General features: G+C 38.6%; 10 protein-coding genes across 10 annotated transcripts in view; 9 read left to right on the top strand and 1 right to left on the bottom strand.

The window, feature by feature from the left end:
- LOC117288222 (glycine receptor subunit alpha-3-like) overlaps positions 1-7,424 on the bottom strand; it is a 19,616-nt gene extending 12,192 nt beyond the window's left edge. Inside the window, exons 1-2 of the mRNA XM_033768991.1 lie at positions 7,275-7,424; positions 868-953 (exon numbers count right to left, since the gene is read on the bottom strand). Of these exons, the coding sequence (XP_033624882.1) occupies positions 868-953; positions 7,275-7,345 (157 nt within the window). The 5' untranslated portion in view covers positions 7,346-7,424. The remainder of the gene's footprint in view (positions 1-867; positions 954-7,274) is intronic.
- A 12,162-nt stretch (positions 7,425-19,586) lies between these two features.
- LOC117288018 (substance-P receptor-like) lies at positions 19,587-20,585 on the top strand. The gene has a single exon (XM_033768694.1). It carries the CDS (start codon positions 19,587-19,589, stop codon positions 20,583-20,585), a length of 999 nt encoding a protein of 332 aa, XP_033624585.1.
- A 1,862-nt stretch (positions 20,586-22,447) lies between these two features.
- Positions 22,448-23,404, top strand: LOC117288017 (substance-P receptor-like). Its single transcript, XM_033768693.1, has one exon. The coding sequence runs from the start codon at positions 22,448-22,450 to the stop codon at positions 23,402-23,404; it is 957 nt and encodes a 318-aa protein (XP_033624584.1).
- A 1,564-nt stretch (positions 23,405-24,968) lies between these two features.
- Positions 24,969-25,967, top strand: LOC117288016 (galanin receptor type 2-like). Its single transcript, XM_033768692.1, has one exon. It carries the CDS (start codon positions 24,969-24,971, stop codon positions 25,965-25,967), a length of 999 nt encoding a protein of 332 aa, XP_033624583.1.
- A 5,040-nt stretch (positions 25,968-31,007) lies between these two features.
- LOC117288015 (substance-P receptor-like) lies at positions 31,008-31,964 on the top strand. Its single transcript, XM_033768691.1, has one exon. It carries the CDS (start codon positions 31,008-31,010, stop codon positions 31,962-31,964), a length of 957 nt encoding a protein of 318 aa, XP_033624582.1.
- A 1,759-nt stretch (positions 31,965-33,723) lies between these two features.
- LOC117288014 (substance-P receptor-like) lies at positions 33,724-34,680 on the top strand. The gene has a single exon (XM_033768689.1). The coding sequence runs from the start codon at positions 33,724-33,726 to the stop codon at positions 34,678-34,680; it is 957 nt and encodes a 318-aa protein (XP_033624580.1).
- Positions 34,681-39,010: 4,330 nt separating this feature from the next.
- Positions 39,011-39,967, top strand: LOC117288013 (substance-P receptor-like). The gene has a single exon (XM_033768688.1). It carries the CDS (start codon positions 39,011-39,013, stop codon positions 39,965-39,967), a length of 957 nt encoding a protein of 318 aa, XP_033624579.1.
- Positions 39,968-44,289: 4,322 nt separating this feature from the next.
- On the top strand, positions 44,290-45,246 carry LOC117288012 (substance-P receptor-like). Its single transcript, XM_033768687.1, has one exon. It carries the CDS (start codon positions 44,290-44,292, stop codon positions 45,244-45,246), a length of 957 nt encoding a protein of 318 aa, XP_033624578.1.
- Positions 45,247-49,345: 4,099 nt separating this feature from the next.
- LOC117288010 (C-X-C chemokine receptor type 5-like) lies at positions 49,346-50,343 on the top strand. The gene is made up of 2 exons (XM_033768686.1): positions 49,346-49,531; positions 49,633-50,343. Exons 1-2 carry the CDS (start codon positions 49,346-49,348, stop codon positions 50,341-50,343), a joined length of 897 nt encoding a protein of 298 aa, XP_033624577.1.
- Positions 50,344-55,323: 4,980 nt separating this feature from the next.
- Positions 55,324-56,319, top strand: LOC117288009 (neuropeptide FF receptor 2-like). Its single transcript, XM_033768685.1, has one exon. It carries the CDS (start codon positions 55,324-55,326, stop codon positions 56,317-56,319), a length of 996 nt encoding a protein of 331 aa, XP_033624576.1.
- The last annotated feature ends 15,152 nt before the right edge of the window (positions 56,320-71,471 follow it).

Here is a 71,471-nt window from a genome sequence, read left to right as displayed (position 1 = left end):
GTTAGGTAATCTTAGTGTGGGTTCAGCCGTCGATTTCACCAAATTCTTCCTAACTTAGGATTAATCTTGTACGACGAGTTAAAGATGCTATGTCAGATTTTTGGCTGATTTGACCCAAACATTTTGATTTAAAATTCAATAGGTATTTTGATGGGGGTCGAGCTAGTTACAAGCTTTCATTTGAGCCATTGCTCGAAAAAGTCCGCCAATTATTAGTAGCAGTGAAATAAAGTGCTCAAAATTAGTTTGTGTCGGGATCCCGACAATATATCACGTGACCAATTCTTATGTGTTTTATAAGAAACGTTTTAAATTTTTGTCATGGTTCCTGACCATTAAAAGTAAAAGTTTAACCTTTTTTTTCGTTAGAGCAGGTGATACTCTTTGAAATACCGTTCACTCAAAAAAATCTATTTTTTAATGTCTGGGGCCAAAAATCTGAGATAGCATCTTTAAGTTCCGTATCCTATGGACGTTAGAACGCATTGATTCCATCCAACGGTTACTCGCCCTAACTCGGGATAGGATTAATCCTAGCGTTTCGTGAAATCGGCTACTGGTCATGACACTTGTGTCGTTGTGTCGGTTATTCATTTATATCATTGAGCAAGATACTTGACTATAATTGCTTCTCTCCGACTCCCCCAATGGTATAAATGCCTATACCTGTGAGGGTATAGAGGTTTGATATTGTGTTTGAAAAGAAAAATTGGGCGCTACGGTTGCCCCGGGGTTGTATTAGTCCACGATGAATTGAGAAAAACTTAAAAGGAATGTATTTGGCCCCATGACCAGGGCACTAAAATGTAAAGTGCATTGATACGGTTTTTGTAAAATGCGCTATATAAGAGTGTTTTTCGTACTCACCTCTGCAAGAAGGCCGGATGCGCTTGTCGTACCCTGCAAACATTCCTTCTAGCACCGCAGAGGTGTTCATAGTGCCGTTCACAAATCTACGGAGGAAAGTGTTCCGGCATTTTATTTAAAGGAACATTACAAAATTGGTTCTTGCTAACAAAACAGTTGCTAGCAGTGTTAGCACTTTATGTAGACCACCATATACATAAATTTACAAACCTGTAGAAGTTTGAGATCGATCAGCCACATGGCTCACGAGAAAATAGTGAAAAACCGATTACACATTATTTTGCATGACATCAATGCAAAAACAAAATAATGAATAAAACGCTCACTGAGCGAATAACTCCAAACAGGAAAAAAGATTATTTATTTCTCTTCAAATATGGCATTTCAGACAATAAAATTTCATGGGATGTTTTCTGCTATCATCATCATTAGACCGTGTAAGTTTTATGTTACTCTGCGATCTTCACGATTTTTGTTTGTTACCAATTCTGTAACGTTCCTTTAAAATTTAGTCATTTAGAACACTGAAAAATTGTAATTATCGGGATCCTGACATTATCTCACGTCCGTCAGTCAAGTATGAAAATATGACACTCGTATCTTGTGTATTGTCCATGGCATATGCAGAAGTTTTTTGTTGTCGAAACAACATCATCTGTAAAAGTTCGTCCAGAGAAGAAAATTTCTAAATTGTTTTCCTAAATATTTTCCATAACCACAACGATTCTATTGCATTACTTACTGTAGCTACTAATAACCATATTACATCAGAAACGGACCCCATACCGCTGTCCATTAATGATCTTTGCCCAGTTTGAATTCGATACACCATCATGATTACACAATTTTGTAATTCAAGATTCCACCATGTATGTATAAACCTTGCATTACGTTGCTCCCCATGCAGCCTATGATGAAAAATGCTTTTGTTGCTGGTACGGTACACATTCTGAGATGAAGCAGTCGCCACGTGGGACACCGCATTCCCCTTTGGTTTACGACTAGACTCGCTGGAGCTTAATGGAGAAGCCGTCAAGCCGTATAGAGTCTGCTTTTGAGTCCACTTGAAGCCATTTGAACCTGTTAGAACGTCCATTGACCCTGATGCATTATATAGACAAGCTCAATAGTCTACCTCTATGTCGAGTGGTGTCCTCGGCCAATGGTGTCCCAAGATTTCCCAGTCCTTCATACGTGTAGATATCAATCAATCAATAAAACATTTATTTCCACATTCATATCACATGGAAGCATCATCCTAAAAGCCGAGGCTTGTGTTACAAGATTACAGAACAAAACAGGAATACAGCACTAAATAGACGAATAAATAAATACATTCCACTACGGTAGATAACTACACAAAGGTTTAACCATGGTTAAACAATGTAAATATAACTATGAAGCAGAACATGTATGTGAAGTAAACAAAGGGACAGCAATTACACAAACAATACAAATGTGAAAACATAGACGAGTAAGTAGGTTGGTAAGTAAGTAACGGCTAAGCCAACTACCAGTATAAAAAAGCAAATCGATCAACTATGTTGGGAATTTAGTAAAAACGTTTTTAGTCGGTATTTAAACGAGCTAATTGAGGGGCAATTAGTAATTGGTGGTAGAAGATTATTCCAGTTTTTTGGTCCAGTGAAAGAAATTGTGTGTTGGGAAAGAGTTGATCTAAATAGGGGAACATGTAATTTAGCTGACGACCTAGTATTGTAATCATGTACTGTGTCATCTGTTGTCATGACAATCAACGTTAATTTGATATTGGATATTGGTAATTCACATGTTTGTACAGCAAAGATCAACGTTGTATATATAGGGAATGTCCAATATCCATTATCGATGACAATGTAGACATTCACCATATAAACTTATTAGGTGATATCAAACAAAAGTCAGTGTCCGAGCGTAGATGTTCACATGTCAGGCAAGGGGGTAAGACTGGGTCCGGTTGACTTCGGCCTCTTTGGGCTAGACCTTGCTTCAGCTCCCAAAGTTCAATCGTGCTAACAAAGTTTAGGGTGACGATGACACAAATAGCGTCTTGCAAATTTATCTCTTTTTGCAAAGTATTAAACCTATACAGAACCCGCCTTTGGGCGACGTGTTATAAGCGACCCGACATAAGAATCCGAATTGGTTATGTAGTCTTCCATCCTAACACTAAGCACCTGTATGGCTTAGTGTCCTCGTGATATCGCTCATCAGACACTCATTTTGCGATCATGTTTAAAGTTGATGGGCTGAAAAATTCAACGATACTGTACTCCAACATTATGTACAATGTTTTATTTAAAATTACTGTGTACTCAAAGGAATCTGATATTCGTATAAAGAGTTTGTGAGAAAATTTCAAGATGCAAAACAAATATTTGAACTATATCGTGTAAACAATTACTTATTATTCATTTATCAGCGTATGTATAATATGTATATTGATATTTGATGGTTCATTTGCCGGGTTGTTTGTTTTGGGTTATGGGTAGTATGTTCGTGCCATTTTCAGTGCTGGGTTCATGTAAAGGGTGGGTGGGTGGAAGGAGGGGGGGGGGGGGGGTCTCTGTCTCTTTATTTGCTTGAGCACACCTAGTTTTGAGTCAAAACCTTCTTGGCTTGCACAGCTTTGTAGAGAACCGCAATCCCAAGCGACTGGAAGGAGAGATCACTGGGGCGAGTCGAGTATGGCAAAGCCACGAGGGCCTTTTAATATAAAGTAAAACAACCTAAGAAACCACACTCGAGTTGTAAAAGGCTACGGTTGTTGCTAAGGGTGTTACTATAATGACGTCCTATGCCTCATCAACGCATGATGACGCGGAAATCTAGCTGAAGCCGTAGTGTAGCCGCCAATAAGCAATTTGCGTATTAGATTTGAATATTGTCTAATACAATGACTTGTTTGATCACAAGTTAACACTTTAAGTTGAACTCACCAGACTATAGACAGTTGCTATGTCACATGATTCGGGGCAAGCTTTTGTATAGCAACCCCAGCTATGCCTCATCAACGCATGATGACGCGGAAATCTAGCTGAAGCCGTAGTGTAGCCGCCAATAAGCAATTTGCGTATTAGATTTGAATATTGTCTAATACAATGACTTGTTTGATCACAAGTTAACACTTTAAGTTGAACTCACCAGACTATAGACAGTTGCTATGTCACATGATTCGGGGCAAGCTTTTGTATAGCAACCCCAGCTAGATGAGCAGACCCCGGTACCATTGTGTCATTTACCTTCATTTAAAACATTGTAAGGCATGTTCACCGCCTCAAACTAGGCAAACTTGCCCCGAATCATGTGAATTCAAATTTAAGTGGTAACTTGTGATCAAGCACGTCAATGTACCAGACAATATTCACATCTAACACGCAAATTGCTTATTCAGACACGGCCTGAGATTCTGATGTGGATCGTGACAAAATGAAGGACGGAGTAATCTTATTGTACTAAAAGTCTTCGTGCAGAAAAATGTCAAGGATAATTTAAAGGAGGGGAAAGAAGAAGAAGAAAAAGAAGAAAGGACAAAATAAAAAGAGTATTCCACAGTCATGTCTTTATCAGGGCAGTTGGGAGTTAACACAAAGCATTGACATATAAAACTTACAGTACTTACTCTTTCCTGGATTACTGGGAGATTCCGTTTAGGATAATGCAGCCCGGCTAAAACCATTATAGGGCAGTCCACGTGCACAATTACAAGTTCTGACGACAGTTTATGTAGGCCTACTCAGGAGACTTTGTATTATTGTATCAACTAATATTATAAACCAAAAGGGAAACTGCTGCTGAGTAAATTTTAACTGATTTGGGCTGGAACAAAGAAAAATGCACTAGAGTAGGATTTGAACCAACGACATCTAGATTAACGTGCCGGCGCTCTAACAACTGAGCTTTCTGTTCCTATGTTGGCAGTAAATTTGTCTTTGTTTACCCCAAAAGTCATTTATATTATTTTGTTTCCTTTTCTAGGTATTAGTAAATTTGTTTAAAGGAATTCGATACTATTGGTAATTACTAAGAAATAATTGTTGCATACAAACTTACTTGGTTACAAGCATTGTAGAGCTGTTGATAGTATAAAACTTTGTAAGAAATGGCTCCCTCTGAAGTAAAACGTAGTTTTCGAGAAAGAAAATTTTTTCCACGAATTTGATTTTGAGATCTCCGAATTATATTTTGATGTATCGAAATCAAGCATCTGAAAACACACTACTTCGTGTGAAAAAGTTTGCTTTCTTCCATTATTATCTCGCAACTTCGCGGGTTTGTTATTTTGTGCATATATGTTGAGATACACCGAGTGAGAAGACTGGTATTTGACAATTATTACAATCTACTTAATTAGAGTACATTTTTGTCCAACCTCATGGCATCGAATTCGGTGGTCACGTTGAAAGGGGGGGGGTGGGGCGACACCCTATGAGGGAAATATAGTATGGGAGATAGGTTTGTTGGCTCCAAAATGTCTTAAAATGTTGCCTTGATGGCAATTGTATACCTTCGAAAGAGAAACCAAAGTCCCATACCAATTAAACGGAGAGACATATACGTTAAATTACAGCTAGCGTGAATTAATATACAGATACAATTTCCGGTCCGTGTGCCCCACAATTGTTCTAAATAAGTTAGAAAACAAATAAATTTTAGAGGATGTAAAAGGCCCCCTACTATAGCAGACAAATTATGTATATAGAGCAATGTAGACCTGCATGACTCGGTTCGGAAAGCAAGCCGATTTGAATGTATTGACTCCCCCCCCCCCCCCCAACCTCAAAACTAGGACACAGTCCCTCCATAGCGTCCAATTGAATTCAATAGGAGACTTTCCAACGCTAGGTGGCAGCAGACATACCGGGTAAATTTCCATTGTTTACGTAGTTCTGAACATGCGCATAATTCTGAGAACAATGGATTTACCCGGTAAGTCTGCTGCCCTCTATCGTCCCAGAAAGTCTCCCATTGACGTTTGTTTCCATACTTATCTTCAGGGTCGTGTATGTTTGCGCGGCAACGCACGCATTCTCATACCTCAATTACATAAACCCTTTTCTGTGACATCACTCTATATTAAAGGCACTGGACACTATTGGTAATTACGCAAAATAATTGTTAGCACGGGGAGCTGTCAGTATTACAAAACATTGTATAAGAAACGGCTCCCTGTGAACATGGAGGAATAACCAAGCTCTGAAGTAACGTATTTTTATTTTAGAAGGAGGTATTTTATCACTAAAATAAAAGGCTTCAGCTGACTTTTATTATGCATCTGAAAGCACACAGCAACAAGGGTGTTTTTCATGCATTGTTTTTTAAAAACTTCTACGACCAATGAGATCAAATGTTTACAAGAAAACTTGTCTTTGACAATTATCAAACGTGTCCAGTTCAATTATTGAAAGTGTAGATTTTATACGAACGTGCACTCAACTGTACATCGGTAACGAGTCTTACTTAAGTGTCGATTGTTTACAAACTACTGTCTTTCCAAACTGAAAGATAACATGATGTGCAACAAAGCACAGCTGAAAATACGTTATCTTTCAACTTAAAAAAACAAATCTTCCAATTCACTTTTGTCAACTCAATGTATTGTTTATTGAGCAAACTGAAATTGTTCTCCATAATGTCGCAAGCCCTCTAACTATGCCAGTGTATTTTGCACAATAGTTATACAAATTATCGTGACCATACCGTCGTTTTGACAAGTTACACGAAATTAAATATACTAATAAGTGTTATTATTACTGAGAAATCCAATTCCTTGAAACTGTCACATAATCATTGAGGGAAATAGTTCAAGCCAGAGAATAGACTCTCATACGAAAGCTTAAATTGCCTTCCCGTATTCCGTGTTTCAAGATACCTTATCTTGGCCTTCCATCTTTCAAAGATGCATTGTCGTTGAATTCTGTGTTTCCAAGAAGATATTCTGTGTTTCTGAGATAATTTGTCTCAGTTCTGACTCAGTAACATGAAGGTAACATTTTTAAGCCTCCGTACTCTAAAGTGTAGATTCGTGAATACAACGTCCCTCGCCATCGGCTCGTACATTCTATCCACGAATCTACACTTTCTCGTCCATTCTCCTTTAACATAATCGTGATATGACTACAATATGGCGAACAATATCACCGGACAATGACACCGTCAATGTCAGTTTGTACAGTGGACAACTGCATTATTAAATTAGATTGTTAGTTAATTAAGCGGGTAATTAAATGTAAATACTTAATTACAAAATGCACGTCACTCAAACAAGGCATTTATAGGTCACAATATATTTCGACCTACATTCAACGTGAACCCAAAAGCCCCATGTATAGATGTAAATGTTAGAACCGATTCAAATCAAACCAATATTTCTGTTATCACAGACTCCTCGTAAAAATAACACTCACCGAACTAGCATCAGCGCGATAACGACACACAGCATACGGCGAAAGGTTGCATTTTCCCCCACGAGATGCATGCTGTCTTCTCGGTCGCTCTCTCACTGTTCTCGATCGGGCTGCCCTGAGTGGCTCTCTCGGCACGCGAACCCAACTGTGTGTGGTGTCACATCAGTGTGTCAACCAGTCACGACTGGAAGTTTGTGGAGATTGTGTGACATTAATATTCAGAAGATGATACAGGAGTGTCATGCTCTCTGCAGGGTGTCTTCTGTTTTTAGTAGTCGATGCGTGGGCCCTTTTTGCTGAGAGCCGGTATTCAGCAAATGAATGCTAATACAGTATAGTTTGCATGTTCATAATAAATACTAATTAACAGCGTTTGTACAGCGCATCGAAAACTGCGAACTCCCTTTTATACGAGCAGAGCATACTGTGCACAGAAGGGCATAAAGGAACACGTTGCCTTGGATCGGACGAGTTGGTTTATAAAAAGCGTTTGTAACCGTTGTTTATAAAATGCATATGGTTGGAAAGATGTTTTAAAAGTAGAATACAATGATCCACACAAGTTTGCCTCGAAATTGCGTGGTTTTCCTTTTACTGCGCGAACTAACACGGTCGGCCATTTGAGTGTCAAAAACTTGACTCCCATTAATGGCCGACCGTGTTAGTCGACAAGGAAAACCGTGCAATTTCGAGGCATGTTTGTGTGGATCATTGTATTCTACTTTTACAACATCTTTCTACCCAAATGCATTTTATTAAAAAAAAACGGTTACGAACGCTTTTCAAAGACCAACTCGACCGATCCAAGGCAACGTGTTCCTTTAACACATGGTTGTACTCGCAAGTTTACTACATTAATGGGAGACTTTCTGGGACGATAGAGGGCAGCAGACTTACCGGGTAAATCCATTGTTCTCAGAATTATGCGCATGTTCAGAACTACGTAAACATTGGAAATTTACCCGGTATGTCTGCTGCCGCCTAGCGTTGGAAAGTCTCCTATTGTCGTTCAATAGAGCTTTCCAAATTGCCATTTATAACAATATAATTCGTGAATTAGACATTATTTTGTTTAACAGATGTTTAATACTCCACAGTTGAATGCAAATTTTATTGTGCATTTCTTGGTCATTAAAAAGGGGACACCATAGGTGAGACAAGTGACGTCATGCGGCTAATTCACGGCTAATTGTTGTTTAATTACGCGAGTAATTGTGAGACCGTGACCTCTAATGAAGCTAAAAGGGATGGGGAAAATGATCTCTCTCCTATAAACTAAAATAAAAATTATAAAAAAAAAATATATAGTAAATTAACCACAATTGATTTACTACTTTTGAAAACAAACTGCTTTCAATTTTGATTATTTTGATGTGGAAGATGGATCACTGAAGCAAGTTGAAAAAGATATGTTTAAAATAAACACGGGATATCAAAACGGATACCATGCGTAAATGATGCAACAAGCAGGTGAAAAAATTTCTTCGCAGTGCATTTTAGCTGAGTTTTTACTTGAACTTGGCACGTGACGGGAGTTGACCAATGATGTTGCGAGACGACTAATACATACATTACATGAATGCCTTACTGTTGACAGAATGATACCTTATTGCGGGCTTGCGTTTAAAGAGATGTCAACGTTTGGTTGTTGTAACCGTTCAAATAATATTTAAAACGAATTATATACCTCATATTTTTTTTTTTAGAATCCTCCAATCTGATTGGTTAAAAATGGAGTCATGGATTCGATAGCCTACTTTTTCTGTCAAGATGACGTCGTAGTTTGCTATGCCCGGAGCATAGGGTGCGTTCGTTTAGCTTCCCTGGGTCGACCCCGACGTGTGGCGGTTTTTTTTTCCAGGACGAACGTGGGTAATTATCTGCACACGCTCGTCCTGGAAAAAAAACCCCGCCACACACCGGGGTCGACCCGGGGGAGCTAAACGAACGCACCCATTGTCAATCGACTGTGTCCGCCCTGATAGCAACGGTCGCAAATGGGTCGTTCGTGCGTACTGAATGATGTACGTCTAGCGTTCCGTGTCATCTTCGCCGACGACCTACCGTAGTCAGGATTGTTGATTAGAAGAATCTGTATTCGGTATATAAAAGAAGTATTGACAGCTTAATAATCGGGGCACAGTTAAAATTATAGGCCCTGGCTGATGTCAAAACCATGGCTATGCCATCAGCTTTGCTTCAGCCGTCGTCATGGTTTTAACATCACTTTGTGCCTATAATTTTAACTGTACCCCTCATAGCAGTCAGTATTTTCATACTATTCCACGCGCATTTCATTTCATTTGGTCGCTTTATGAGATATCGCCAAAAACCCGGAGCGAATACGTCCATGCAGGAATAATAACCAAAAACATTGTATACACAATCTGAAAACCTTTACCACGGTCACGCTCCTTAAAGTTGATTTTTTTAGGGGAATAACAGTTATATCTTTTTTTCCAGAACCACAGTACTTCAGAGTGAAAAGTCTCTCAACATGCATTAAATTGCCCAAAGCTGCTGTAGGCCCCCCTAGCCTACTTCTTAGCACGAACGTTTTTATTGCCATTCATTTTCAGAGAGTCATTACCAATCGTATATATACAGACCCTTTCATGATATTCTATTGATGATTCTGCTTTGTGTGCTATTGTTTTCAACAACTGTTTTTGGTGCGTGTGCTTTACATCACATAACAAAACCAAATTATTTCAGATAATATTTTAGAAATGCAGTGGGAATTGTTACAAATTACTCTTTAAAGGCAGTGGACACTATTGGTAATTACTCAAAGTAATTATTATCATAAAACCTTTCTTGATTACGAGTAATGGGGAGAGGTTGATATTGTGAGAAACAGCTCCCTCTGAAGTGACGTAGATTTCCGGGAAAAAAAAGTAATTTTCCACAAATTTGATTTCGAGACCTCAGATTTAGAATTTGAGGTCTCGAAATCAAGCATCAGAAAGCACACAACTTCGTGTGACCATGGTGCGACAGGGTGTTTTTTCTTTCATTAATATCTCGCAACTTCGACGACCGATTGGCATCAAATTTTCACAGGTTTGTTATGTTGTACATAATTATTCTGCGACACATCAACTGTGAAGACTATAGTCTTTGACATTTACCAATAGTGTCCACTGTCTTTAAGCAAGATTTTCGAAGCGATTATTTAACCTTTCATGATATAGAGCACGTCTTCTGCCGATTAAAATTCGACATTTCTGATCACGATTTTTACCATTTATGGTGTTGCTTCTGAGCTGCTCAGTAATTGCAGACTTAAGAACTTGTTAGGAACTTACACTCAATGTATTTTGGCAGAATGCCATTTTAAAGGCAAGTGATACACAAAGGTGAAGAAGTATAACGTGTTTACCTCAACAGTTTATAGTGTTACCTATAGTGTTTTCCTAAACTTGAACCATTCACATTATTTGATTTGTGTAACAATGATAGGGGTTCTTATCGTGAAATGTAAAGTTTCAACAAATGAGTCGTTGAGTTTTCGAATGTCGTAATTTGTCGCCGGACTTGACATAAGCACGCAAAATACACAAAACAAAGCACCCATCGGCTTAACCGATAGTTCTTTTCCCCACATAAGGTTTTTCATCTGTTGAATGCAAGATAGTTTAATCGAACGGTAGCTTTCACAATAACCAGTTCATACGGTATACCTGTATACCAGCGGTAATGAAAAATGACTTGTCGGGAATGTCATGCAGAGGTGAACATTCGCGAGTCATTATCGCCCAGGAGACATTGCCAGAACTAAAGATTGTTCGAAGTTCACAGTTCTGAGTCAGACAGATAGACAGACATACATCTAGGAGAGAGAGATTGTCGCTTTCCCCAGATGTTATTTATTTTCTAGTATTAATTGTTTTAGGTTCAACTCTTTAGACATAGGCCTATACACAATTATCAGTTGGACAGGGGCCGTCAAGGTTAAACAAAAGTGTAAAAACTGTAATCTTTAGATGCTGTCCTATAATCCCCTTGTTAAACATTCCCCTTATATAAAACATTGTGTGCTAAGCCCACGATGTAATATTTGTTTTTGTTTTTCAATGACCTGACAATGCCCACAATGTTTCTCTTGTTAACCCATTCCGACAGATATACAAGCAGACAGATAAACGTCATTGTTTTGAATGCGTGTGTTTACTTCTTTTCTTTGCACTGACTGGTTAACGCACACAAGTACACGCTGCCAAAGACTGACAATTTTAATAACGGTTTTTTTACTCAAGTTTTCCCAAACATTCCCTTTTTGTAAGAAAAAAAATCCCTCGGCTTTGAAAAGGTTTTGTTCCCACGGTTATGGGCACAAACAAATTCAACCACAAATCCTTCAAAAGGTTTAGTTTAACGCTTTAATTGAAATGGCCAAGTAGATGTTAGTTTCAAATTTTGTGTAATCACTTTTCTATCGTTTTTTTGTTTGTTTTTTTCCGAACAAAAAATCGTCCGGCGGTGTTTTATGACGAGATAACCCCCAAACCCCATTTAGGGCAGCTGATACCATATAATAATAATAATAATTTAAAAAAATTGTATATCATTTTAGATTTGCTTTCTGATCGTTACTTTGCACCTTTAAAGATTATCTCAACTCCAAAATGATTTGTTGAAAATACATTGAAGTCTTCAAGTGCAAGTAATGAGTGTGTAACATTGTCAGCTTGATACATAATTTATACTTCACACTCAACTTGCCTCAATAATAAGTAGCAATTCGACCCTTAAAGGCACTGGACACGTTTTTTGTAATTTGTCAAAGACCAGTTTTCTCACTTGGTATATCCCAACATATTCATAAAATAACAAACCTGTGAAAACTTGGGCTTAATTAGTCATCGAATTTGCAAAGTAATAATGAAAGAAAAGTCATGCACCATTGTTGCATTACTTTGTTCCCTGCGAAATCTTAACACTCTTCGAAGGAGCGAAACAATATTTCGAGGAAAAGAAATAATAATAAGCTTATAAACATTAATAACAAAGGCCCTTTACGAGTACTATATTAAGTTGCTTACTTCTCACAGAACACCCTGAACCTTGGTGAACATGACTCCGTAGACCTGTTTGTTCTGCTTCACTTGAGTTTACGGCAATTTGCAATAAATAAGACAGAAAATGAGCCGTGCATCCGAGCCTCTCCGGAGTCGACCGGCTCCATCACGTACACAACCACACATTTTAAGGCACTGAACACCATTGGTAATTAATCAACATAACCGTTTGCATAAACAACTTAATTGGTAATGAGCAATGGAGAGCTAGTGATAGTGTAAAACATTGTGTGAAAAGCTCCCTCTGAAGTAACGTAGTTTTTTATAAAGAGGTAATTTCTCACTAAAATATTAAAAGACTTCCAGGCCTCAAGCCTTTATAAGGCATATGAAATCACACATTTTGCGCATTAGGGGTGTTTTTACTTTCATTATTCTTTTGCAACTTCAATGACCGATTTATGTTAAGCATAAGTTGAGATACAACAAGTGAGAATACTGGTCTTTGACATGTACCAAACGTGTCCAGTTCCATTAACTCTTCATGAAGCTCAAGGGCTTGCATGAACATGACAAACCATAGTTACTGTGACCTTAATTTTCAAAAAAATGTAGTCGAAATGGCTATCAATTATTTATAAAAGTCACGCAGCAACTCTTTCCTACTTCGGTTCATTCATTTATTTATTTTTGTAGGGCATATTAATTTTGTTAAACACTTTAATTTTTTATTATATTTTTTACATGTTTTTTTTTTATAACGTATTATATATTTATTTATGCCTATTTATTTATTTATTATAACTTTGGGGAGTTGCATTTATTCTTGGTTTATTCATTACGGACATGTTAGTCTCAATAACTCTTTGGCTACAACACTCATATACTTCTGCCAATCCTAAATATGATGTTTATATAGTACTAATCGATGTAAACAATTTTTATTTTTGTGATCATATTTTGGGGTCTGGCGGTTCTGAGTAGTAGGGAGGCTTGCCATCCCCGCACCACTCTCGGCTTCCAAAATCCATGTAGTATGTTTTCAGTATATATATGTAACAGCACTGGCGCTGTGTTAATTTTTACAATGTAAGTATTGGAATTCGGTGTTGTCACATTAGGTCACTGGACAATGTTGGTAGTTGTCAAAGACCAGTCTTCTCACTTGGTTTACCTCAATATATGCATAGAACAACAAACAAATAAAAATTGGAGCTTAACAATTGATCGTCGAAGTTGCGAGATAATAATGAAAGAAACAACACCCTTGTCACACGAAGTTGTGTGCTTTCAGATGCTTGATTTCGAGACCTCAACATCTAATTCTTATAGGTCTAAAAATCAAACTCGTGGAAAATAACTCTAAAACTACGTCACTTCAGAGGGATCCGTTTCTCACAATGTTTTATACTATCATCCTCTCCCCCATTACTCGTTACCAAGTAAGGTTTTATGCTAATCATTATTTTGAATTGAAAGAGATTTTGCGAAGTGCATCTGTCATTAATTTTTGTGGTAGGTTGGACACTTCCACAACCGGAGCAACGCAATCTATTTCAACTCAAATGAAACTGGAAACGTAATCCTCTGGTTGTGACAAGATTAAGTTGGACAGTTTGAATAGACCACCCGACCCATCTGTTTTAACCTTCACCTATATACGTTGCCTTAAAGTTTAACGGTTTCAAAAATGTTATCGATGCAACGAAAACCGATCTTTAACGGCAGCATACGCTTCAGTCCCTTGCCTCCGTGTCGCGGTAAATGAATTACTCTGAGCAAAAAAAGAACTGACATATTATATGTCAACCTTTCATATTGATTCCCTTTTAATCATTGCTTTGACCCGACTACCGCGTTGGAATATTATCATTGGTACAAATCATATAATATTTAGTATACTAATGTGTGGTCGTTAAAGATTTAGAGACACGTGTGGCAATAAAGTACGACACATCGAAAAAAGCGCGTGTAGTTTGGCAAAATGCACAGAGCTGTTTCCTTCACTTATTACAGGCACTGGACACTGTTGGTAATTACTCAAAATAGTTGTTAGCGTAAAAACGTACTTGTAATGAGCAATGGAGAGCTGTTGGTAATTTAAAACATTGTGAGAAACGCCTCCCTCTGAAGTAAATTTAAGTGATTTCTCACTCAATAATCAACTGAAGCCTGTTATTACGCATCTGATGCAACAAGGGTGTTTTTCATTCATTATTCTCTTGCAATTTCGATGACCAATTGAACCCAAATTTTCACAGTTTTGATTTGATTTTGTGCAAAAGGATACACCAGTGAGAATACTGTTCTTTGACGATTACCAAAAGTGTTTAGTGCCTTTAAAGTCACCTGGAAGTGGTATTTTTTCAAAATAAAGCTTTTGTCACTAATATATGTGTTTTTGTGTGTGGAATGTGAATAAACAGTTAACTAAGGTTTTGAAAAATCAGTTCTTATGTTATTTACAAATTTAAGAGTAGACCCCGACCCGAGAGGGCGCTGTTCGTGACGTCAATCGAGGCAGACTTTGCCTGTAATGCGTAGAGTAAACACAATTGCAAAGTACATGTACGGACCAAGTTGTGAGTTTGTACGTTTAAAAAAAAAATTGTTTTTGTTTTTTTCCGGCAATGCCGACCAGGTGTATTGCTGCTGAATGCAGAAAAACACTTTTTGAAATGTACCAACTCACGACTTGGACGTACATGTACTTTGCACGTGTGTTTACTATACGCATTGCAGGCAAAGTCTGCCTCGATTGACGTCACAAAAGGGGTAGGCTGAGTCAGTCCCCCAAACAACTTTATATATTTTTTAAACATATAAACCGTGACAAACATTTACTAAAAAAATTGTTTTATTGTTCGTAAGCATATACTCTTTGGTTTGAAAGAAAAAAAATTCTATTTCCAGGTGACTTTAAACGTACTTTAGAAGTTGGCAAGCCAAATTAACAGATATGGGACTTGTCGCAGACGGATCCAATATATATATAAAATAAAAAAAAGTTAATTGTAATAATTAAAGTAAGAGGAAAGAGCCTGAAGACGAATCTAAAGCAGAAGTCATGGTTTTTGAAAATGTCGTGGTTTACGACGCGGCTGTCACAGTGTCATAAACTTCTTTGATATCGATAGCGCCCTCTTTTGAATCAACATCTCCGAGGACAGATCTCCTTATGACACCGGCCCTATAACTACCAAAGCCATCACCCTGGCCCAGTGGTCGCAGTGAAGTTCCTGCCACCAGATGGCAATTTCGCGTCAGCTCGTTAACTTTTCCTTTCCTGCTTCGTTTTTCATGTAATTGGTTTTAAATGCGGGGGGGGGGGGAGGAAATGGCTGCCTGTGAAAAGTAAAAACTGTCAATGCGAATGTGTTCCGCTCAAACCCAAGTCATCTCATCACGAAGACAAACTCTAGCCAGTCCAACCTTCTCATTAAGTTCATACCGACTTTTATTATGTGATTGATGGATGATTAATATAAAATTGACAGAGTGATGAATGAACGAAACGTGTAATAGTGTTGATATTAAGAATAATGTTCATCTTGACAAAACTGGTTTGGGTTGTCTGCACACAATGGTATCTTAAGTAAATATGAAAGATAAAACCGACGCACCTGGCTGTAATTTTTGTGTGTGTTTACCTGGCGTCTATACGGGAACTAATTTGATCACATAATTGAATAAGCACAGGTTAAACGGCGGTCAAGACAGACAAATAATTGCCGTTTTTGAGCCACACTTTTGAACATACCATACAAATTTTCATGTCATTGTTTGCACGGACAAATGATTTCCAGAGCAATGCAAACAACAGCACTTAATTTTTGTAAAGGCATATTTTTAGTTGAGTTTTATCTGGTTGGGGGAAGGAGTGCTCAAAGTATGTTTTTGCCACGCCTGCACCCCAAAATGTTGTATGTGAACATTGACTTCATATTAAACATGCTATGTCAGATTTTTTGGCCGATTTGACCCCCAAATTTTGATTTAAAATTCAATAGGTATTTTGATGGGGGTCGAGAAAGTTACAAGCTTTCATTTGAGCCATTGCTCGAAAAAGTCCGCCAATTATTAGTAGCAGTGAAATAAAGTGCTCAAAATTAGTTTTTGTCGGGATCCCGACAATATGTCACGTGACCAATTATTATGTGCTTTATAAGAAACGTTTTAAATTTTTGTCATGGTTCCTGACCATTAAAAGTAAAAGTAAAACTTGTTTTCGCGAGCGGGTGATACTCTTTGAAATACCATTCATTCAAAAAAATATATTTTTTAATGTTTGTGGCCAAAAATCTGACATAGCATCTTTAACCTGTATTATTATTTTTTCTTTTGGGGGGGGGGGGGGGTGGGGGTGTATATTTCTTGATGAGTATAAGAGAGCTCTACAAATGTTTTTATAGTATTGTACTGTATTGCAATCGGATATAGCCGTCGCTATACGCATAACCAAAGGCGTCGCTCTAATACACGGTGTCCGAATATTTAACACTAATGAGACAATTGTGTGCATGGTGTCCCCTTCATCAACGCGATATGAGGCCAACAACAAAAAAGCGTTGAAAAAAGGATGAAGGATTTACTTTATGTTATTGTGTTTCCCCTCAAGTTGGCCTCCCGAGGAATTTTATATTTTTAAAGACAACAGGGAGGGCTTAACAAAAACCTTCGTAAGAAATTTATATATTTTGTTATACAAATAGCCCACTACATAAAAATAAATTATAGAAAAAAAAAGAAGAAAAAAAAAGGGACGCTAATCTCGTTTAAATGCTATGCATCGATAATCAAGCATTACATTTTAGCAATGGGTATTGGACCACGGACACAAGGGGCTTTGCGTTAGATCTTAAATTATGCATAAGTCATAATGGTATATTCCTGGGCGGATTAGCTTCAGGGTTTAAAATACACGCAGCCAATCATCCGGTACATCACGAAGAAGATTGAGACGGGAAGTTAAAGTTATATACAGCCCAGCATATGTAATTAGTGCTGAGCAATAACTTAAAGGAATATTACAGAATTGGTGTTTGCTAGCAAAACAGTTGCTGTCACTGAAGCACTTTATGCAATTTACCGTATACATAAGCTGAAAAACCTGTAGAAGTTTGAGATCGATCGGTCATCTGGGTCACGAGAGAATAGTGAAAGACAGATTACACATTTTGCTTTGCATCAATGCCAAAATAAAAATGAATTTAAACGTTCACTGAGCGATAAACTCCAAACGCGAAGTTAGATTATTTATTTTTTATCAAATACGAAATTTCAGACAAAAATATTTCAAGGGATGTTTTCTACTATCATCATCAGTAGGCCGTGTAAGTTTTATGTAAATCTGTGATCTTCACGATTTTTGCTTCTAACAATTCTGTAACATTCCTTTAAAATCTTCGAATGAGTAAAATGCACACAATGACTGTTTTGTAACATAAATACAACGCATTAAAGTTTTCAAAAATAACTAAGATTTAGACTATTACACACATTAATAGACAATAAAATTAACAATAATTTTAAAACTCATGTAGAGGGCGGTATTAACTAGTTAGTGGGCACAGTCAACTGATCTCTATTATACTGGAGATCAGTGTGGCACAGCCGTTATAGACAAAATTCTAGTGTATATTTAAACAAACCGTGCTGGTTGGCATGGTTGGCCGAATGTTAATAAAACATTCAATCGTCATGAATGTGTAAAGCAAGATGAAGCGCTTTTAGTGAAACAAATTTCCTTTCCCAAAAATGTTCAACTAAAAACTTAGTTGTTGATGACCCGTGGAGCCTGAAAATGTTTCTAAAGTGCTTTTAATTGTTATTTTAATATATCATTGTTTTAATTGAATACCAGTATGTGTATAGAGTACATTGACACTATTTGTTGACGTAGCGCGATATAAGAACTAAATACAGTACTTTTATTTTTATTTTTATTAATTTAAATTTTATAGTGGCAATTTAAAGACACTGGACACTATTGTGGTAATTGTCAAAGACCAGTCTTTTCACTTGGTGTATCTCAACATGCATAAAATAACAAACCTGTGAAAATTTTAGCTCAATTGGTTGTCGAAGTTGCGAGATAATAATACAGAAATAACACCCATGTCACACGAAGTTGTGTGCTTTCAGATGCTTGATTTCGAGACCTCATGTTCTAAATCTGAGGTCTCTAAATCAAATTCATGGAAAATTACTTCTTTCTCGAAAACTGCGTCACTTCAGAGGGGCTGTTTCTCACAATGTTTTATACTATCAACCTCTCCCTATTACTCGTTTACCAAGTAAGGTTTCATGCTAATAATTATTTTGAGTAATTACCGATAGTGTCCACAGCCTTTAAAAATAATGTACCGATCATGTACCGAACTTTTTTCCCTCGATCATCCAATTTACAGAGCTAAAAATTACATGGGAGCATTTCCGCGTACATTTCATGCAACCTGTACGAAACTACTTTTTTTGCAAAACGTGGGTCGTCGTTGTTGAGAATTCAAGTTTGAGAGACTATACCAGGGGTTTTTAAATTAATGCCAAGGTTTGGTTTCAAACGGGAAGGTGGCTTTCATCAAAAACTTGAGGATCTGTAACAGACTCCAAAAGAAACTTGAGAATATTTATATAAAAACAGGCTCCCAAAGGGTAAAGTTTCCCTTAAGACCATGTGGCATTATTTTTATAGGGGAAAACTAAAAGCATGGGCCCTCAAAATATATGAAAGATAAACCCCACGGGTACTTGTGATAACCAATTGTCAATTCGCTGTAGTTAGTTAAGCCTCAGGTGCCTGTGACTCTTCATAGGTTAACAAGAATTATATTTCATTAGATGACCTAGATGCAATTATATAACTCAAGTGTATTGTGCACAGCTATGTTCTCGAGGAGACAAATCTAATAATAAAACAATGGATATATCCAACACTGCACGTTCATTTGTTATTTGGAGCTTTATAACAATATTGCCCAACCTTGCCTGATGTTTTACAGTTTTATTTAAATACTTTTGAAAACTCGGGCTGCTTTATTTGAGCTTTCGGTTGCATTACTGTTGCACTCGGTGTTCAAAGACAATGAGTTAGAGATTGTGGAACGAGTTCTTTAGAGGATTTCACATTGAAGTACTGATCATCTTTTTTTTAATGAAATTTGTTCGCTGAGGGCTCTTCAGCATTATTCAAGTCAATTTGAACCTGTCGTAAAATCCGCCACAAAAACTCATACTACAAAAACTGTACAGTTTATTTCGCCATATATCTTTTTTTGTCATAAGCTTTACGATGGAATCAAATAATGGCTTTGCAACTGCGTTGAACGTGACCATTGCATGCTCGGCCATTCTCGGAAACGGTTTGGTGATTTTCGTCATGACGGTCAGACGTGAACAGTTCAGCTCCTTCACTAACCGACTTATCCGTCACCAATCCATCATCGACTTCCTCTCTGGTTTGGTGTTTCTCCTCATGACTGGGATCATTCAAAGTTCGCTTCTGGAGAATGTAGAGATAAATTTCTCCGGTTGGATTCTCTGCAGGTTGATTTTCTCAAACTTCTTTGTTTGGGGTTTAAGCGTAGCATCCACGTACAATCTGGTGGTGATATCGCTGGAGCGTTTTCTTGCCACGTGCTATCCGGTCAAACACCGCAACTACTGCTCACTCTTCAAGATCAACGTTTCAATGTGTGTTGCTTGGATCATCGGGTTCATATATGCTGTCATGTATATTTTCCTCTACAAAGTCAATGGGAATCGGTGCGGCTTTAATCGTTCCATTAGTCCCACTGCATTGAATATTGTGTTTTGTGTAACTGTTTTCGTCGAGTATATCGTTCCAGTCATCCTTATATCGTTTTCGTACGTTAGAATACTCCTCGTTCTACGAAACAAACTTTTCAATGCTAACGCCAATCAGCAAGATGGTGTCTTCAGTAAGGCTAAGAGAAACGTCATCATGACGATGCTGATCGCTGGTTGCATGTTCTTCATTTGCTGGACCCCGACGCAGACTTTGCGATTTCTCCTAACCATTGGTGTCGTCACAAGAAGAACAAGTTCATTCACTTCAATCAGTCTGGCTTTCACGGGTTTGATCATGTGCAACATGAGCGTGAACCCTGTCGTTTATTGCTTCAAGTACGAGCATTTCCGTACACAGCTTAAGCAACTTGTACGGGGCCGATTTGGTCGAAGCCGAGTGCGTCCTGGAGTGGAGTCTAACGATGCGCCCTCTTTGGCCATAGACCCGATACAGCAATCGGCAATTACACAGGCGATGTAAGAACTAAGAAATAAGGTACGAATCACTCAAATATGCAAATAATTCACGAGAAAACACAAACGATATTCGATGGTTTTGCCAAAAAATAATCTTCCTATATGCACAGAATGTACGTAATCCTAAGTTTTGTTTTATTATTAAGTGTCCATGCTCGAAGCCGACTCCCTTTTTCCGGTCTTTTCTTTTCTGAGCCGATTTGAAGATTTGGATAGCACACAAAACATTTTGAAAGTCTAAATGAAAAGTTGTATTCCGATGTGCACGGTTTACTGTTTTTGTTTTGTTACCTTGAGGACTATGAATAATTTGCAAGTTTCGTTACGAGAATATTATGTGTTAAGAAAATTCATTTTTAAGTCTTTCGTTGCAGTAGATTGTTTGTGGTAAACACAATTCAGGTCGCGGTTTAAATTTGAAGGTCTTGACGACTAGTTTTATACCGATGTGCACGGTTACTGTTTTCTTTTGTTGCCTTGATCATTTATAAGAACGACCTTGACGAGTATTCTTAATCTGAAAGTTTCTTGGTGAGAATTGTGTGTCAAGAAATTAAAAGCATTGATCTTTCAATTTTAGCGTCTTTCACTTTGATTGCCGGCTTAGAGAAGACAGAACTTAGACCCAGAAAATATCCAAGCTCTTTTGTTCTCTTAGCCAACCGGGTCTTTCTGTGTCTTATAAGTCATTTCTGCTCTGAGCAGACTCAGTGTTTTTTTGGTCTTAATTAAGTCTCTGTGCTCGAAGCCGAGTCTGTCTTTCCAGGTCTCATTTGAAGTCATTTCTTCTCTGAGCCGACCTGAAAATTTGGATTAAAGTTTCTGGAGGTCTTGACGAAAAGTTGTATACCGGTTACTATCTTTTTTTCTTTCTTTTTTCTTGAGAATTTAAAAGAATGACCTAGAAGAATAGTCTAACTGTAGGTTTCTTGACGAGAATGTGTGTCAAGAAATTAAATGCGTTGATCTTTCAAATCTAGAGTATTTCACTGCAGCAGTAGATTGTTGACAGACACCAGGTGATTGCGGCAACTCCAGGAGTGCGCCCCCATTACAACCTGATGACGAGCGGGCACAGACGCAAGTCTATGCCGAATGATGATGAGTAGATTGTTTGTGATCAACAAGATTCAGGTCCCGATATTTGGTTTGCTTCAAAGTCGGTGGCGTCTTAAGAAATGCTGAAAGCTGGCAGAAAGCCACACATGACTCTGAAAGGATCTTGGCTGCAAATTAACCTTCAAACTTTTATTTTGAAGTTGATTGTTTGTGATCAACGAGAATCAGGTCCCGATTTTTTGTTTGCTTGAAAGTCGGTGGCACTTTACAGGTTAACAAGAAATGCTGAAAGCTTGCGGAAAGCATTACATGACTCTAAAAGGATCTTTGGTGCAATTTAGCCGCCAAACTTCAATTTTGAATAAAATGTTCAGTGTTGTATACGGTGTGTGATGTGGATTCCTATAAATATAATCGTCTAAGGTTGCCCTGTACAGTTTTATTCAAATACCTTCGACTACTCCGCACATTCGTTTTATGCTTTGGCCCCACTACTGTTCGCCTGGACAAGGATAGTTGGTGAGAGATCCGAAGTTATCAGTATAAACCACATGCTGTGGGTTTCTGAATTTGCCATTGATATTTCCTGCTTTCACCAAACTAAGTCGCGTCATTTTAGTTGATGATATCTTTCTCAAAACAATCAAGCCTTTACTTAGTACACTCAACAATCTCAACATATATTCATCTGTTGTTGGAGCAGCAAACAATCTGATCAAAATACTTCAGAGTATTTTTTGATAAACTTTTTTTCCCGATCAGCCTACAATGGCAAGTGAAGGTTTGGCTTTTGTGTTAAATATGATCATGGCATTTTTGGCTATCCTCGGAAACGGTTTGGTGATTTTCGTCATGACGGTCAGGCGTAAACAGTTCAGCTCCTTCACTAACCGACTTATCCGTCACCAATCCATCATCGACTTCATCTCTGGTTTGGTGTTTCTCCTCATGACTGGGATCATTCAAAGTTCGCTTCTGGAGAATGTAGAGATACATTTCTCTGGTTGGATTCTCTGCAGGTTGATTTTCTCAAACTTCTTTGTTTGGGGTGTAAGCGTAGCATCCACGTACAATCTGGTGGTGATATCGCTGGAGCGTTTTCTTGCCACGTGCTATCCGGTCAAACACCGCAACTACTGCTCACTCTTTAAGATCAACGTTTCAATGTGTGTTGCTTGGATCATCGGGTTCATATATGCTGTCATGTATATTTTCCTCTACAAAGTCAATGGGAATCGGTGCGGCTTTAATCGTTCCATTAGTCCCACTGCATTGAATATTGTGTTTTGTGTAACTGTTTTCGTCGAGTATATCGTTCCAGTCATCCTTATATCGTTTTCGTACGTTAGAATACTCCTCGTTCTTCGACACAAACTTGACATTGCTAACGCCAATCAGCAAGATGGTGTCTTCAGTAAGGCTAAGAGAAACGTCATCATGACGATGCTGATCGCTGGTTGCATGTTCTTCATTTGCTGGACCCCGACGCAGACTTTGCGATTTCTCCTAACCATTGGTGTCGTCACAAGAAGAACAAGGTCATTCACTTCAATCAGTCTGGCTTTCACGGGTTTGATCATGTGCAACATGAGCGTGAACCCTGTCGTTTATTGCTTCAAGTACGAGCATTTCCGTACACAGCTTAAGCAACTTGTACGGGGCCGATTTGGTCGAAGCCGAGTGCGTCCTGGAGTGGAGTCTAACGATGCGCCCTCTTTGGCCATAGACCCGATACAGCAATCGGCAATTACACAGGCGATGTAAGAACTAAGAAATAAGGTACGAATCACTCAAATATGCAAATAATTCACGAGAAAACACAAACGATATTCGATGGTTTTGCCAAAAAATAATCTTCCTATATGCACAGAATGTACGTAATCCTAAGTTTTTTTTTTATTATTAAGTGTCCATGCTCGAAGCCGACTCCCTTTTTCCGGTCTTTTCTTTTCTGAGCCGATTTGAAGATTTGGATAGCACACAAAACATTTTGAAAGTCTAAATGAAAAGTTGTATTCCGATGTGCACGGTTTACTGTTTTTGTTTTGTTACCTTGAGGACTATGAATAATTTGCAAGTTTCGTTACGAGAATATTATGTGTTAAGAAAATTCATTTTTAAGTCTTTCTTTGCAGTAGATTGTTTGTGGTAAACACAATTCAGGTCGCGGTTTAAATTTGAAGGTCTTGACGACTAGTTTTATACCGATGTGCACGGTTACTGTTTTCTTTTGTTGCCTTGATCATTTATAAGAACGACCTTGACGAGTATTCTCAATCTGAAAGTTTCTTGGTGAGAATTGTGTGTCAAGAAATTAAAAGCATTGATCTTTCAATTTTAGCGTCTTTCACTTTGATTGCCGGCTTAGAGAAGACAGAACTTAGACCCAGAAAATATCCAAGCTCTTTTGTTCTCTTAGCCAACCGGGTCTTTCTGTGTCTTATAAGTCATTTCTGCTCTGAGCAGACTCAGTGTTTTTTTGGTCTTAATTAAGTCTCTGTGCTCGAAGCCGAGTCTGTCTTTCCAGGTCTCATTTGAAGTCATTTCTTCTCTGAGCCGACCTGAAAATTTGGATTAAAGTTTCTGGAGGTCTTGACGAAAAGTTGTATACCGGTTACTATCTTTTTTTCTTTCTTTTTTCTTGAGGATTTAAAAGGATGACCTAGATACATTACAGTAAGTTTCTTGACGAGAATGTGTGTCAAGAAATTAAAAGAGTTGATCTTTCAATTTCAGAGTCTTTCACCGCCATTATATTGTTTGTGATGAACAAGACTCAGGTCCCGATTTTTTGTTTGCTTGAAAGTCGGTGGCGTTTTACAGGTTAACAAGAAATGCCGCAAGGACCTTAACAAGCTGGCAAATTGTATTACAGAACTCTGAAAGGATCTTTGGTGAAAATTAGCCTTCAAACTTAAATTTTGAAAACAATGTCCAGCGTCAGTAGTGTTCGTCATGTAGATTCCTATAAAAACAATCGCACAAGCTTGCCCTGTACAGTTGTATTCAGATATCTTCGACTCCTCCGGCAGATTCGTTTTATGCTTTGGTCCCACTACCGTTCGGCTGGATACTGCGTGATAGAACTGAAGTTATCAGTATAAACCACTTGGGGGTGTTTCTGAATTTCTCATCGATATTTCCTGCTTTCACAAAACTCAGTCGCGCCATTTTAGTTGATGATATCTCTCTCAAAACAATCAAGATTTTACCGAGTGAATTCAACCAAAACTCAACTTATATCCATCTGTTCTTGGAGCAGCAAACAGTCTGATCAGAATTCTTCAGAGTATCTTTTGATAAACTTTTTCTTCCCGCTCAGCTTACAATGGCAAGTGAAGGTTTGGCTTTTGCGTTTAACATGATCATGGCATGCTTTGCCATCTGTGGAAACGGTTTGGTGATTTTCGTCATGACGGTCAGACGTAAACAGTTCAGCTCCTTCACAAACCGACTTATCCGTCACCAATCCATCATCGACTTCGTCTCTGGTTTGGTGTTCCTCGCTGTGACTGTTATTAGACAAACTTCGCTTTTGGACAATCTAGAGGGGAATTTCTCCGGGTGGATTCTCTGTAGGTTGGTTCGCTCAAGTTTTTTTGTTTGGGGTTTAAGCGTAGCATCCATGTACAATCTGGTGGTGATATCGCTGGAGCGTTTTCTTGCCACGTGCTATCCGGTCAAACACCGCAACTACTGCTCACTATTCAAGATCAAAGTTTCAATGTGTGCTGCTTGGGTCATCGGTTTCGCCTATGCGATAAGGTTTATCATTTTGTACAAAATCACTGACAACAAGTGCGGCTTTGATTATTCCATAAGTCCCACTGCTAGGATCGTTCTATTCATTTTGATCATGTTGGTGGAGTACATTATTCCAGTGATCTTGATATCATTTCCGTACGGTAGAATACTTCTCGTTCTTCGACACAAACTTGACAATGCTAACGCCAATCAGCAAAACGGTATCTTGAGCAAGGCCAAAAGAAACGTCATAATTACGTTGTTGATTGCTGGTTTCATGTTCTTCATTTGTTGGACTCCGATGCAGACGTTGCGGGTGTTCATTACCATTGGTGCAGTTTCTTCAAGCTCAAGTTCGTTAGTAACTCTCCTGGGTCAGGCATTTATGGGTTTGATCATGTGCAACATGTGCGTGAATCCAGTCGTTTATTGCTTCAAGTACGAGCATTTCCGCACACAGCTCAAGCAACTCGTAAAGAAGCGATTTCGCCATAACCGAGTGCATCCTGGAGTGGAGTCTACTGGTGCGCCCTCTTTGGCCATAGACCCGATTCAGCAAACAGCAACAGCACAAGCGCTCTAGTTCTCAGAAATAAGGTACGATTCATTCAAACACGCACAAAATTCCCGAAAAAGGGCATAAAATGCTTTTGATTGTTTTAACGAAAATTGTTATTCCGATGTGCACGGGTTTGTGCGGTATACTGGGCGTTAGTTAATCTCCTGGGACAGGCACTCATTGGTATGATCATGTACAACATGAGCGTGAATCCAGTCGTTTATTGCTTCAAGTATGAGCATTTCCGTACACAGCTTAATTAAGCAACTTGTACGGGGCCGATTTGGTCGAAACCGAGTGCGTCCTGGAGTGGAGTCTAAAGATGCGCCCTCTTTGGCCATAGACCCGATACAGCAATCGGCAATCACACAGGCGATGTAAGAACTAAGAAATAAGGTACGATTCACACAAATATGCAAATAATTCACGAGAAAACGCAAACGGTATTTGATGGTTTTGCCAAAAAGGTGATATTCCGAAATCCACAGAACGTACTTTTTTTTTGACGATCGAGGAAATTTGCTAGCTCGACGGGTAGGTGAGTCAGGAAACTAAAAGAATTAATCTTTCATTTCGAGCGGCCAGAAAATATCCATGTTCTGTTGTGCTCTGAACTGACCGGTTCTTTCCAGGTAAAAATCATTCTGCTCTGAGCTGAATGGGTCTTTCTAGGTCTAATAAGTCTCTTTGCTCGAAGCCGACTCTGCCTTTCCGGGTCTTATTAAAGGAACATTGCAAAATTGGTTTTAGCTAACAGTTGCTGGCAGTGTAAGCACTTTATGTAATCCACCATAATACCAAAACACTGAAAAAACCTGGAGAGGTTTGAGGTCGATCGACCACCTGGGTCACCAGAACATGGTGAAACAAAAAACCACATTACACATTTGCATGATATCGTTTGAAATAAAAATGAATAAAACGCTCACTGAGCGGTAAACTCTGACAAGTTGTATTTATTTCTCATCAAAAATGACATTTCAGACCTAAATATTACAAAATATGTTTCCTACCATCATCATCATTAGACCGTGTAAGTTTCATGCAAATTTATAGTATTCAAGATTTGTTTACTTATAAACTCTGTTATGTTCCTTAAAGTCTTTTCTTCTCTGAGCCTGAAGATGTTGTTAAAATACAAACGTTTTGAAGATCTTGACGAAAAGTTTTACATCGATGTGCACGGTTACCTTTTTGTATTGTTACCTTGAAGATTTACAAGAACTACCAAGAAGAATATTCTTAATCTGAAAGTATCTTGACGAGAATGTGTATCAAGAAACTAAAAGCGTTGATCTTTCAATGTTAGCATCTTCCACATTGATTGCCCATAAAGACAGAACTTAGACCACAAAAATATCCATTGTGCTTCTAGCCAACCGGTTCGTTCTATGTCTTAAAGGTAATTTCTGCTCTGACGAGCCGACTTGGTATTTTTTTTTGTTTATTAAAGCCATTGGACATTTACACGATTGTCCAAGGCCCACACTTCGTGTATCACATTTTATATATAAAATAACAAACCTGTGATAATTTAGGCTCAATTGTTCATCGGAGTCGGGAGAAAATAACGGGGAAAACCTACCCTTGTTTCCGCACGTTTCGCCGTGTCATCCGTAATATCGAGAATTGATATTGTTTTAATGTTTTCTCACAAAGTAAAGCATTCCATTTCAACAGAAGTCTTTCACCATTACCTTTTGTAAACCCTGTAAGTTATTTGTAAATCTGTGAACTTTTTTTTGGTTCTGTTCCGACTGTGTCCAATGGCTTTAAGTCTCTGTGCTATAGGCCGACTCTGTCTATCCGGGTCTTACTAAGTCCTTTCTTCTCTGAGCCGACTTGAAGATTTGTATAAAACACAAATTGTTGTAGGTTTTGACAATTAGTTTAATACCGATTTTTTTGTTACCTTGAGGATTCAAAAGAATGATAAAACTCGAAGAAAAAACAACCTTGTCTAACGAAGTTGTGTGCTGTCTACTAATGCCTAATTCTAAAATCTAATTCTGAGGTCTCGAAGTCAAATTCACATAACATTATTTGAGTGGAAAATTACTTCTTTCTCGAGACTACGTTACTTCAGAGGGAGCCGTTTCTAACGAATGTTTTATATACTATCAACAGCTCTCCTTTGATCGTTAAACAAGTAAGTTTGTATGCTAACAACTATTTTGAGTAATTACCAAAAGTGTCCAGTTACTTTAAGAACTCGAGTTTCACTACCAGTTTTATGAAATTTATGTAAAGGTTTGGTTTGACGGTAAAGTGGCTTTTGACAAAAACGTTAGGAATATGTAACATATTATTCCCGAAGGAACTTAACGAGATGTACACATACTCCCAAAGGGTTTTTGGAGCTTTCCTCTAAGAACAGGAAACATTATATTAGGGAGAGTAAAAAGCATTGGCCCTCAAATTATATAAAAGATAAACCCCGCGAGTATTTGTGATAACCAATTTGTCAATTCGATGTAGGTGTTTAAACCTCGAGTGCCTGTGACTCTTGATAAGTTAAACAGGAATTACATTCTTTTGTAGGACCTTGGTGCATTTATATATAACTCAAATGTATTGTTCATTGCTAAGTTCTCGAGACAAATCTTTTCATAAAGCAATGACTATATTCAACACTGCGCGTTCATTTTATTATTTGGAGCCTTAGACAATCGTTCAACCTTGCCTGAGGTTTTACAGTTTTATTTAAATACTTTCTAAATCTCAGGCTGGTTTATTTTAGCTTTCGGTTGCATTACTGGTGCACTCGGTGTACAAAGCGGTGTTTTTGAGATCGAAAGTAGTAAATAAAACGTTTTTTTCCCGCGGATTTCACATTGATTTATAAGAAAATTTTACCTCAAATTTGTTACACTGAGAGTTCATTCAACATACCCCAATTTAACCTTTTTTTAATATAAAATCCGCTGCAAAAACTCATACTAAAAAACTTCACAATTTATTTCGCTACATTTTCATTTGTAATCAATTTTACGATGGAATCAAATGACGGCTGTGCAACTGCGTTGAACGTGACTATCGCATGCTCGGCCACTCTCCTCATCAGTTAATCTCCTTGGACAGGCACTCATGGGTATGATCATGTGCAACATGAGTGTAAATCCAGTCGTTTATTGCTTCAAGTACGAGCATTTCCGTACACAGCTCAAGCAACTTGTACGGAGCCGATTTGGTCTAAACCGAGTGCGTCCTGGAGTGGAGTCTACTGGTGCGCCCTCTTTGGCCATAGACCCGATTCAGCAATTGGCAACGACACAAGCGATGTAAGATTTTAGAAATAAGGTACGGTTCACTCAAATGTGCAGATAGTCACGGGAAAACAAAAACGGTATTTGATGGTTTTGCCAAAAAAATAACATTCCTATATGCACAGAATGTATACGTAATCCTAAGTTTTGTTTATATTAAGTGTCCGTGCTCGAAGCCGACTCTTTTTTTCCGTTTTTTTTTGCTTTTGTTTTATAACCTTGAAGACATTGAATAACTTGCAAGTTTCGTTACGAGAATATTATGTGTTGAGAAATTCATTTTTAATTCTTTCACTGCAGTAGACTGTTTGTGGTAAACACAATTCAGGTCGCGGTTTAAATTTGAAGGTCTTGACGACTAGTTTTATTCCGATGTGCACGGTTACCGTTTTCTTTTATTGCCTTGATCATTTATAAGAACGACCTTGACGAGTATTCTTAATCTGAAAGTTTCTTGGTGAGAATTGTGTGTCAAGAAATTAAAAGCGTTGATCTTTCATTTTTTAGCGTCTTTCACTTTGATTGCCGACCCAGAAAAGACAGAACCCTTTTTTAACCCAGAAAATATCCAAGTTCTTTGTCCTCTTAACCAACCGGGTCTTTCTAGGTCTCATACGTCGTCATTTCTGCTCTGAGCCGACTTTGTATTTTGTTGGTCTATTAAGTTTCTGCACTCGAAGCCGAGTCTGTCTTTCCAGGTCTCATTTGAAGTCATTTCTTCTCTGAGCCGACCTGAAAATTTGGATTAAAGTTTCTGGAGGTCTTGACGAAAAGTTGTATACCGGTTACTATCTTTTTTTCTTTCTTTTTTCTTGAGAATTTAAAAGAATGACCTAGAAGAATAGTCTAACTGTAGGTTTCTTGACGAGAATGTGTGTCAAGAAATTAAATGCGTTGATCTTTCAAATCTAGAGTATTTCACTGCAGCAGTAGATTGTTGACAGACACCAGGTGATTGCGGCAACTCCAGGAGTGCGCCCCCATTACAACCTGATGACGAGCGGGCACAGACGCAAGTCTATGCCGAATGATGATGAGTAGATTGTTTGTGATCAACAAGATTCAGGTCCCGATATTTGGTTTGCTTCAAAGTCGGTGGCGTCTTAAGAAATGCTGAAAGCTGGCAGAAAGCCACACATGACTCTGAAAGGATCTTGGCTGCAAATTAACCTTCAAACTTTTATTTTGAAGTTGATTGTTTGTGATCAACGAGAATCAGGTCCCGATTTTTTGTTTGCTTGAAAGTCGGTGGCACTTTACAGGTTAACAAGAAATGCTGAAAGCTTGCGGAAAGCATTACATGACTCTAAAAGGATCTTTGGTGCAATTTAGCCGCCAAACTTCAATTTTGAATAAAATGTTCAGTGTTGTATACGGTGTGTGATGTGGATTCCTATAAATATAATCGTCTAAGGTTGCCCTGTACAGTTTTATTCAAATACCTTCGACTACTCCGCACATTCGTTTTATGCTTTGGCCCCACTACTGTTCGCCTGGACAAGGATAGTTGGTGAGAGATCCGAAGTTATCAGTATAAACCACATGCTGTGGGTTTCTGAATTTGCCATTGATATTTCCTGCTTTCACCAAACTAAGTCGCGTCATTTTAGTTGATGATATCTTTCTCAAAACAATCAAGCCTTTACTTAGTACACTCAACAATCTCAACATATATTCATCTGTTGTTGGAGCAGCAAACAATCTGATCAAAATACTTCAGAGTATTTTTTGATAAACTTTTTTTCCCGATCAGCCTACAATGGCAAGTGAAGGTTTGGCTTTTGTGTTAAATATGATCATGGCATTTTTGGCTATCCTCGGAAACGGTTTGGTGATTTTCGTCATGACGGTCAGGCGTAAACAGTTCAGCTCCTTCACTAACCGACTTATCCGTCACCAATCCATCATCGACTTCATCTCTGGTTTGGTGTTTCTCCTCATGACTGGGATCATTCAAAGTTCGCTTCTGGAGAATGTAGAGATACATTTCTCTGGTTGGATTCTCTGCAGGTTGATTTTCTCAAACTTCTTTGTTTGGGGTGTAAGCGTAGCATCCACGTACAATCTGGTGGTGATATCGCTGGAGCGTTTTCTTGCCACGTGCTATCCGGTCAAACACCGCAACTACTGCTCACTCTTTAAGATCAACGTTTCAATGTGTGTTGCTTGGATCATCGGGTTCATATATGCTGTCATGTATATTTTCCTCTACAAAGTCAATGGGAATCGGTGCGGCTTTAATCGTTCCATTAGTCCCACTGCATTGAATATTGTGTTTTGTGTAACTGTTTTCGTCGAGTATATCGTTCCAGTCATCCTTATATCGTTTTCGTACGTTAGAATACTCCTCGTTCTTCGACACAAACTTGACATTGCTAACGCCAATCAGCAAGATGGTGTCTTCAGTAAGGCTAAGAGAAACGTCATCATGACGATGCTGATCGCTGGTTGCATGTTCTTCATTTGCTGGACCCCGACGCAGACTTTGCGATTTCTCCTAACCATTGGTGTCGTCACAAGAAGAACAAGGTCATTCACTTCAATCAGTCTGGCTTTCACGGGTTTGATCATGTGCAACATGAGCGTGAACCCTGTCGTTTATTGCTTCAAGTACGAGCATTTCCGTACACAGCTTAAGCAACTTGTACGGGGCCGATTTGGTCGAAGCCGAGTGCGTCCTGGAGTGGAGTCTAACGATGCGCCCTCTTTGGCCATAGACCCGATACAGCAATCGGCAATTACACAGGCGATGTAAGAACTAAGAAATAAGGTACGAATCACTCAAATATGCAAATAATTCACGAGAAAACACAAACGATATTCGATGGTTTTGCCAAAAAATAATCTTCCTATATGCACAGAATGTACGTAATCCTAAGTTTTTTTTTTTATTATTTTATTTTTTTCCGTTTTTTTTTGCTTTTGTTTTATAACCTTGAAGACATTGAATAACTTGCAAGTTTCGTTACGAGAATATTATGTGTTGAGAAATTCATTTTTAATTCTTTCACTGCAGTAGACTGTTTGTGGTAAACACAATTCAGGTCGCGGTTTAAATTTGAAGGTCTTGACGACTAGTTTTATTCCGATGTGCACGGTTACCGTTTTCTTTTATTGCCTTGATCATTTATAAGAACGACCTTGACGAGTATTCTTAATCTGAAAGTTTCTTGGTGAGAATTGTGTGTCAAGAAATTAAAAGCGTTGATCTTTCATTTTTTAGCGTCTTTCACTTTGATTGCCGACCCAGAAAAGACAGAACCCTTTTTTAACCCAGAAAATATCCAAGTTCTTTGTCCTCTTAACCAACCGGGTCTTTCTAGGTCTCATACGTCGTCATTTCTGCTCTGAGCCGACTTTGTATTTTGTTGGTCTATTAAGTTTCTGCACTCGAAGCCGAGTCTGTCTTTCCAGGTCTCATTTGAAGTCATTTCTTCTCTGAGCCGACCTGAAAATTTGGATTAAAGTTTCTGGAGGTCTTGACGAAAAGTTGTATACCGGTTACTATCTTTTTTTCTTTCTTTTTTCTTGAGAATTTAAAAGAATGACCTAGAAGAATAGTCTAACTGTAGGTTTCTTGACGAGAATGTGTGTCAAGAAATTAAATGCGTTGATCTTTCAAATCTAGAGTATTTCACTGCAGCAGTAGATTGTTGACAGACACCAGGTGATTGCGGCAACTCCAGGAGTGCGCCCCCATTACAACCTGATGACGAGCGGGCACAGACGCAAGTCTATGCCGAATGATGATGAGTAGATTGTTTGTGATCAACAAGATTCAGGTCCCGATATTTGGTTTGCTTCAAAGTCGGTGGCGTCTTAAGAAATGCTGAAAGCTGGCAGAAAGCCACACATGACTCTGAAAGGATCTTGGCTGCAAATTAACCTTCAAACTTTTATTTTGAAGTTGATTGTTTGTGATCAACGAGAATCAGGTCCCGATTTTTTGTTTGCTTGAAAGTCGGTGGCACTTTACAGGTTAACAAGAAATGCTGAAAGCTTGCGGAAAGCATTACATGACTCTAAAAGGATCTTTGGTGCAATTTAGCCGCCAAACTTCAATTTTGAATAAAATGTTCAGTGTTGTATACGGTGTGTGATGTGGATTCCTATAAATATAATCGTCTAAGGTTGCCCTGTACAGTTTTATTCAAATACCTTCGACTACTCCGCACATTCGTTTTATGCTTTGGCCCCACTACTGTTCGCCTGGACAAGGATAGTTGGTGAGAGATCCGAAGTTATCAGTATAAACCACATGCTGTGGGTTTCTGAATTTGCCATTGATATTTCCTGCTTTCACCAAACTAAGTCGCGTCATTTTAGTTGATGATATCTTTCTCAAAACAATCAAGCCTTTACTTAGTACACTCAACAATCTCAACATATATTCATCTGTTGTTGGAGCAGCAAACAATCTGATCAAAATACTTCAGAGTATTTTTTGATAAACTTTTTTTCCCGATCAGCCTACAATGGCAAGTGAAGGTTTGGCTTTTGTGTTAAATATGATCATGGCATTTTTGGCTATCCTCGGAAACGGTTTGGTGATTTTCGTCATGACGGTCAGGCGTAAACAGTTCAGCTCCTTCACTAACCGACTTATCCGTCACCAATCCATCATCGACTTCATCTCTGGTTTGGTGTTTCTCCTCATGACTGGGATCATTCAAAGTTCGCTTCTGGAGAATGTAGAGATACATTTCTCTGGTTGGATTCTCTGCAGGTTGATTTTCTCAAACTTCTTTGTTTGGGGTGTAAGCGTAGCATCCACGTACAATCTGGTGGTGATATCGCTGGAGCGTTTTCTTGCCACGTGCTATCCGGTCAAACACCGCAACTACTGCTCACTCTTTAAGATCAACGTTTCAATGTGTGTTGCTTGGATCATCGGGTTCATATATGCTGTCATGTATATTTTCCTCTACAAAGTCAATGGGAATCGGTGCGGCTTTAATCGTTCCATTAGTCCCACTGCATTGAATATTGTGTTTTGTGTAACTGTTTTCGTCGAGTATATCGTTCCAGTCATCCTTATATCGTTTTCGTACGTTAGAATACTCCTCGTTCTTCGACACAAACTTGACATTGCTAACGCCAATCAGCAAGATGGTGTCTTCAGTAAGGCTAAGAGAAACGTCATCATGACGATGCTGATCGCTGGTTGCATGTTCTTCATTTGCTGGACCCCGACGCAGACTTTGCGATTTCTCCTAACCATTGGTGTCGTCACAAGAAGAACAAGGTCATTCACTTCAATCAGTCTGGCTTTCACGGGTTTGATCATGTGCAACATGAGCGTGAACCCTGTCGTTTATTGCTTCAAGTACGAGCATTTCCGTACACAGCTTAAGCAACTTGTACGGGGCCGATTTGGTCGAAGCCGAGTGCGTCCTGGAGTGGAGTCTAACGATGCGCCCTCTTTGGCCATAGACCCGATACAGCAATCGGCAATTACACAGGCGATGTAAGAACTAAGAAATAAGGTACGAATCACTCAAATATGCAAATAATTCACGAGAAAACACAAACGATATTCGATGGTTTTGCCAAAAAATAATCTTCCTATATGCACAGAATGTACGTAATCCTAAGTTTTGTTTTATTATTAAGTGTCCATGCTCGAAGCCGACTCCCTTTTTCCGGTCTTTTCTTTTCTGAGCCGATTTGAAGATTTGGATAGCACACAAAACATTTTGAAAGTCTAAATGAAAAGTTGTATTCCGATGTGCACGGTTTACTGTTTTTGTTTTGTTACCTTGAGGACTATGAATAATTTGCAAGTTTCGTTACGAGAATATTATGTGTTAAGAAATTCATTGTTAAGTCTTTCGTTGCAGTAGATTGTTTGTGGTAAACACAATTCAGGTCGCGGTTTAAATTTGAAGGTCTTGACGACTAGTTTTATACCGATGTGCACGGTTACTGTTTTCCTTTGTTGCCTTGATCATTTATAAGAACGACCTTGACGAGTATTCTTAATCTGAAAGTTTCTTGGTGAGAATTGCGTGTCAAGAAACTAAAAGCGTTGATCTTTCAATGTTAGCATCTTCCACATTGATTGCCCATGAAGACAGAACTTAGACCACAAAAATATCCATTGTGCTTCTAGCCAACCGGTTCGTTCTATGTCTTAAAGGTAATTTCTGCTCTGATGAGCCGACTTGGTATTTTTTTTGGTTGATTAAAGCCATTGGACATTTACACGATTGTCCAAGGCCCACACTTCGTGTATCACATTTTATATATAAAATAACAAACCTGTGATAATTTAGGCTCAATCGGTCATCGGAGTCGGGAGAAAATAACGGGGAAAACCCACCCTTGTTTCCGCACGTTTCGCCGTGTCATCCGTAATTTCGAGAATTGATATTGTTTTAATGTTTTCTCAAAAAGTAAAGCATTCCATTTCAACAGAAGTCTTTCACCATTACCTTTTGTAAACCCTGTAAGTTATTTGTAAATCTGTGAACTTTGTTTTGGTTCTGTTCCGAAAGTGTCCAATGGCTTTAAGTCTCTGTGCTATAGGCCGACTCTGTCTATCCGGGTCTTACTAAGTCCTTTCTTCTCTGAGCCGACTTGAAGATTTGTATAAAACACAAATTGTTGTAGGTTTTGACAATTAGTTTAATACCGATTTTTTTGTTACCTTGAGGATTCAAAAGAATGATAAAACTCGAAGAAAAAACAACCTTGTCTAACGAAGTTGTGTGCTGTCTACTAATGCCTAATTCTAAAATCTAATTCTGAGGTCTCGAAGTCAAATTCACATAACATTATTTGAGTGGAAAATTACTTCTTTCTCGAGACTACGTTACTTCAGAGGGAGCCGTTTCTAACGAATGTTTTATATACTATCAACAGCTCTCCTTTGATCGTTAAACAAGTAAGTTTGTATGCTAACAACTATTTTGAGTAATTACCAAAAGTGTCCAGTTACTTTAAGAACTCGAGTTTCACTACCAGTTTTATGAAATTTATGTAAAGGTTTGGTTTGACGGTAAAGTGGCTTTTGACAAAAACGTTAGGAATATGTAACATATTATTCCCGAAGGAACTTAACGAGATGTACACATACTCCCAAAGGGTTTTTGGAGCTTTCCTCTAAGAACAGGAAACATTATATTAGGGAGAGTAAAAAGCATTGGCCCTCAAATTATATAAAAGATAAACCCCGCGAGTATTTGTGATAACCAATTTGTCAATTCGATGTAGGTGTTTAAACCTCGAGTGCCTGTGACTCTTGATAAGTTAAACAGGAATTACATTCTTTTGTAGGACCTTGGTGCATTTATATATAACTCAAATGTATTGTTCATTGCTAAGTTCTCGAGACAAATCTTTTCATAAAGCAATGACTATATTCAACACTGCGCGTTCATTTTATTATTTGGAGCCTTAGACAATCGTTCAACCTTGCCTGAGGTTTTACAGTTTTATTTAAATACTTTCTAAATCTCAGGCTGGTTTATTTTAGCTTTCGGTTGCATTACTGGTGCACTCGGTGTACAAAGCGGTGTTTTTGAGATCGAAAGTAGTAAATAAAACGTTTTTTTCCCGCGGATTTCACATTGATTTATAAGAAAATTTTACCTCAAATTTGTTACACTGAGAGTTCATTCAACATACCCCAATTTAACCTTTTTTTAATATAAAATCCGCTGCAAAAACTCATACTAAAAAACTTCACAATTTATTTCGCTACATTTTCATTTGTAATCAATTTTACGATGGAATCAAATGACGGCTGTGCAACTGCGTTGAACGTGACTATCGCATGCTCGGCCACTCTCCTCATCAGTTAATCTCCTTGGACAGGCACTCATGGGTATGATCATGTGCAACATGAGTGTAAATCCAGTCGTTTATTGCTTCAAGTACGAGCATTTCCGTACACAGCTCAAGCAACTTGTACGGAGCCGATTTGGTCTAAACCGAGTGCGTCCTGGAGTGGAGTCTACTGGTGCGCCCTCTTTGGCCATAGACCCGATTCAGCAATTGGCAACGACACAAGCGATGTAAGATTTTAGAAATAAGGTACGGTTCACTCAAATGTGCAGATAGTCACGGGAAAACACAAACGGTATTTGATGGTTTTGCCAAAAAAATAACATTCCTATATGCACAGAATGTATACGTAATCCTAAGTTTTGTTTATATTAAGTGTCCGTGCTCGAAGCCGACTCTTTTTTTCCGTTTTTTTTTGCTTTTGTTTTATAACCTTGAAGACATTGAATAACTTGCAAGTTTCGTTACGAGAATATTATGTGTTGAGAAATTCATTTTTAATTCTTTCACTGCAGTAGACTGTTTGTGGTAAACACAATTCAGGTCGCGGTTTAAATTTGAAGGTCTTGACGACTAGTTTTATTCCGATGTGCACGGTTACCGTTTTCTTTTATTGCCTTGATCATTTATAAGAACGACCTTGACGAGTATTCTTAATCTGAAAGTTTCTTGGTGAGAATTGTGTGTCAAGAAATTAAAAGCGTTGATCTTTCATTTTTTAGCGTCTTTCACTTTGATTGCCGACCCAGAAAAGACAGAACCCTTTTTTAACCCAGAAAATATCCAAGTTCTTTGTCCTCTTAACCAACCGGGTCTTTCTAGGTCTCATACGTCGTCATTTCTGCTCTGAGCCGACTTTGTATTTTGTTGGTCTATTAAGTTTCTGCACTCGAAGCCGAGTCTGTCTTTCCAGGTCTCATTTGAAGTCATTTCTTCTCTGAGCCGACCTGAAGATTTGGATTAAAGTTTCTGGAGGTCTTGACGAAAAGTTGTATACCGGTTACTATCTTTTTTTCTTTCTTTTTTCTTGAGAATTTAAAAGAATGACCTAGAAGAATAGTCTAACTGTAGGTTTCTTGACGAGAATGTGTGTCAAGAAATTAAATGCGTTGATCTTTCAAATCTAGAGTATTTCACTGCAGCAGTAGATTGTTGACAGACACCAGGTGATTGCGGCAACTCCAGGAGTGCGCCCCCATTACAACCTGATGACGAGCGGGCACAGACGCAAGTCTATGCCGAATGATGATGAGTAGATTGTTTGTGATCAACAAGATTCAGGTCCCGATATTTGGTTTGCTTCAAAGTCGGTGGCGTCTTAAGAAATGCTGAAAGCTGGCAGAAAGCCACACATGACTCTGAAAGGATCTTGGCTGCAAATTAACCTTCAAACTTTTATTTTGAAGTTGATTGTTTGTGATCAACGAGAATCAGGTCCCGATTTTTTGTTTGCTTGAAAGTCGGTGGCACTTTACAGGTTAACAAGAAATGCTGAAAGCTTGCGGAAAGCATTACATGACTCTAAAAGGATCTTTGGTGCAATTTAGCCGCCAAACTTCAATTTTGAATAAAATGTTCAGTGTTGTATACGGTGTGTGATGTGGATTCCTATAAATATAATCGTCTAAGGTTGCCCTGTACAGTTTTATTCAAATACCTTCGACTACTCCGCACATTCGTTTTATGCTTTGGCCCCACTACTGTTCGCCTGGACAAGGATAGTTGGTGAGAGATCCGAAGTTATCAGTATAAACCACATGCTGTGGGTTTCTGAATTTGCCATTGATATTTCCTGCTTTCACCAAACTAAGTCGCGTCATTTTAGTTGATGATATCTTTCTCAAAACAATCAAGCCTTTACTTAGTACACTCAACAATCTCAACATATATTCATCTGTTGTTGGAGCAGCAAACAATCTGATCAAAATACTTCAGAGTATTTTTTGATAAACTTTTTTTCCCGATCAGCCTACAATGGCAAGTGAAGGTTTGGCTTTTGTGTTAAATATGATCATGGCATTTTTGGCTATCCTCGGAAACGGTTTGGTGATTTTCGTCATGACGGTCAGGCGTAAACAGTTCAGCTCCTTCACTAACCGACTTATCCGTCACCAATCCATCATCGACTTCATCTCTGGTTTGGTGTTTCTCCTCATGACTGGGATCATTCAAAGTTCGCTTCTGGAGAATGTAGAGATACATTTCTCTGGTTGGATTCTCTGCAGGTTGATTTTCTCAAACTTCTTTGTTTGGGGTGTAAGCGTAGCATCCACGTACAATCTGGTGGTGATATCGCTGGAGCGTTTTCTTGCCACGTGCTATCCGGTCAAACACCGCAACTACTGCTCACTCTTTAAGATCAACGTTTCAATGTGTGTTGCTTGGATCATCGGGTTCATATATGCTGTCATGTATATTTTCCTCTACAAAGTCAATGGGAATCGGTGCGGCTTTAATCGTTCCATTAGTCCCACTGCATTGAATATTGTGTTTTGTGTAACTGTTTTCGTCGAGTATATCGTTCCAGTCATCCTTATATCGTTTTCGTACGTTACAATACTCCTCGTTCTTCGACACAAACTTGACATTGCTAACGCCAATCAGCAAGATGGTGTCTTCAGTAAGGCTAAGAGAAACGTCATCATGACGATGCTGATCGCTGGTTGCATGTTCTTCATTTGCTGGACCCCGACGCAGACTTTGCGATTTCTCCTAACCATTGGTGTCGTCACAAGAAGAACAAGGTCATTCACTTCAATCAGTCTGGCTTTCACGGGTTTGATCATGTGCAACATGAGCGTGAACCCTGTCGTTTATTGCTTCAAGTACGAGCATTTCCGTACACAGTTTAAGCAACTTGTACGGGGCCGATTTGGTCGAAGCCGAGTGCGTCCTGGAGTGGAGTCTAACGATGCGCCCTCTTTGGCCATAGACCCGATACAGCAATCGGCAATTACACAGGCGATGTAAGAACTAAGAAATAAGGTACGAATCACTCAAATATGCAAATAATTCACGAGAAAACACAAACGATATTCGATGGTTTTGCCAAAAAATAATCTTCCTATATGCACAGAATGTACGTAATCCTAAGTTGTTTTTATTATGAAGTGTCCATGCTCGAAGCCGACTTCCTTTTTTACGGGTCTTTTCTTTTCTGAGCCGATTTGAAGATTTGGATAGCACACAAAACATTTTGAAAGTCTAAATGAAAAGTTTTATTCCGATGTGCACGGTTTACTGTTTTTGTTTTGTTACCTTGAGGACTATGAATAATTTGCAAGTTTCGTTACGAGAATATTATGTGTTAAGAAATTCATTGTTAAGTCTTTCGTTGCAGTAGATTGTTTGTGGTAAACACAATTCAGGTCGCGGTTTAAATTTGAAGGTCTTGACGACTAGTTTTATACCGATGTGCACGGTTACTGTTTTCCTTTGTTGCCTTGATCATTTATAAGAACGACCTTGACGAGTATTCTTAATCTGAAAGTTTCTTGGTGAGAATTGCGTGTCAAGAAACTAAAAGCGTTGATCTTTCAATGTTAGCATGTTCCACATTGATTGCCCATAAAGACAGAACTTAGACCACAAAAATATCCATTGTGCTTCTAGCCAACCGGTTCGTTCTATGTCTTAAAGGTAATTTCTGCTCTGACGAGCCGACTTGGTATTTTTTTTTGGTTGATTAAAGCCATTGGACATTTACACGATTGTCCAAGGCCCACACTTCGTGTATCACATTTTATATATAAAATAACAAACCTGTGATAATTTAGGCTCAATCGGTCATCGGAGTCGGGAGAAAATAACGGGGAAAACCCACCCTTGTTTCCGCACGTTTCGCCGTGTCATCCGTAATTTCGAGAATTGATATTGTTTTAATGTTTTCTCAAAAAGTAAAGCATTCCATTTCAACAGAAGTCTTTCACCATTACCTTTTGTAAACCCTGTAAGTTATTGTAAATCTGTGAACTTTGTTTTGGTTCTGTTCCGAAAGTGTCCAATGGCTTTAAGTCTCTGTGCTATAGGCCGACTCTGTCTATCCGGGTCTTACTAAGTCCTTTCTTCTCTGAGCCGACTTGAAGATTTGTATAAAACACAAATTGTTGTAGGTTTTGACAATTAGTTTAATACCGATTTTTTTGTTACCTTGAGGATTCAAAAGAATGATAAAACTCGAAGAAAAACAAACCTTGTCTAACGAAGTTGTGTGCTGTCTACTAATGCCTAATTCTAAAATCTAATTCTGAGGTCTCGAAGTCAAATTCACATAACATTATTTGAGTGGAAAATTACTTCTTTCTCGAGACTACGTTACTTCAGAGGGAGCCGTTTCTAACGAATGTTTTATATACTATCAACAGCTCTCCTTTGATCGTTAAACAAGTAAGTTTGTATGCTAACAACTATTTTGAGTAATTACCAAAAGTGTCCAGTTACTTTAAGAACTCGAGTTTCACTACCAGTTTATGAAATTTATGTAAAGGTTTGGTTGACGGTAAAGTGGCTTTTGACAAAAACGTTAGGAATATGTAACATATTATTCCGAAGGAACTTAACGAGATGTACACATACTCCCAAAGGGTTTTTGGAGCTTCCTCTAAGAACAGGAACATTATATTAGGGAGAGTAAAAAGCATTGGCCCTCAAATTATATAAAAGATAAACCCCGCGAGTATTTGTGATAACCAATTTGTCAATTCGATGTAGGTGTTTAAACCTCGAGTGCCTGTGACTCTTGATAAGTTAAACAGGAATTACATTCTTTTGTAGGACCTTGGTGCATTTATATATACTCAAATGTATTGTTCATTGCTAAGTTCTCGAGACAAATCTTTTCATAAAGCAATGACTATATTCAACACTGCGCGTTCATTTTATTATTTGGAGCCTTAGACAATCGTTCAACCTTGCCTGAGGTTTTACAGTTTTATTTAAATACTTTCTAAATCTCAGGCTGGTTTATTTTAGCTTTCGGTTGCATTACTGGTGCACTCGGTGTACAAAGCGGTGTTTTGAGATCGAAAGTAGTAAATAAAACGTTTTTTTTTCCCGCGGATTTCACATTGATTTATAAGAAAATTTTACCTCAAATTTGTTACACTGAGAGTTCATTCAACATACCCCAATTTAACCTTTTTTTAATATAAAATCCGCTGCAAAAACTCATACTAAAAAACTTCACAATTATTTCGCTACATTTTCATTTGTAATCAATTTTACGATGGAATCAAATGACGGCTGTGCAACTGCGTTGAACGTGACTATCGCATGCTCGGCCACTCTCCTCATCAGTTAATCTCCTTGGACAGGCACTCATGGGTATGATCATGTGCAACATGAGTGTAAATCCAGTCGTTTATTGCTTCAAGTACGAGCATTTCCGTACACAGCTCAAGCAACTTGTACGGAGCCGATTTGGTCTAAACCGAGTGCGTCCTGGAGTGGAGTCTACTGGTGCGCCCTCTTTGGCCATAGACCCGATTCAGCAATTGGCAACGACACAAGCGATGTAAGATTTTAGAAATAAGGTACGGTTCACTCAAATGTGCAGATAGTCACGGGAAAACACAAACGGTATTTGATGGTTTTGCCAAAAAATAACATTCCTATAGCACAGAATGTATACGTAATCCTAAGTTTTGTTTATATTAAGTGTCCGTGCTCGAAGCCGACTCTTTTTTTTCCGTTTTTTTTTGCTTTTGTTTTATAACCTTGAAGACATTGAATAACTTGCAAGTTTCGTTACGAGAATATTATGTGTTGAGAAATTCATTTTTAATTCTTTCACTGCAGTAGACTGTTTGTGGTAAACACAATTCAGGTCGCGGTTTAAATTTGAAGGTCTTGACGACTAGTTTTTATTCCGATGTGCACGGTTACCGTTTTCTTTTATTGCCTTGATCATTTATAAGAACGACCTTGACGAGTATTCTTAATCTGAAAGTTTCTGGTGAGAATTGTGTGTCAAGAAATTAAAGCGTTGATCTTTCATTTTTTAGCGTCTTTCACTTTGATTGCCGACCCAGAAAAGACAGAACCCTTTTTTAACCCAGAAAATATCCAAGTTCTTTGTCCTCTTAACCAACCGGGTCTTTCTAGGTCTCATACGTCGTCATTTCTGCTCTGAGCCGACTTTGTATTTTGTTGGTCTATTAAGTTTCTGCACTCGAAGCCGAGTCTGTCTTTCCAGGTCTCATTTGAAGTCATTTCTTCTCTGAGCCGACCTGAAGATTTGGATTAAAGTTTCTGGAGGTCTTGACGAAAAGTTGTATACCGGTTACTATCTTTTTTTCTTTCTTTTTTCTTGAGAATTTAAAAGAATGACCTAGAAGAATAGTCTAACTGTAGGTTTCTTGACGAGAATGTGTGTCAAGAAATTAAATGCGTTGATCTTTCAAATCTAGAGTATTTCACTGCAGCAGTAGATTGTTGACAGACACCAGGTGATTGCGGCAACTCCAGGAGTGCGCCCCCATTACAACCTGATGACGAGCGGGCACAGACGCAAGTCTATGCCGAATGATGATGAGTAGATTGTTTGTGATCAACAAGATTCAGGTCCCGATATTTGGTTTGCTTCAAAGTCGGTGGCGTCTTAAGAAATGCTGAAAGCTGGCAGAAAGCCACACATGACTCTGAAAGGATCTTGGCTGCAAATTAACCTTCAAACTTTTATTTTGAAGTTGATTGTTTGTGATCAACGAGAATCAGGTCCCGATTTTTTGTTTGCTTGAAAGTCGGTGGCACTTTACAGGTTAACAAGAAATGCTGAAAGCTTGCGGAAAGCATTACATGACTCTAAAAGGATCTTTGGTGCAATTTAGCCGCCAAACTTCAATTTTGAATAAAATGTTCAGTGTTGTATACGGTGTGTGATGTGGATTCCTATAAATATAATCGTCTAAGGTTGCCCTGTACAGTTTTATTCAAATACCTTCGACTACTCCGCACATTCGTTTTATGCTTTGGCCCCACTACTGTTCGCCTGGACAAGGATAGTTGGTGAGAGATCCGAAGTTATCAGTATAAACCACATGCTGTGGGTTTCTGAATTTGCCATTGATATTTCCTGCTTTCACCAAACTAAGTCGCGTCATTTTAGTTGATGATATCTTTCTCAAAACAATCAAGCCTTTACTTAGTACACTCAACAATCTCAACATATATTCATCTGTTGTTGGAGCAGCAAACAATCTGATCAAAATACTTCAGAGTATTTTTTGATAAACTTTTTTCCCGATCAGCCTACAATGGCAAGTGAAGGTTTGGCTTTTGTGTTAAATATGATCATGGCATTTTTGGCTATCCTCGGAAACGGTTTGGTGATTTTCGTCATGACGGTCAGGCGTAAACAGTTCAGCTCCTTCACTAACCGACTTATCCGTCACCAATCCATCATCGACTTCATCTCTGGTTTGGTGTTTCTCCTCATGACTGGGATCATTCAAAGTTCGCTTCTGGAGAATGTAGAGATACATTTCTCTGGTTGGATTCTCTGCAGGTTGATTTTCTCAAACTTCTTTGTTTGGGGTGTAAGCGTAGCATCCACGTACAATCTGGTGGTGATATCGCTGGAGCGTTTTCTTGCCACGTGCTATCCGGTCAAACACCGCAACTACTGCTCACTCTTTAAGATCAACGTTTCAATGTGTGTTGCTTGGATCATCGGGTTCATATATGCTGTCATGTATATTTTCCTCTACAAAGTCAATGGGAATCGGTGCGGCTTTAATCGTTCCATTAGTCCCACTGCATTGAATATTGTGTTTTGTGTAACTGTTTTCGTCGAGTATATCGTTCCAGTCATCCTTATATCGTTTTCGTACGTTACAATACTCCTCGTTCTTCGACACAAACTTGACATTGCTAACGCCAATCAGCAAGATGGTGTCTTCAGTAAGGCTAAGAGAAACGTCATCATGACGATGCTGATCGCTGGTTGCATGTTCTTCATTTGCTGGACCCCGACGCAGACTTTGCGATTTCTCCTAACCATTGGTGTCGTCACAAGAAGAACAAGGTCATTCACTTCAATCAGTCTGGCTTTCACGGGTTTGATCATGTGCAACATGAGCGTGAACCCTGTCGTTTATTGCTTCAAGTACGAGCATTTCCGTACACAGTTTAAGCAACTTGTACGGGGCCGATTTGGTCGAAGCCGAGTGCGTCCTGGAGTGGAGTCTAACGATGCGCCCTCTTTGGCCATAGACCCGATACAGCAATCGGCAATTACACAGGCGATGTAAGAACTAAGAAATAAGGTACGAATCACTCAAATATGCAAATAATTCACGAGAAAACACAAACGATATTCGATGGTTTTGCCAAAAAATAATCTTCCTATATGCACAGAATGTACGTAATCCTAAGTTGTTTTTATTATGAAGTGTCCATGCTCGAAGCCGACTTCCTTTTTTACGGGTCTTTTCTTTTCTGAGCCGATTTGAAGATTTGGATAGCACACAAAACATTTTGAAAGTCTAAATGAAAAGTTTTATTCCGATGTGCACGGTTTACTGTTTTTGTTTTGTTACCTTGAGGACTATGAATAATTTGCAAGTTTCGTTACGAGAATATTATGTGTTAAGAAATTCATTGTTAAGTCTTTCGTTGCAGTAGATTGTTTGTGGTAAACACAATTCAGGTCGCGGTTTAAATTTGAAGGTCTTGACGACTAGTTTTATACCGATGTGCACGGTTACTGTTTTCCTTTGTTGCCTTGATCATTTATAAGAACGACCTTGACGAGTATTCTTAATCTGAAAGTTTCTTGGTGAGAATTGCGTGTCAAGAAACTAAAAGCGTTGATCTTTCAATGTTAGCATGTTCCACATTGATTGCCCATAAAGACAGAACTTAGACCACAAAAATATCCATTGTGCTTCTAGCCAACCGGTTCGTTCTATGTCTTAAAGGTAATTTCTGCTCTGACGAGCCGACTTGGTATTTTTTTTGGTTGATTAAAGCCATTGGACATTTACACGATTGTCCAAGGCCCACACTTCGTGTATCACATTTTATATATAAAATAACAAACCTGTGATAATTTAGGCTCAATCGGTCATCGGAGTCGGGAGAAAATAACGGGGAAAACCCACCCTTGTTTCCGCACGTTTCGCCGTGTCATCCGTAATTTCGAGAATTGATATTGTTTTAATGTTTTCTCAAAAAGTAAAGCATTCCATTTCAACAGAAGTCTTTCACCATTACCTTTTGTAAACCCTGTAAGTTATTTGTAAATCTGTGAACTTTGTTTTGGTTCTGTTCCGAAAGTGTCCAATGGCTTTAAGTCTCTGTGCTATAGGCCGACTCTGTCTATCCGGGTCTTACTAAGTCCTTTCTTCTCTGAGCCGACTTGAAGATTTGTATAAAACACAAATTGTTGTAGGTTTTGACAATTAGTTTAATACCGATTTTTTTGTTACCTTGAGGATTCAAAAGAATGATAAAACTCGAAGAAAAAACAACCTTGTCTAACGAAGTTGTGTGCTGTCTACTAATGCCTAATTCTAAAATCTAATTCTGAGGTCTCGAAGTCAAATTCACATAACATTATTTGAGTGGAAAATTACTTCTTTCTCGAGACTACGTTACTTCAGAGGGAGCCGTTTCTAACGAATGTTTTATATACTATCAACAGCTCTCCTTTGATCGGTAAACAAGTAAGTTTGTATGCTAACAACTATTTTGAGTAATTACCAAAAGTGTCCACTGCCTTTAAGAACTCGAGTTTCACTACCAGTTTTATGAAATTTATGTAAAGGTTTGGTTTGACGGTAAAGTGGCTTTTGACAAAAACGTTAGGAATATGTAACATATTATTCCCGAAGGAACTTAACGAGATGTACACATACTCCCAAAGGGTTTTTGGAGCTTTCCTCTAAGAACAGGAAACATTATATTAGGGAGAGTAAAAAGCATTGGCCCTCAAATTATATAAAAGATAAACCCCGCGAGTATTTGTGATAACCAATTTGTCAATTCGATGTAGGTGTTTAAACCTCGAGTGCCTGTGACTCTTGATAAGTTAAACAGGAATTACATTCTTTTGTAGGACCTTGGTGCATTTATATATAACTCAAATGTATTGTTCATTGCTAAGTTCTCGAGACAAATCTTTTCATAAAGCAATGACTATATTCAACACTGCGCGTTCATTTTATTATTTGGAGCCTTAGACAATCGTTCAACCTTGCCTGAGGTTTTACAGTTTTATTTAAATACTTTCTAAATCTCAGGCTGGTTTATTTTAGCTTTCGGTTGCATTACTGGTGCACTCGGTGTACAAAGCGGTGTTTTTGAGATCGAAAGTAGTCAATAAACCGTTTTTCCCGAGGATTTCACATTGATTTATAAGAAAATTTTACCTCAAATTTGTTACACTGATAGTTCATTCAACATACCCCAATTTAACCTTTTTTAATATAAAATCCGCTGCAAAAAGTCATACTAAAAAACTTCACAATTTATTTCGCTACATTTTCATTTGTAATCAATTTTACGATGGAATCAAATGACGGCTTTGCAACTGCGTTGAACGTGACTATCGCATGCTCGGCCACTCTCCTCATCAGTTAATCTCCTTGGACAGGCACTCATGGGTATGATCATGTGCAACATGAGTGTAAATCCAGTCGTTTATTGCTTCAAGTACGAGCATTTCCGTACACAGCTCAAGCAACTTGTACGGAGCCGATTTGGTCTAAACCGAGTGCGTCCTGGAGTGGAGTCTACCGGTGCGCCCTCTTTGGCCATAGACCCGATTCAGCAATTGGCAACGACACAAGCGATGTAAGATTTTAGAAATAAGGTACGGTTCACTCAAATATGCAGAAAACAAAAACGTTATTTGATGGTTTTGCCAAAAAAATAACATTCCTATATGCACAGAATGTATACGTAATCCTAAGTTTTTTTTTATATTAAGTGTCCGTGCTCGAAGCCGACTCTTTTTTTCCGTGTCTTATTAAGTCTTTTCTTTTCTGAGCCGACTTGGAGATTTGGATAGCACACAAACAAATTTGAAAGTCTAAATATAAAGTTTTTTGCTTTTGTTTTATAACCTTGACGACATTGAATAACTTGCAAGTTTCGTTACGAGAATATTATGTGTTGAGAAATTCATTTTTAATTCTTTCACTGCAGTAGACTGTTTGTGGTAAACACGATTCAGGTCGCGGTTTAAATTTGAAGGTCTTGACGACTAGTTTTATACCGACGTGCACTGTTACTGTTTTCCTTTGTTGCCTTGATCATTTATAAGAACGACCTTGACAAGTATTCTTAATCTGAAAGTTTCTTGGTGAGAATTGTGTGTCAAGAAATTAAAAGCATTGATCTTTCAATTTTAGCGTCTTTCACTTTGATTGCCGGCTTAGAGAAGACAGAACTTAGACCCAGAAAATATCCAAGCTCTTTTGTTCTCTTAGCCAACCGGGTCTTTCTGTGTCTTATAAGTCATTTCTGCTCTGAGCAGACTCAGTGTTTTTTTGGTCTTAATTAAGTCTCTGTGCTCGAAGCCGAGCCTGTCTTTCCAGGTCTCATTTGAAGTCATTTCTTCTCTGAGCCGACCTGAAAATTTTGATTAAAGTTTCTGGAGGTCTTGACGAAAAGTTGTATACCGGTTACTATCTTTTTTTCTTTCTTTTTTTCTTGAGGATTTAAAAGGATGACCTAGATACATATTCTTACCGTAAGTTTCTTGACGAGAATGTGTGTCAAGAAATGTAAAGAGTTGATCTTTCAATGTCAGAGTCTTTCACCGCCATTAAAATGTTTGTGATAAACAAGACTCAGGTCCCGATTTTTTGTTTGCTTGAAAGTCGGTGGCGTTTTACAGGTTAACAAGAAATGCCGCAAGGACCTTAACAAGCTGGCAAATTGTATTACAGAACTCTGAAAGGATCTTTGGTGAAAATTAGCCTTCAAACTTAAATTTTGAAAACAATGTCCAGCGTCAGTAGTGTTCGTCATGTAGATTCCTATAAAAAACAATCGCACAAGCTTGCCCTGTACAGTTGTATTCAGATATCTTCGACTCCTCCGGCAGATTCGTTTTATGCTTTGGTCCCACTACCGTTCGGCTGGATACTGCGTGATAGATCTGAAGTTATTAGTATAAACCACTTGGGGGTGTTTCTGAATTTCTCATCGATATTTCCTGCTTTCACAAAACTCAGTCGCGCCATTTTAGTTGATGATATCTCTCTCAAAACAATCAAGATTTTACCGAGTGAATTCAACCAAAACTCAACTTATATCCATCTGTTCTTGGAGCAGCAAACCGTCTGATCAGAATTCTTCAGAGTATCTTTTGATAAACTTTTTCTTTCCACTCAGCTTACAATGGCAAGTGAAGGTTTGGCTTTTGCGTTCAACATGATCATGGCATGCTTTGCCATCTGTGGAAACGGTTTGGTGATTTTCGTCATGACGGTCAGACGTAAACAGTTCAGCTCCTTCACAAACCGACTTATCCGTCACCAATCCATCATCGACTTCGTCTCTGGTTTGGTGTTCCTCGCTGTGACTGTTATTAGACAAACTTCGCTTTTGGACAATCTAGAGGGGAATTTCTCCGGGTGGATTCTCTGTAGGTTGGTTCGCTCAAGTTTTTTTGTTTGGGGTTTAAGCGTAGCATCCACGTACAATCTGGTGGTGATATCGCTGGAGCGTTTTCTTGCCACGTGCTATCCGGTCAACTACGCAACTACTGCTCACTCTTCAAGATCAAAGTTTCAATGTGTGCTGCTTGGGTCATCGGTTTCGCCTATGCGATAAGGTTTATCATTTTGTACAAAATCACTGACAACAAGTGCGGCTTTGATTATTCCATAAGTCCCACTGCTAGGATCGTTCTATTCATTTTGATCATGTTGGTGGAGTACATTATTCCAGTGATCTTGATATCGTTTCCGTACGGTAGAATACTCCTCGTTCTTCGACACAAACTTGACAATGCTAACGCCAATCAGCAAAACCGTATCTTGAGCAAGGCCAAAAGAAACGTCATAATTACGTTGTTGATTGCTGGTTTCATGTTCTTCATTTGTTGGACTCCAATGCAGACGTTGCGGGTGTTCATTACCATTGGTGCAGTTTCTTCAAGCTCAAGTTCGTTAGTAACTCTCCTGGGTCAGGTATTTATGGGTTTGATCATGTGCAACATGTGCGTGAATCCAGTCGTTTATTGCTTCAAGTACGAGCATTTCCGCACACAGCTCAAGCAACTCGTAAAGAAGCGATTTCGCCATAACCGAGTGCATCCTGGAGTGGAGTCTACTGGTGCGCCCTCTTTGGCCATAGACCCGATTCAGCAAACAGCAACAGCACAAGCGCTCTAGTTCTCAGAAATAAGGTACGATTCATTCAAACACGCACAAAATTCCCGAAAAAGGGCATAAAATGCTTTTGATTGTTTTAACGAAAATTGTTATTCCGATGTGCACGGGTTTGTGCGGTATACTGGGCGTTAGTTAATCTCCTGGGACAGGCACTCATTGGTATGATCATGTGCAACATGAGCGTGAATCCAGTCGTTTATTGCTTCAAGTACGAGCATTTCCGTACACAGCTTAAGCAACTTGTACGGGGCCGATTTGGTCGAAACCGAGTGCGTCCTGGAGTTGAGTCTAAAGATGCGCCCTCTTTGGCCATAGACCCGATACAGCAATCGGCAATCACACAGGCGATGTAAGAACTAAGAAATAGGGTACGATTCACACAAATATGCAAATAATTCACGAGAAAACGCAAACGGTATTTGATGGTTTTGCCAAAAAGGTAATATTCCGAAATCCACAGAACGTACTTTTTTTTTGACGATCGAGGAAATTTGCTAGCTCGACGGGTAGGTGAGTCAGGAAACTAAAAGAATTAATCTTTCATTTCGAGCGGCCAGAAAATATCCATGTTCTGTTGTGCTCTGAACTGACCGGTTCTTTCCAGGTAAAAATCATTCTGCTCTGAGCTGAATGGGTCTTTCTAGGTCTAATAAGTCTCTTTGCTCGAAGCCGACTCTGCCTTTCCGGGTCTTATTAAAGGAACATTGCAAAATTGGTTTTAGCTAACAGTTGCTGGCAGTGTAAGCACTTTATGTAATCCACCATAATACCAAAACACTGAAAAAACCTGGAGAGGTTTGAGGTCGATCGACCACCTGGGTCACCAGAACATGGTGAAACAAAAAACCACACTACACATTTGCATGATATCGTTTGAAATAAAAATGAATAAAACGCTCACTGAGCGGTAAACTCTGACAAGTTGTATTTATTTCTCATCAAAAATGACATTTCAGACCTAAATATTTCAAAATATGTTTCCTACCATCATCATCATTAGACCGTGTAAGTTTCATGCAAATTTATAGTATTCAAGATTTGTTTTCTTATAAACTCTGTTATGTTCCTTAAAGTCTTTTCTTCTCTGAGCCTGAAGATGTTGTTAAAATACAAACGTTTTGAAGATCTTGACGAAAAGTTTTACATCGATGTGCACGGTTACCTTTTTGTATTGTTACCTTGAAGATTTACAAGAACTACCAAGAAGAATATTCTTAATCTGAAAGTATCTTGACGAGAATGTGTATCAAGAAACTAAAAGCGTTGATCTTTCAATGTTAGCATCTTCCACATTGATTGCCCATAAAGACAGAACTTAGACCACAAAAATATCCATTGTGCTTCTAGCCAACCGGTTCGTTCTATGTCTTAAAGGTAATTTCTGCTCTGACGAGCCGACTTTGTATTTTTTTTTGTTTATTAAAGCCATTGGACATTTACACGATTGTCCAAGGCCCACACTTCGTGTATCACATTTTATATATAAAATAACAAACCTGTGATAATTTAGGCTCAATTGTTCATCGGAGTCGGGAGAAAATAACGGGGAAAACCCACCCTTGTTTCCGCACGTTTCGCCGTGTCATCCGTAATATCGAGAATCGATATTGTTTTAATGTTTTCTCACAAAGTAAAGCATTCCATTTCAACAGAAGTCTTTCACCATTACCTTTTGTAAACCCTGTAAGTTATTTGTAAATCTGTGAACTTTTTTTTGGTTCTGTTCCGACTGTGTCCAATGGCTTTAAGTCTCTGTGCTATAGGCCGACTCTGTCTATCCGGGTCTTACTAAGTCCTTTCTTCTCTGAGCCGACTTGAAGATTTGTATAAAACACAAATTGTTGTAGGTTTTGACAATTAGTTTAATACCGATTTTTTTGTTACCTTGAGGATTCAAAAGAATGATAAAACTGGAAGAAAAAACAACCTTGTCTAACGAAGTTGTGTGCTGTCTACTAATGCCTAATTCTAAAATCTAATTCTGAGGTCTCGAAGTCAAATTCACATAACATTATTTGAGTGGAAAATTACTTCTTTCTCGAGACTACGTTACTTCAGAGGGAGCCGTTTCTAAAAAATGTTTTATATACTATCAACAGCTCTCCTTTGATCGTTAAACAAGTAAGTTTGTATGCTAACAACTATTTTGAGTAATTACCAAAAGTGTCCAGTTACTTTAAGAACTCGAGTTTCACTACCAGTTTTATGAAATTTATGTAAAGGTTTGGTTTGACGGTAAAGTGGCTTTTGACAAAAACGTTAGGAATATGTAACATATTATTCCCGAAGGAACTTAACGAGATGTACACATACTCCCAAAGGGTTTTTGGAGCTTTCCTCTAAGAACAGGAAACATTATATTAGGGAGAGTAAAAAGCATTGGCCCTCAAATTATATAAAAGATAAACCCCGCGAGTATTTGTGATAACCAATTTGTCAATTCGATGTAGGTGTTTAAACCTCGAGTGCCTGTGACTCTTGATAAGTTAAACAGGAATTACATTCTTTTGTAGGACCTTGGTGCATTTATATATAACTCAAATGTATTGTTCATTGCTAAGTTCTCGAGACAAATCTTTTCATAAAGCAATGACTATATTCAACACTGCGCGTTCATTTTATTATTTGGAGCCTTAGACAATCGTTCAACCTTGCCTGAGGTTTAACAGTTTTATTTAAATACTTTCTAAATCTCAGGCTGGTTTATTTTAGCTTTCGGTTGCATTACTGGTGCACTCGGTGTACAAAGCGGTGTTTTTGAGATCGAAAGTAGTAAATAAAACGTTTTTTTTTCCCGCGGATTTCACATTGATTTATAAGAAAATTTTACCTCAAATTTGTTACACTGAGAGTTCATTCAACATACCCCAATTTAACCTTTTTTTAATATAAAATCCGCTGCAAAAACTCATACTAAAAAACTTCACAATTTATTTCGCTACATTTTCATTTGTAATCAATTTTACGATGGAATCAAATGACGGCTGTGCAACTGCGTTGAACGTGACTATCGCATGCTCGGCCACTCTCCTCATCAGTTAATCTCCTTGGACAGGCACTCATGGGTATGATCATGTGCAACATGAGTGTAAATCCAGTCGTTTATTGCTTCAAGTACGAGCATTTCCGTACACAGCTCAAGCAACTTGTACGGAGCCGATTTGGTCTAAACCGAGTGCGTCCTGGAGAGGAGTCTACTGGTGCGCCCTCTTTGGCCATAGACCCGATTCAGCAATTGGCAACGACACAAGCGATGTAAGATTTTAGAAATAAGGTACGGTTCACTCAAATGTGCAGATAGTCACGGGAAAACAAAAACGGTATTTGATGGTTTTGCCAAAAAAATAACATTCCTATATGCACAGAATGTATACGTAATCCTAAGTTTTGTTTATATTAAGTGTCCGTGCTCGAAGCCGACTCTTTTTTTCCGTTTTTTTTTTGCTTTTGTTTTATAACCTTGAAGACATTGAATAACTTGCAAGTTTCGTTACGAGAATATTATGTGTTGAGAAATTCATTTTTAATTCTTTCACTGCAGTAGACTGTTTGGGGTAAACACAATTTGAAGGTCTTGACGACTAGTTTTATTCCGATGTGCACGGTTACCGTTTTCTTTTATTGCCTTGATCATTTATAAGAACGACCTTGACGAGTATTCTTAATCTGAAAGTTTCTTGGTGAGAATTGTGTGTCAAGAAATTAAAAGCGTTGATCTTTCATTTTTTAGCGTCTTTCACTTTGATTGCCGACCCAGAAAAGACAGAACCCTTTTTTAACCCAGAAAATATCCAAGTTCTTTGTCCTCTTAACCAACCGGGTCTTTCTAGGTCTCATACGTCGTCATTTCTGCTCTGAGCCGACTTTGTATTTTGTTGGTCTATTAAGTTTCTGCACTCGAAGCCGAGTCTGTCTTTCCAGGTCTCATTTGAAGTCATTTCTTCTCTGAGCCGACCTGAAGATTTGGATTAAAGTTTCTGGAGGTCTTGACGAAAAGTTGTATCCGGTTACTATCTTTTTTTCTTTCTTTTTTCTTGAGAATTTAAAAGAATGACCTAGAAGAATAGTCTAACTGTAGGTTTCTTGACGAGAATGTGTGTCAAGAAATTAAATGCGTTGATCTTTCAAATCTAGAGTATTTCACTGCAACAGTAGATTGTTGACAGACACCAGGTGATTGCGGCAACTCCAGGAGTGCGCCCCCATTACAACCTGATGACGAGCGGGCACAGACGCAAGTCTATGCCGAATGATGATGAGTAGATTGTTTGTGATCAACAAGATTCAGGTCCCGATATTTGGTTTGCTTCAAAGTCGGTGGCGTCTTAAGAAATGCTGAAAGCTGGCAGAAAGCCACACATGACTCTGAAAGGATCTTGGCTGCAAATTAACCTTCAAACTTTTATTTTGAAGTTGATTGTTTGTGATCAACGAGAATCAGGTCCCGATTTTTTGTTTGCTTGAAAGTCGGTGGCACTTTACAGGTTAACAAGAAATGCTGAAAGCTTGCGGAAAGCATTACATGACTCTAAAAGGATCTTTGGTGCAATTTAGCCGCCAAACTTCAATTTTGAATAACATGTTCAGTGTTGTATACGGTGTGTGATGTGGATTCCTATAAATATAATCGTCTAAGGTTGCCCTGTACAGTTTTATTCAAATACCTTCGACTACTCCGCACATTCGTTTTATGCTTTGGCCCCACTACTGTTCGCCTGGACAAGGATAGTTGGTGAGAGATCCGAAGTTATCAGTATAAACCACATGCTGTGGGTTTCTGAATTTACCATTGATATTTCCTGCTTTCACCAAACTAAGTCGCGCCATTTTAGTTGATGATATCTTTCTCAAAACAATCAAGCCTTTACTTAGTACACTCAACAATCTCAACTTATATTCATCTGTTGTTGGAGCAGCAAACAATCTGATCAAAATACTTCAGAGTATTTTTGATAAACTTTTTTTCCCGATCAGCCTACAATGGCAAGTGAAGGTTTGGCTTTTGTGTTTAATATGATCGTGGCATTTTTGGCTATCCTCGGAAACGGTTTGGCGATTTTCGTCATGACGGTCAGGCGTAAACAGTTCAGCTCCTTCACTAACCGACTTATCCGTCACCAGTCCATCATCGACTTCATCTCTGGTTTGGTGTTCCTCGCAGTGACTTTTATCAGACAAACTTCGCTTTTGGACAATTTGGAAATTAATTTCTTCGGTTTGATTCTCTGTAGGTTGGTTGGCTCAGGTTTTTTCGTTTGGGGTGTAAGCGTAGCATCCACGTACAATCTGGTGGTGATATCGCTGGAGCGTTTTCTTGCCACGTGCTATCCGGTCAAACACCGCAACTACTGCTCACTCTTAAAGATCAAAGTTTCAATGTGTGTTGCTTGGATCATCGGTTTCACGTATGCGCTGAGGTCTACCTTTTTGTTCAAATTCACTGGTAACAAGTGCGGCTATGATTATTCCACAAGTCCCACTGCTAGGATCGTTCTGTTCATTGTGATTATGTTGGTGGAGTACGCTATTCCTGTGACACTCATCTCGTTTTCATACGTGAGAATACTCCTCGTTCTTCGACACAAACTTGACAATGTTAACGCCAATCAGCAAAATGGTATCTTGAGCAAGGCTAAGAGAAACGTCATCATGACGTTGTTGATTGCTGGTTGCATGTTCTTCATTTGCTGGACTCCGATGCAGGCGTTTCGGGTGTTCATTGCCATCGGTGCATTTTCTTCAAGCTCCGGCGCATTAGTAATTCTCATTGGTCAGGCGTTTATGAGTATGATCATGTGCAACATGTGCGTGAATCCAGTCGTTTATTGCTTCAAATACGAGCATTTCCGCACTCAGCTGAAGCAACTCGTACAGAAGCGATTTCGCCGAAAGCGGGTGCGTCCTGGAGAGTCTACTGGTGCGCCCTCTTTGGCCATAGACCCGATTCAGCAAACGGCAACAGCACAAACGCTCTAGTTCTCTGAAATAAGGTACGATTCATTTAAACACACACACACAATTCTCGAAAAAGGGCATTAAAATGTTTTTGATTGTTTTAATTGTGTGGTACACTGGGCGTACGGGAGCTAGTGGCCATGTTTTTTTGTTTTTTTTTATAGAAAAACATAATAAATATTACATTGTTGGGTTTAGCACCGCAATGTTTTTAGCAGGCAAAATTTTTCAAAAGGGACCGTACGACAACATGGGGAAAGCCCAACATTATGCTCTGCTAAGCATGCCTGTTTTTACTCTGCAACAAATACTCTTTTTTTTACACTTTTAGTCTTGTTCGGACTTTCCAGCCATCTTTGGCGTATGGTCGCCTTGTGTGCATACGACCGTTTGGTTTGTGTGGGGAGTCTGAAACACGACTTCCAGAGTGTTCATACTGTTTCTCATACACCTTCAATGATTTTTTTGTTTTTAGTGCTTTTGCAATATAAAAGATTTTAGATTTTGCTATCAACTTTTATCCAGTACTACGCTTGATCCTCGGCACTCGTATCCTCGTTGTATGTATCAGCAGCTGCTATGCGTTTAATTATGTGTTCGTTAAAGGCAGTGGACACTATTGGTAATTACTCAAAATAATTATTAACATAAAGCCTTTCATGGTGACGAGTAATGGGGAGAGGTTGATGGTATAAAACATTGTGAGAAACGGCTCCCTCTGAAGTGCCATAGTTTTCGAGAAAGAAGTTATTTTCCACAAATTTGATTTCGAGACCACAGATTTAGAACTTGAGGTCTCGAAATCAACTATCTAAACGCACACAACTTCGTGTGACAAGGGTGTTTTTTCTTTCATTATTATCTCGCAAGTTCGATGACCGATTGAGCTCAAATTTTCACAGTTTTGTTATTTTATGCATATGTTGAGATACACCAACTGTGAAGGCTAGTCTTTGACAATTACCAATAGTGTCCACTGCCTTTAAAGACTTACTTGAACAAAAACAGCAAGTCGTGATCTTTGCTGAATTCATTCGAAATGTTTTTCAATCATTAAGGAAATCAAGTTCACATGAGTATAAATAGATTTTAGTTGTGTCAAAATAAGCTTGTTCAACACCCTCATCCGGTGTTTTTCAGAAATATTCGCGAAAACCTTGTTAGCCGTATTTGCAGCATGGAGGTATAACAAAGCAAACTCCCACGCATGACGTCAAAGTATTGTCATTTTGTGTATAGTTTTATATAACAAACAAAAAACGGTTGTTATTTTTGTAAATAGTTGAAAGAAAAGAATATTTTGTTTTTCTAATCTTATTGACGATGGGAAAGTGCCTCAAGAAATGTCGACGGCTTTCACATCTAATGCCACCACAGAGAAGAAAGAACTTAAAGGGACACGTTGCCTTGGATCGGGCGAGTTGGTTTAAGAAAAGCGATTGAAACATTTTCGTTATGAAATGCATTTGGTAGGAAAGCTGTTTTAAAAGTAGAACATAATGATTCACATAAAAATGACTCAAAATTGCACGTGTTTTTTAATAGGTCGTGAACTAACACGCTATTTTTTGGAGTCAAATATTTGACTCAACAAAATGGCCGATCGTGTCAGTTCGCATAATAAAAGGTAGGCCCACGCAATTTCGAGTCATATTATTTTGTGTGGATCATTTTAAAACATCTTTCTGATCATGTGCATTTCACAACAATGGTTTCAAACACTTTTTAAAGGCTCGACCGATCGAAGGCAACGTGTCCCTTTAAGCTGACCCAGTCAGCTTAGAGCAGAAAGGACTTCTATGTTCACAACATTTGTTTTAAATAGGTTGTGTAAAAACAAATTATTTTATTTTTTTGTTAATTCTTCCGACAATACAATACTTATTATTACAAGCAGAGGCCGTCCAGGGAAAGACAGCAGTAAACAATAAATAAATAAAACAGTTAAAACCCTCCCAGACCTTGATTACTGCGCGGTATCTCAGCGCAAAGTTAAAACTGTAAAAAAAAACTGTAATTAGCATTCAATCCAGACGCACGATGTAAGATTGAATTACATACGCGAGAACCTCGCTTATCAATAAAGGTTCACGGTACGGTCTAATTGTTTGGTCCATTATCTAAGCGATAGTAAGTGTCCATACAAGGCTGTCTCCACACATGCGACCATCCCAATAGCTAGCCAATCGTAGATTTCCTTTGATGGGATGTACGACTTTTATAATAGTAATGTTAATCATTCCGCAATCTTATAATAAACCCCTGATAAGGTTCTCAGTGTGCTTGAACAAGGAAACACATTTTTATGGTTCGTGGAAGTGTCGTGGCGAGTGGTTAAGAGCACCGAATTCAAACTCTGGTGTTTCTGATCAGCAGAGTGTGGGTTCGAGTCCCAGTTGTGACACATGTGTCCTTAAGAAAGACACTAACCACTTCGTAAAGTTTGGGGAGGTAGTGATTTCGGCTGTACCAGCCAGGCTTCTGACGGAATGATACCCAAGACTACATCCGTATGGACTGTAAAAGGGTTAACCCTGTTTCAGCTCATGAGTAAAACAAATGATGACCCCACAATCTTATGCAGCGCACGTAACTCCAGACAAGGTACTCAAGGTGATTGAAAGAGGAGAAAACAATTTAAGGTTGATTTTGTTTGTTTGATATATTGAGACTGACTTCAACACCTCTGGTTTAGAAGGTATTGTGTGGTGCAATCAGCAGCCACTGTCAGAAACACCATGGCAAACACATTAAAGGCATTGAACACCTTTGGTAATTGTAAAAGGCCAGTCTTCTCACCTGGTGTATCCATGGAGGTAGAAATAGTTCCACCTCCATGGTATCTCAACATATGCAAGACATAACAAACATGTGAAAATTTGAACTAATTTTGGTCATCGAAGTTGCGCGAGGATTGAAGAATAAACACCCTTGTTGAACAATTAGTTATGTGCTTTCAGAGCTAAGGACTCGAATTCAATTCAAATATTTTAGTGCGAAATTACTTCTTTCTCAAAAACTATGTCACTTTAGAGGGACCCGTTTCTCACTCTGTGTTATACTATCAACAGCTCTCAATTGCATGTTACCAATCTTATGTTAACAATTATTTTGAGTATTTACCAATAGTGTCCAGGCCTTTTAGTCTAAACTTGGTTCTTTTACATGCATTTGCACAACGTGAGATACCTATTATACGTGTTTGACAATATTACCAAAAAGGCTCCAGTGCCTTTAAGTACACAAATTAATTACAGATTTCCGTGCAGTTCAAGCAACGAAACCGAGTGCATCCTGGAGACGAGTCTATTGAGGGGCCGGCCATAAAATAGCCCCAGATCCAATGACACTGGTCAACAGCACCATGGACATAAACAATTGAGTTGTTTGTTTACACCGCAAAGCGTGTTGTCAGTAATCTCTTTATACCACAACACGATATTGCTTTATAATCAATTGATTCTGGATTCTATTCAAAAGTAATCTTGTTCCTTAAGCTTTTTGGTCATCAGGTGTCCGTCAAATTAAATCACCCTTTCACACCTGAAATAAATAAAGTGGTTAACGGTCAAATCGCAATTATATTGTCTGTCATGCTTGTGTGTGCGATTCCGTCTTCATTAAACAAACGCAAGGTGAAATTCACCTTCAATTTAAAACCAATGGTTTGAACGACACCTCGTTTCCGTGCTGCACGTTTATTGGTCATCTTAATGCTGAAAGCTTTTTGATAGTGTTTGCGGGTTGCAGAGTCAATACTTTCAAAGACTCCGGCCGTTTCGGGATAAATGGTTTAATAACTGAAAATACAAAAGAAAATCACAATCAGAATATTCAATTGCGTCTAATATACATTAAAACAGTAAATATTCTATATAAAATTAAAATATTTAAACAATACAAAGCAGTTAGGGAAATAAACTTTAGAAAAAGAACAGACTGAATTTACATTTTTCAGAGAAATGGACAACGAGGTTGATCAAAGGGAAAGGCAAGACACACGGGAAAGTAAAAAGACAAGACAGTACAAAAATCATTCTGGATGTGAATGTAGTTAGTTAAAAATCAATCCTAAACTTGTTTAGGGGCCTTAAAATCAATTAAGTTCACTTTAAGACAACCTGGAAACTTGGTTCATTTCTGACTTTCAATGATACTAAAACGGCCTTGAATGAGACATCTTCTGTCTTGTCTGACGAAATAATTACTCCTTGAATTGTGAAGACTCATTAGTTGTTGAAATCCAATGACGCCATGTTTCTACAAAGTATCTAAACAAAGTCAAGCAAGGTACATAACATAACATAACATAACAATTAAAACTTATAAGGCGCTAATCCTTCAAGATCATAGCGCACTAGAAAGAAAAATGTACAGAGGAAAAGTTGAGCCTTTAGAGCTTTACAAAATACAGATTAGAGTACCAAGACATCACCGTAAAAAATGTACTGACTCCTTTTTTTCAGAATGATGTCATTGGATAATATGTTTGATGTTGACAATATGCACCGCAGGGGGATGAAAGCAAAATGAACTCTTTACCATATTTACGTGAGGTTAGATGTCTGTAATCCATTTGTTCCCACTCTTTCATGATGAAGACTTATATTGAAAAATGATCGAGTATATCACAGAATTGAGTTTGACATTTCCCTTCCTCTTTTATAACAGTCACTTCTTAATAATTGCCGATTTTCCTTAAGGTCACCTGGAAATAGAATTGTTTTTCTTTCAAACATAAGAGTATATGCTTACGAACAATAAAACAATTATTTTAGGTAATTGTTTGTCACGATTTATATGTAAAAAAAAAAAATATAAGGTTGTTTGGGGCTGACTCCGCCTACCCCTTTTGTGACGTCAATCGAGGCAGACTTTGCCTGCAATGCGTATAGTAAACACACGTGCAAAGTACTGGTACGTCCAAGTCGTGAGTTGGTACATTTAAAAAAGTGTTTTTCTGCATTCATCACCAATACACCTGAAACGTACAAACTCACGACTTGGTCCGGACATGTACTTTGCAATTGTGTTTACTCTACGCGTTTCAGGCAAAGTCTGCCTCGATTGACGTCACGAACAGCGCCCTCTCGGGTCGGGGTCGACTCTTAAATTTGTAAATAACATAAGAACTGATTATTTAAAACCTTAGTTAACTGTTTATTCACATTCCACTCATCAAAACACATATAATAGTGACAAAAGCTTTATTTTGAAAAAATACCACGTCCAGGTGACTTTAACTATAGCGCTTCCGTATGGTGGCCCTGAAGGGACACAGCCAGTCGTGACGTCGCCAAAATATTCGCGACTGGCTGTGTCCCTTCAGGGCCACCATACTTCCGTTTTTAATACAAAAAGGCATTGAAAAGCCGTCTTCAATTCCAATCAACCTAATGTCGCTTTATAGCTTCAGTGCTGTACGTTGATTGGTCATCTTTGTGCCGGAATTATCAATACGGTTTGAAAGGGTACACCGTTTTATGTGAACTCATTCGAACGCTTACTCTGCAGTCGCTTCGTTATTAGTGCTCACTCTTAGTACTGTTGCGTTCTATGGGGGAAGCCAAAGAACAAGAAATTGGAGGTGATCAGTGCTGGACGGATATTTTTTTCCGGATTACACTACGAGGTAGGTCGTTGGTTTTGCGTTTCATTTTTAATAAAGGGATTTGATACGTCATTTGGTATACATTTAGAACCCGCTATTTGTGTCAATCATAGTTGCAGATACCATACATACCGTAGATAACAGTATTCCTTTGAAGTAGGGGTAACGTTTTGGAGAAATTGCCAAAAATCTGAAGTAGTTTTGTCCACAAAGGATCTGCAGTTTGGAAAACACAACTTGAGATTAAATACTGACAGTAACAACTTCTCAGATCCTGATTGTTGGGGTTCTAAAGTGAAATATGTTTACATCATACCCACAGTTTTTATTTTCATTAGTTTTAAAAGTCTTTACCAAACGTACTCTTATACAATAAAAAGGATATCGGTTAGGTTTCACAGAGTAAATTAATACCAATGTTCGTGTTTATATATAAATATACCAGACTACGAAACCTTGAATACTTATATAACATGTACGTTCTTGTAATGTTCATTTTGCAATGGCATCAAGTGAAGGCTTGTTCACACTTGGCCACGCTAACTTGGAAACGGTTTGGTGATTTTCGTCATGACGGTCAAATTTCGCTTCTATAGAACTTGGAAGGGAATCTCTAAGGAAAGATTTTGTGTAGGCTTATTTTTGAAAATGTGGAGAAAACTTGTCTTGGTGCATGTCTTTGTAGGTTGGGGCCGATGGGGGTGGGTGGGGAGGGGGTGAGTGCAGTGTGGTGATTTGGTGATATCGCTGATTTTTGTGATATCGCCAAACACGGCGACTACTGCTCACTCTTCAAGATCAAAATGTCAATGTGCTGCCTGGTTTTTGTTTCAGATAAAATGCTCAGATATTTATTTGTATGTAACAAAATTACAGCTAAATGTGCGGGATTGATATTCCATTAGTCTAATGGGACGTTTATTATATTCATTGTCAGAGAACAAGTTCAGTGATTATTCTGCTTTGTCAGGCATTCATAACTTCATACGTATAAGTCCAGTCGTTTATTGCTTCAAGTATGAGCGTTTTGGCGTGTAGGCCAAGCAACCTTTCGTAGCAAACGTTTTTTCTTAACCGAGTGCATCCTGGAGAGGAATCTACCGATGGGTACACATTGCATGAGCACTGGTGAATCCACAACAGTAGAATGTTTTAAACAAATTGATATTGAATTCTATTCAACTGTGGTTTTCTCGAGTAGCGTGTGGGTCAGGTGTCTCTCAAATTAAATCACCTTTTTCACTCCTAAAACGAATAAAGTCGTTATAGGTCAGTCGCAAATGCTCTTCTTGCTAGAGTCAGTGATCCAGTATTCGTAACGAGCGCAATGACACTGCCTTTAGTTTAAATTTCATTTATACTGGAATGACGCCTTTAGCTCGAGTGCTTCATGTTTAATGGCTTCTTGCTGCTGAAAGGAATTGTTCTATTTAAACACTTGTGAAGACTGCGGTTTACTCATTTTTTGGCTGTTGGTCTCAGTGATGTTGCGCTCGACGGGTGATCAAGACAACGACTATTATAAATAGGAGGTCTTCAGTTCTGGACTGTTTGTCCGTATTTCACATCAAGGTAGGGCTTTCGTTTCACTACACACCCTAGTCTTGCTTATCCAAGGCAGTGGACACTACTAGTAATTACTGAAAATAATTATTATCATAAAACCTCACTCGGTAACGAGTAATGTGAACTTGTTGGTAGTGTAAAACGTTGTGATAAACGGCTCCCTCTGAAGTAACGTAGTTTTCGAGAAAGAAGTAATTTTTCACGAATTTGATTTCGAGACCTCAGATTTAGAATTTGAAGTCTCGAAATCAAACACCTGAAAGCACACAACTTCGTGTGACAAGGGTGTTTTTTCTTTCATTATTATCTGGCAACTTTGACGACCAATTAAGCTAAAATTTTCACCGGTTTGGTAATGTATGCATTTTGTCTTTAAAGCCAGTGGACACTTTCGGTAAACAGTATTGTCCAAGGCCCACACTTCGTGTGTCACAACTTATATATAAAATAACAAACCTGTGCAAATTTAGGCTCAATCGGTCATCGGAGTCGGGAGAAAATAACGGGAAAACCCACCCTTGTTTCCGCACGTTTCACCGTGTCATGACATGTGTTTAAATCCTTAATTCTCGTTGTTGAGAATTGATAATTGTTTTAATGTTTTCTGAAAAAGTAAACTTTTTTTGTTCTTCTGTTCCGAAAGTGTATAATGGCTTTAAGTGTGATGTTTGGAAAGTTTAAAATCAAGTTATTTTATCAGAATTGCATTCATTGTTAGGGCCTATGTTAGTTACCACCCGATAAATATACACAGACACAAGGATTTGTTGTTGTAGTGAACTCTGCCAAGAGTTAATTTATTCCGTACTCTGAATTCCGTGGTAAAACGCCAATTCATAATAATATAAGGGATTTCCCTTTATTTAATTCCATCCAGTGATATCCACTCATAAAGAAGTGTACCAGTTCCAATTATAAATACACTTTGCAGCCAGTCCGCAAAGGTTCCCAATTACACTTTGCGAACGGTAAATTTCCAATCCGCAAAGGTTCCCACTTCTCGGCGATTTGCCAAAGAAGGTACCAGACCACTTACAATTATTATAATTATAAATGCCCTCATTGACTGGAGAAAACTCCGGGTCAATGAGGTTCCCACTTCCAGCGAGTTGCCAAGAAGGTACCAAATTAATTTACTTCTTTATATACAATCACATCATTTTATTACCACCATATTTATCCATATCAATTCACATAAATTAATTTACCACTTCCTCACAGGCTACCAAGCCTATTAGCTTCTTGTTTATAGGAACAACCTAAACTTACCGCCAAAGCAAATTTTGATATACAAATTTGCCCAAACGCCCAAACACCCCCCCCCCCCTTTGTTTTTCTTTTTTACAAAACTTTGTCCGAGTGTGTAGTGGAGAACCTCAACCCGTCTGATAAGATAAATTTTATGAACCAAATGAATCATGTCTTGCCAGTACGCACCTTCCGGGAAGGGTTAATGAGATGGGGGTGTTTTATAACATGTGCGTTTTGCATCTCCCGAAGTATCTTCTTTGCATACATATTAAAATCCCAAGTGCAGCGTTTGTCTGCCCTCCTTTAACTTTACCTTGATACTTCGCACTTAACAAAATGTCTGACCAAATTAACCGTGTGTAGGGTAGGATATTCCTAATTACCTTTAGGCTCTCTTTTACCCTATGTCTTATCTGTCCCGAATTTTCCTTCAAGATATCTTTGGTCCCTAGATGTAACACTATTGTCCTCGGGACCTCGCCTTTTGCCAGGTATCTCCTGAGCCTAGTCCCAGCCGTCCAGGCGTGCCCCAGATACGCCTTTCCATGTCACTGTACCACCACTGTGCCGCTGTTGTGGCGAATGATACTGTCCCCGATAAACATCTGTATACAAAAAGAAATTCCAAAGAAAAAACAGCCTGGGTAATCTGTTCTGACTAATATTTTTTAACTTGTCACAGTCTTGTATGTAGTTGAAATGTTGGACACAATTTGTTACCAACCAACTCAACATTCACCAATCTTGTAAATGCTGATTTATCTTAAACGGCAATATGCTATTTAAAGAAGCGGTTGCTCTACACTGCTTATTTATGACCGTACTACTAGCTAACCCCTTTTAGACAATTGAAAACATTAAGTCTGGCCTAATGTAGGATTCAAGTGCTCCAGACTTCCATGTCCCCATACTTTTGATTTGTTCCTCCCGAACTCCAAACATATCCTGCAACTATGAACTGAAAAAGCGTGTGGGGTTTACCTGATGGCCTTAATCCCCTGCTTTAAGATGTGATAAACTTGTCTGGCTGACAAAGGGCCCCCCCCCCCCCCCCCCCCCCCCCCTAAATGTACAAACAGTGAAGTATTGGCATTCCTGTCAATAGAAGTGATTTGACTTTACCCACATGATCCGTTTTTGAATATCTTAGAACTACTTGCAAATTCCCTTCCTGATTAAAGAAAATGTAACCAATACGCAACCCCCGGGAATTACCAGCATGAGTTGTAAACTCACTCACCCTCAGAATAACCGAAAGGGGCAACCAAGAATGCTGCTTTTAAAAGCAGAGCTTCATATGCTGATTATACTTTAAACATTAATTATGCTACTTTAATAAAGGTCATATAAGTCAAATATGGTATGTCTGCAAGTTATGCTGCAACCGGATGAAGATGACTGCAAGCTATGCTGCAACCGGATGAAGATGACTGCAAGCTATGCTGCAACCGGATGAAGATGACTGCAAGCTATGCTGCAACCGGATGAAGATGACTGCAAGCTATGCTGCAACCGGATCAACTGATCCCTTTTTAATCATTCATCTTCTCTTTTCATCTTCCACTCTTCTACGTTTGCATCGAACATTATTGTCTTCACTGTAAAATTTTCACCCTGTAATTGAAACTATTTCAATCATGCATCTTGTCATTTCATGTGTATGCTCTGTTACATTTTAATCCACCATTATAATGTTTGTTACTTTTTGTAACCACTTTACGAGTTGTTGTTTTCACTGCCAATCATTACACATGTTACTTGAATAACCGGATCAACTGATCATTTTTAATCATGCGTCTTCTCATCTCATGTACATACTCTATTACGTTATAGTCCAACATAATGATGTTTGTTACTTTTTGTAACCACTTTACGAATTTTGTCTTAACTGACCATAATTGCACCCTGTAACTTGAATAACCGGATCAACTGATCATTTTTAATCATGCGTCTTCTCATCTCATGTACATACTATGTTACGTTTAGTCCCACATTATAATGTTTGTTACTTTTTGTAACCACCGAATTTTTGTCTTCACTGACAATAATTACATCCTGTAACTTATATAACCGGATCAACTGATCATTTTTAATCATGTGCCTTTGTTTTTAATATACGTAAGCTTTACGGTTTAGCCCGCATACAATGTTCGTTACATTGTGTACCGACATTGTTACGACACAACGTGTCATTGCCATGGAACATCAGTGCTGTGTTGACCGCCAGATACGAAAAACCAACCGATATTGGAAACGAACACCTGATCTATGCAAATCAACGCTTTCAGGCTCAAGCTAGTACTGACCTCCCTGCTAAGCTATGGTAGCTGCTGCTGTTACCGATGATACTTAAACTATATAACGACTAAGAAAAGACTAAATTAACAAAACTTTAACTGTGTTTAATTTCTTTCCATATTATAGAACCCCCCTCGTTTACAGCCAGCAAAAATGATTGTGTCTTGACCGCTGTTTGTACTACTATAGGATCACTCTTCTTTATAAGATCACAGCGAAATCCACAAACTCGCTATGAATAATCTTAAAATGTTAAGGTTAGCGGTAGGCCCTCGCCCAATTCGCTACAAACCGATATCGATGGATTAAAGGGAGTTGATGGCTAATTCATATGCTGCATGTTATTCACCATCGGTATGCTTCAAGATCCCGCTGTGCAATCAATGGACCCCTACATGCTACTGCTCCCTACTGTATTTATGTTGCACCCTGCATTTGAAAGTTGGGCACCACCCAGTTGTTTTGAAGATGATGTCCCTCCTAACCTTTTACATGCCCCATCCCTGTTATGCAAGGAACACCCTGAATATTGACTAGAGTTCGCCAAGTTGTACACTAAACTACTAGGGTTACTTATTCCTGATTGGCCTGACTAACACAAGCTCTGACTAACTTTCATATTAAACGGCAAGCTGCCAGAAAAATTATGATTGTTCGCCCTTTCTTGTCCTTGTGTACCTGTACTCGTGCTTTGAGAATGTTGGCCCGTTATACCCTGAGTAACCTACAAAGGCCGTGAAATATCGTGACTATTAATCTGTGGGTTGTTCGCAATTATTGGCCCTTTAGACACACTAGATGTTTGAAACCTTTCCGTATTCACGGTACACGTGCTACCTACTCGCGTTACTGTTGGGGCTGTACTTGCCCCAGCATTAGGTTTGAAAATGTAGCGACTCACCCGATGGACCGATTGGCCCGGCTAGTAAGCCATCGGCTTCACCACTCTCTGTAGCCGCCCATCTTCGCCCTCATCATCAGGTATCCCTTGGATTTCTACAATGCGGTTCCCACTTCCAGCGAATTTTGCGCAACTATACAATCTATCTTAACTCCTCTGTGGCAGAATATTCAATGACGGTTCCCAGAAAGACAAGCACCCTTTCCCCGAAATGCATTGCTTTGGTTGGTTGAAAAGAACAAGGGAACCCCGTCTGAATGCGCCCTGACAATCCCAATCGCTTAGCCCCGACTGTGCAACGTGACTATAATTATGCATATTTCCCGGTGTTAAATCGGTTTACTGCGTTACGCATTAAACCCTATTATAAGACTTCAGACCAAGAAGCCCCGAGAGTTGATATCTCTATAGGTTTCTTCTTCTGTTCATTTTGCCTTGACGGTTTTGGCTTTTTGCGTTCAACATGTATACATGTACATTGCATGCTCGGTCATTTCCGGAAACGGTTTGGTGATTTTCGTCATGACGTTCAGACGTAAACAGTTGAGCTCCTTCACTAACCGACTTATCCGTCATCAATCCACAATCGACTTCGTCTCTGGTTTCGGTGTTTCTTACAGTGACTTTGATCAGACAAACTTTGCTTTTGGACAATCTGGAGAGAAGTTTCTCCGTGAGGAATATACCAATGCGCACTCTTTGACCCAATAAAAAACATTTACAGCAAATTGAATCAGTGCGGTACCTTTACAAATGTTGATGCGTGTTTAATATGGTTTAACTGATTGACTGAGATATTTTACTGGGTTCGTTATCTGCATATGAGCGTGACTCCTGTCACGTTTTGCTTCAAGTCAATTCCGGGTAAGCCTACAGGTAAAGTAATTTGTGTGGAGCCGATTTAATTGAAACCGAGTTTGTCCTTGAGAGAAAAGTCTACGGATGGGCCGAGTGTAACAGCTATACGGTGAATTGAGAACCGCATTGTTTCAAATGACGAGAGTGTAATCAGTAAACTGATCGTGAGTAGGCCTACGTTTAGTTTGAATATTGTGGGTCTTCAACCGTGTGTTGTGCGAAACGTAAAATAATCCAGTTTCACTATCGCTAAGGGATTTTCGCTTTGGTGTTTCTGACAAGGGCTGCTGAATGCGCCAAAGCACATCGTAAGCCCCTATATTTGTGCTACAAGAAATTTATTGTCATACTTTCAATTTTATTTTTGAAAAAAACTTGTCTTAGGATGTTTCTGTCTGTTGATGAAGCAAATTGAATATCTTATTTATGGATACGTGCCAATATAAGACTATACTTAAATTATTATTATTGACATTCATACGCATTGTGGTTGGTTAACCTTTCAGCATTTTACCGTTGTGAAATTTGACGAATAAAAAAAAAAAACATAAAAAAAAAACCTCTTCAGGCTTTGCTACTCGACCGTACACGGGCACACTATCTTCTGTTCAGCTGCTTCGCCGCTACATTTTGTCTCATTCGTGAAGGCCATGACAATAGGCTGAGCCTAATTCCGACTGCTCTTTGCTTTGTTTAATGGATTTAAAACACCCTTTGTCTCGCATTTCGGAATTTCCCGTTCATGCCACTTTAGAGAGCCACTTTATCGAAGCGTGTGTCCTCGGAGAGAGTCAGACTACCGATTAAACAAAAATGCAAGTCTCTCAATTTTAATGCCAGTTATTTTGCGTTGTTTTTTAAAAGAGGGATTCCAAGGCCGGACGAACTCAATTTCCGATGAATAGAGTTCCTTTGAAAGTGGAGCGGGGGCAGGGTGGATTTCAAACCTCAAGCCTCACGTCCAAGTGGTGTTAAAAATGTCATAAAAAGGTCTGTAACTTTTGTTCTTAACGAAACTTTAAAAGTGACGTCATCGAACGACAGAAACAGTTTAGTAATAATGTCCAACCACAAGAGAACTTTATTTTTACTTGAGTGCAATATTAAAGCCGTCATCCTCACCGACCGTGAACGAGTGAAACTTAAGACTGTTAGACTATTTTGCTCATGTCTTTATTGTCCAAACGTGACCCAAAGAATAGACAACATAAACCTCACACCTGCTCGCGCATATCCACCTGCCCGTGCGCAGTCTTCAAAGCCTCGTGGCTTTACCTTTTTGAATATCAGGGGCTTTCGTTCAGACTTCGCTTCTGTTCGGTATTTTTTTCCAAAACGACTCTCATGATTTTCTTGCTTCATCTGAGAGCAGACTGAACTGTGACATTTCTACAAATTCAATCAACTTCTGTTATATTTTAGTGTTTAAACTTCGGCCAATAATATCTTTATCTACTCGTCTCCACACCGCCGTTAACTGAACCACTATTACTGTGTTGTCATGTTTGTGTTTTGTCTGTGTCTTTTCAAAGTCATTTCAGTCTACTCTTACATTGTTCTTTCTCAAAGATAAGTACGTATCACACAGTCGGGGGTTCAGGAGACCTCCCCCACTAAATCTATGAAGTGTTTTTCTCCTGTAACGTTTTGTTTTAGTCATTTTAAATGATTGAGAGGAAATAAATTGAACCAAGCCTAAGAACTACGAAGTTACCAGATCTTTCATCGCCTCGACTATCATCTGTCGCATGGTATCTATGTCAGAGAAACTTAGAATCCCCATAAGCTCATGAATTCACATTGGAACGTGAATTCAAGTGCTTTCGTCTTTCAATTCTTTATTCCGCATCACATCTTTATTGTATACCTTCTCCGTAACCCTGCGCCGTGCTAGATGCTATCTCTGATAGCATTGATTCGGCTTCAGCTCCCTCCTCCAGTCTGCTCAAGTTAGTTGAACGTTTTGGGGCATATTTGCATTAAAGGTAAATTAATACAAATGAGGGTGGTCAGTCGGTATCCCTTCATATACCGTGTAGCATGTGAAACCTTGAGTGAAAAATATGTACTAACCTCTCCAGTGAAAAGCACATAAAGTGAAGTTTAAAGGCAGTGGACATTATTGGTAATTGTCAAAGACTAGCCTTCACAGTTGGTGTATCTCAACATATGCATAAAATAACAAACCTGTGAAAATTTGAGCTCAATCGGTCATCGAACTTGCGAGATAATAATGAAAGAAAAAACACCCATGTCACACGAAGTTGTGTGTGTTTAGATGGTTGATTTCGAGACCTCAAGTTCTAAATCTGAGGTCTTGAAATCAAATTCGTAGAAAATTACTTCTTAATCGAAAACTATGGCACTTCAGAGGGAGCCGTTTCTCACAATGTTTTATACCATCAACCTCTCCCCATTACTCGTCACCAAGAAAGGTTTTATGCTAATAATTATTTTGAGTAATTACCAATAGCGTCCACTGCCTTTAACGTAAACTTTCAGCCAATGACAATGAACCACTCTAGTGATATGGGTCACGGCCAATCGACAAGCCTCATAAAATGTGTTTCATGTTCACCATTAAAAGTGAAAGTAATATATCTACATTTGTCAATCTGGCATTCTACATGCTTTTAAGACATGGCGATAATAAAATAAAGAAACAATTTGAGCGTTATTTCAGACTGA

This window comes from Asterias rubens, chromosome 3 (assembly GCF_902459465.1).
Source record: "Asterias rubens chromosome 3, eAstRub1.3, whole genome shotgun sequence".
NCBI classification, from domain to species: Eukaryota; Metazoa; Echinodermata; class Asteroidea; order Forcipulatida; family Asteriidae; genus Asterias; species Asterias rubens.
Note: the sequence above shows the minus strand (reverse complement) of the source record. Positions and strands in the feature narration are given on the sequence as shown.

What these genes read in the sequence shown, in the direction of transcription:
- LOC117288018 (XM_033768694.1), top strand. Translation starts at nt 19,587, where the DNA reads ATGGAATCAAATAATGGCTTTGCAACTGCGTTGAACGTGACCATTGCA.
- LOC117288017 (XM_033768693.1), top strand. Translation starts at nt 22,448, where the DNA reads ATGGCATTTTTGGCTATCCTCGGAAACGGTTTGGTGATTTTCGTCATG.
- LOC117288016 (XM_033768692.1), top strand. Translation starts at nt 24,969, where the DNA reads ATGGCAAGTGAAGGTTTGGCTTTTGCGTTTAACATGATCATGGCATGC.
- LOC117288015 (XM_033768691.1), top strand. Translation starts at nt 31,008, where the DNA reads ATGGCATTTTTGGCTATCCTCGGAAACGGTTTGGTGATTTTCGTCATG.
- LOC117288014 (XM_033768689.1), top strand. Translation starts at nt 33,724, where the DNA reads ATGGCATTTTTGGCTATCCTCGGAAACGGTTTGGTGATTTTCGTCATG.
- LOC117288013 (XM_033768688.1), top strand. Translation starts at nt 39,011, where the DNA reads ATGGCATTTTTGGCTATCCTCGGAAACGGTTTGGTGATTTTCGTCATG.
- LOC117288012 (XM_033768687.1), top strand. Translation starts at nt 44,290, where the DNA reads ATGGCATTTTTGGCTATCCTCGGAAACGGTTTGGTGATTTTCGTCATG.
- LOC117288010 (XM_033768686.1), top strand. Translation starts at nt 49,346, where the DNA reads ATGGCAAGTGAAGGTTTGGCTTTTGCGTTCAACATGATCATGGCATGC. An exon ending in TGGTGTTCCTCGCTGTGACT is followed by an intron (nt 49,532 to 49,632) that starts GTTATTAGACAA and finishes TTGGGGTTTAAG; the next exon opens with CGTAGCATCCACGTACAATC.
- LOC117288009 (XM_033768685.1), top strand. Translation starts at nt 55,324, where the DNA reads ATGGCAAGTGAAGGTTTGGCTTTTGTGTTTAATATGATCGTGGCATTT.